Source organism: Mustelus asterias, chromosome 16, assembly GCF_964213995.1.
Source record: "Mustelus asterias chromosome 16, sMusAst1.hap1.1, whole genome shotgun sequence".
Classification (NCBI taxonomy): Eukaryota; Metazoa; Chordata; class Chondrichthyes; order Carcharhiniformes; family Triakidae; genus Mustelus; species Mustelus asterias.
Window position 1 is genome coordinate 25,628,925 of NC_135816.1, and position 72,089 is coordinate 25,701,013.

Consider the following 72,089-nt stretch of genomic DNA (forward strand, 5'->3'; position numbering starts at 1 on the left):
AAACTGGTTTATGTCGGTCAACTTTTAAAAAAACTTGCATTTCTTTAGCACTTTTCATCAAGGCAGGATTTTCCAAAATGCTTCTCAGCTCAAGAAGAACTTTGACTATTAGTCACTGTTGTTGTATGGAAAATGTGACAGCAATTTCAACACAACAGACTCCCAGAAATAACAAGGTGATAATATCACGATGATCTGTTTCCATCATGAGGAACTGAGGAATAAACATTATCCAGTTCATAGATAGAATCATATAGTGCAGAAGGAGGTCATTCAGCCCATCAAGTCTGCACTGACCTCAATCCCACCCAGGCCCTATTCCCATAACCCCATGCACTTACCCTAGCTAGTTTCCCTGGCACTAAGGGAATTAGTGATTAGTAACCTGCACATCTTTGGACGGTGGGAGGAAACAGGAGCACCCAGAGGAAACCCACACAGACACGGGGAGAATGCGCAAACTCCACACACAGTGACCCAAACCGGGAATTGAACCCTGGCTCTGAGGCAGCAGTGCTAACCACTGTGCCACCGTGCCACCCACCAGGACACCAGAGATAACTCCCCTGCTCTTTAAAATTGTGTTATGGGAGTTTTTTACATCTACCTGAGAGAGGAAAGAAAGAGGGCCCCAGTTTAAAGTCATGTTTGAAAGTTGGCATCTATGACAGTGCTATGCCCCTGGGTGCTGCACTGGAGAATTAACCTAGATTTTTGTTCTCATGTCTCTGGCATGGAACTTGGACCCACAATCTTTTGAGTCAGAGGTGAAAGTGCTACCAACTAATCTACGGTGGACGTCAAGGGCAACAAGACTGACAGTTAATGACAGACCTGATAACTTCAAATCATATCAAGTAACACAATTAATTATATTAGGTGTACATCTGGAGATGATCTATGCAATAATAACCTATAGTAACTACGGACAATATACATTTGGAAGATGGTGGCACAGTGGTTAGCACTGCTGCCTCACAGCGCCAGGGACCCAGGTTCAATTCCGGCCTCGAGTCACTGTCTGTGTGGAGTTTGCACATTCTCCTCGTGCCTGTGTGGGTTTCCTCTGGGTGCTCCAGTTTCTTCCCACACTCCAAAGATGTGCAGGTTAGGTTGATTGCCCATGCTAAATTTCCCCTTAGTGTCAAGGGGATTAGCAGGGTAAATATGTGGGGGTTGCGGGGATAGGGCCTGGGCAGGATTGTTGTTGGTGCAGGCTTGACGGGTCGAATGGCCTCCTTCTGCACTGTAGGGATTCTATGAGACAAAGATGAAGATCCTGCTGAACCACTGATTTTTATTTTGAGGAAGGGATATCAAACGTAAACCATAGAAAGCCCAATGGCTTTCAAAAATCATTGGACAAAGTTTCGCCTGAGCGCGTTGTTCCATAATGACAGACTGAGTAAATTGGGAGTCTCTGGAGTTTAGAAGGATGAAAGGTGATCTCATTAAAACGTACAAGAAGGCACTTGACAGAGATTGTTTCTCCCTGTTGGGGAATAGAGAACACGGTGGGCAGAGTCGGAGGATAAGGGGTCGATCATTTAGAACTGACATGAGGAGACATTTATACACTCAGAGGGTGTGAAGCTTTAGAATGATCTCCCCCAGTAAAGTTGTGAATGCTCCATAGTTGAATATATTTAGGGCTCATCAATAATTTTTTATTATTTCAGGGAATTAAGGGATTTGGAAAGTGGGCAGGGAAATGGAGTTGAGGTGGAAGAGCAGCTGTGATTATATTGAATGGCAAAGAAGGCTCGAGGGACTGTTTGATCTACCCCTGCTTCTATTTCTTATGCTTTTCTGATGGTATACTAGATACAAATATATTGTCAGCATTAACTCAATGAATAGTTAATAGTGGCACAGTGGTTAGTACTGTTGCCTCACAGCGCCAGGGACCCGGGTTCAATTCTGGTCTCGGATCATTGTCTGTGTGGAGTTTGCACGTTCTCCCTGTGCCTGTGTGGGTTTCCTTCGGATGCTCCGGTTTCCTCCCACAGTCCAAGGATGTACAGGTTAGGTTGATTGGCCGTGCTAAATTGACCCTAGTGTCAGGGGGATTCATAGAACATAGAACAGTACAGCACAGAAAGGCCCTTCGGCCATGATGTTGTGCCAAGCTTTATCTGAAACCAAGATCAAGCTATCCCACTCCCTATCATCCTGGTGTGCTCCATGTGCCTATCCAATAACCGCTTAAATGTTCCTAAAGTGTCTGACTCCACTATCACTGCAGGCAGTCCATTCCACACCCCAACCACTCTCTGCGTAAAGAACCTACCTCTGATATCCATCCTATATCTCCCACCATGAACCCTATAGTTATGCCCCCTTGTAATAGTTCCATCCACCCGAGGAAATAGTCTTTGAACGTTCACTCTATCTATCCCCTTCATCATTTTATAAACCTCTATTAAGTCTCCCCTCAGCCTCCTCCGCTCCAGAGAGAACAGCCCTAGCTCCCTCAACCTTTCCTCATAAGACCTACCCTCCAAACCAGGCAGCATCCTGGTAAATCTCCTCTGCACTCTTTCCAGCGCTTCCACATCCTTCTTATAGTGAGGTGACCAGAACTGCACACAATATTCCAAATGTGGTCTCACCAAGGTCCCGTACAGTTGCAGCATAACCCCACTGCTCTTAAACTCCAACCCCCTGTTAATAAAAGCTAACACACTATAGGCCTTCTTCACAGCTCTATCCACTTGAGTGGCAACCTTTAGAGATCTGTGGATATGGACCCCAAGATCTCTCTGTTCCTCCACAGTCTTCAGAACCCTACCTTTGACCCTGTAATCCACATTTAAATTAGTCCTACCAAAATGAATCACCTCACATTTATCAGGGTTAAATCATAAACTCCATTTGCCATTTTTCAGCCCAGCTTTGCATCCTATCTATGTCTCTTTGCAGCCTACAACAGCCCTCCACCTCATCCACTACTCCACCAATCTTGGCAGCAAATTTACTGATCCACCCTTCAGCCCCCTCCTCTAAGTCATTAATAAAAATCACAAAGAGCAGAGGACCAAGCACTGATCCCTGTGGCACTTCGCTAGCAACCTGCCTCCAGTCCGAGAATTTTCCATCCACCACCACCCTCTGTCTTCGATCAGACAGCCAGTTACCTATTCAATCTGCCAACTTTCCCTCTATCCCACACCTCCTTACTTTCATCATAAGCCGACCATGGGGGACCTTATCAAACGCCTTACTAAAATCCATGTATATGACATCAACTGCCCTACCTTCATTGGATTCGGAGGGTAAATTTGTGGGGTTATGGGAATAGGGCCTGGATGGGATTGTGGTCGGTGCTGACTCGATGGGCCGAATGGCCTCCTTCTGCACTGTAGAATTCTATGATTCTATGAATACATTGGGTGGAGTTTTCCCAAAAAATGACCAAGTGTCATTTCGGGTGAGAAAAACTGCGATTCCTGCTGGTACGTCCGGGACAAATCACATTACAATCGTCCCACACTTTGCACACTAAGAGAGCCCCCATGTGAAACACGCTAATATGGAGTCTCCAAGTGTGTGACTCATCCAAACTGACTTGCAGCTGTCCACTGTTAACAAGGGGGAGCTGCATTTAAACATACCCTCTGCACTCACAGTCAGTCACGCCAGGGAGATAGCAGCACAGAGAGCAGCTCCACACTTCATGGAGGCAGATCCCGGAAAGCTCTTGGACACAGGGGAAATGGATCACCCTGCACCCCCAAGTGGGTAGCAGAAACAGGGAAGCCAAGAAGCCAATGCAGTCTGGGATGGGTTGGCTGTGGCAGTCAGTGCAGCCTGACTGAGGACTGCTGCCCAGTGCCACAAGAAAATGAGCGATCTTGTTCGAGCTGTGAGTGTCCACCTGTCACATCTGGCATTGGTCCCGTCTGTCACACCTGGAATGTCCTCAACAATCCACTTTCCGACACCCCGCAGTCTTCCAGCACCCAACCCCCCGCTTCCCCCACCCCACCCGCATCTTCCTCAAATCCCTCTGGAAATCCTCATCACAGCCCTTTCCTGTTGAGGCATGATGCCACCTGTCCCCCCCCCCCTCCACTCCTGCCCGGCCCTTTCAATCATTCACTTTCTCTCCGCAGGAGAAGATAGCCCATAATAAAATGGAGAGGGAGAAGGCTGGTGGGGAATTCCTGAGTTGAGTCCCTTCACCGCCTATGAGGAGATCTTAGGGGAGTCACACAAAAGGGTTGTGAGTGCCTGTGAGGTCGGTCTGCGCCACAGAAATGAGGATCAACGGAACCTCCACCCATGTGACTGTCCTCAAATTAATTCCAAGCTGCCCCTGTACTTGTCCCTCATTTGCACGGAACTATGTTTCTTGTCTTGTAGGATCAACACCTGGCTCATCATGCCAGGTCATCAGCACTCGGTGGAAAACCGTGAAGAAAGCACCGACCAGGCATCATACGCAACACCCGCACCATCCACCAGCACAGAGGCACACACCTCGGTGGGCGAAATTAGCAGACAGGCTTCAGGGTCACTATCTGATGAACACCACACAGTTGCTGATGCACATCAGGTGGAGGAGGGAACATCCAAGGGACTGGGCAGGGGAGTTTTGCTGTATCCCAGGAAAAGCTAGCCCCCAGCAGATGCTGTGTCACTGGAAAAAGTTCTCCCAAAACTGCTGGAGATACAGAAGCAGAGGCAGGGACTGCAGGTTGGGTGTCAACAACATTTCAACAATTGCACAGCTGCTTGGAGGAGTCCCACAGCCTCCAGGTGGGGGAGATAGTGCTGGCATTGTGTGACACCCAGGCCAGCACGGCAAGGGTGGCACCTGCATTGGAAAGCTTGGGATGGAATTTGTAGCCATGGGTGGCAGGGCCCCTTATATGCTGTGTGATTCTATGAGCCTATGACTTGCCCTTTTGCACCCTGGAGGTGAGTACTAAGCGGTACTCACCTCCTTGCTCGCAATTAATGGTGGTTGGACCACACTTCAAGGCGCCAATAGTGATTTGCACCCGTGTGACTTCCCACTAATGAGACTGAAATCAAGTCAATCTCATCATGCTATTCAGCCTCACAAGATTCTGTTTGCACACACAGAAAGAGACCGGGAAGATCGCAAACCATTTGGTGCCAGGCGCAAATCTCGTCTTTGGGTCTGCACACAATTTTCCCAATTAGTGCGAACTGTGCCAGGCACAACACGGCCAGAAAATCATGTCCATTGTGCCCATTTGTAATGTATTTGGAACACTTTACATTGAATGTGAAATAGGCTACTATACAGCAATCAACACTGAGCCACAGGAAGAAACCCGGACGTAAATATATTTGGGTCAATTTGCTGCTTGGACTTAGGAGAGAAAAGAGCCTTTGCCAGATGTAGAAAGTCTTCTGTCTCTTAACTCTGTCATTCATTTGCCTAATGAACAGGAAAAAAATATTAAGTGCCTCAGAATACATCAGTGGCAATGTTTGAACTTGTAGAATTGATGAGATTTTATTATCTTGTATATTGCAATCACTGATCTGCATCATGCTGATTCTTAGCTGCTCGTGTAACTTAATCTTGCTCAACATGTCTTTATGTTCTTGAACTACACCTCTAACTGCTGAAAGCAAGTGGGCTATTCCATGTAAACATTCTGAGGGCCATTGAGTGGGATTCTCTGGCTGTACTCTCCCCAAGGCCGGAAAATCCTGCCCGAGGTCAACAGACCCTTACATGATCCATGTCCCACCCACTATGATTCCCGTGGCGGGTGGGATGGTAAAATGATTGTCCGTGACCATTTCTATTTTTTTCTCCCTCAGGTTTTTGTCCCCTGGAGTGTAATGTCAGCCCACTGGCAGCAGTACGCCTTTGGCTCCTAGCTGTAACGAGCTGAATCGGGAATGATGAGAAAACTAATTGTTTAGCAGGGTTATGCGGCTAAGTGGTGACACACTGGGTAACAAGCAGTTGTGGGAAATCTCATCCTTTGTTCTTTTTCCATGGAATTCCTACGGTGCAGAAGGAGGCCGTTCAGCCCATCGAGTCTGCACTGACTCTCCGAAAAAGCCTCTTACCTAGGCCCACCCCGTCACCTTATTTCCGTAACCCTGCGCATTTACCATGGCTAATCCACCTAACCTTACACATCTTCGCTATTGTTGCTCATGTTTAGTATGCTAACCTTACTGGCACTGTCCCGAGGATCTTTATTAGGTTTGTATATTGCATTGCATATTGCCTGGTTGGATGATGCCAATCCTGATGAAAACCAATTGGAATTCTATGGCCATTATTATTTTGGGTCTGGGCAGTTATTAAGTAAATGGAAATTAGATAATTTAAATCACACAAGCAGTATTCCAATAAATAAAAGTACCATCACTTCAGGACTTTGGCAGAGAAAGCCCATCAGACTGCTTTGTATTTGAAGTTGAAACACTTTTGAAATTTTTCAGATAATGTGCACGATTACTCTCTACTTCTTGTCCCATTAAGTTACAGCACTACGATGTCAGGGGATGAACATCGATAAGAATTAATGTTAACCTTTTGTGCTTATGCCCTTTAATGATATGACATAATCATTGTGCAACACGGTGGCACAGTGGTTGGCACTCCTGCCTCACAGCGCTAGGGATCTCGGTTTGCTTCCCGACGCAGGTCATTGTCTGTGCAGTCTGCGCGTTCTCCCCGTATCTGCATGGGTTTCCTCCAGATGCTCCGGTTTACTCCCACAGTCTGAAAGACGTGCTGGTTAGGTGCATTGGCCATACTAAATTCTCCCTCAGTGTACCCGAACAGGCGCTGGGGTGCAGAGACTCGGGGATCTTCACAGTAACTTCATTGCAGTGTTAATGTAAGCCTACTTGTGACACTAATAAATAAACTTTAAACTTTAAAACATAGGTCTGGCATATGAGTCAGTGAAGAAAAAAAAGATACTTGAAAATAATGAACAAGAGATTTTCATTAAGACTTTTAAAGGTGGTTGTGACAGATCTTTAATCAGTAAGGAAATCAAGGATTATGGCAAATTAGGCGGGAAAGTGGAGTTGAGGATTGTCACATCAGATCAGCCGTGATCTCATTGAATGGTGGAGCAGACCCAATGGGCAGAATGGACTATTTCTGTTCCTATGCCTTATGGTCTTCTGGTCTAGTAAGCTAAGTTTGTTCAGGGTGTTTTGCCACGGGGTATGTCACAGCTGAAGTCAATCCAACAGTTATCACATGTATTGCAGTTTTTCAAACTGTTTTAAAATGAGGCATTACAGAAACAGGATTTGCTCCAGTAAAAATGTCTTGGTCAATTCTGAGTCATTACAGCAAAGGAAAGAGATTATAGGCTCTTTGTAGATGGATTAACTATTTGAGAACAAAATAAATAGAAGCAGAAGTGGGCCCAAATTCCTGCTACACTATTAAATAAGATATGCCTGAATTTTTACATCAAATCCACTTTCCCATCTTATCCCCACATTCATTCGTTTCTTAATACCCAAGAATGTATCAATCTCAGTCTTAGCTATACTCAATTATTGAGTATTCAAAGCTGTCTCGGGCATCTTTCCTCAACTGTAAACTGGTTTCTTAAACCCCTCTCTCTGTTCTGCTCTGCCTTCACCCCCAACCAAGTGTGAGGAACCCTTGGACATCTTTATCACTAACACCGAGACCATTAAATCAGCTGCCTCTGCCACTTCCCTGCTTTCCACTAGGCCAAACTCCTTTACAGCTCCCCCCAGCCTGAGAACTGGACTTACAATGTAGTTTTTTTAATCTCCTGCTATGCCCTCTTCTAACTCAACTTGTCCATGATACCTAGCTCTACTTCTATCGACCCTGCTCCCACCTAAATCACTCAACTTCTGGCCCAGGTTCCCGTATTAGTTGGTCTTGTTAACAGTTTCCCTCTTCAGGTACTGACCCAACTCCTTCAATTCTGCCATTATCATCACTTTTCTCCTTGATCCTTCCATCCTAGTAAACTAAAACCCCTATACCTCCAATCTCTCTTTCCTCTCTGATGTTCTTCAATATATAAATAGCTGCCTTCCAAATACCTGTCCATCTTGCCTGGAACCGAATACTTGAATCCTTCCAATCAGGTTTCCTTCCCTGCCACAGTACCAAAGTGTATGGCATATTACATGATTGTAAAATGATGAACTTTTCTTCCTCGTCCTTTTTGACCTGTCTGCAGTCTTTGACAAGGCCGATCGCAGCATTGTCCACCGTGACAATGCTGCCCTGTCGGCCTGCATGCTGGGACTGCTCTCAGCTGATAACATGCTTATCTATTTAATCATAGCCAGAACATCGCCTACAATATAAAATCAAAATGCTGCGAATGAGGAAATCCGATGGAAAAAAAGCCGAAAAAGCTGAAAACATTCACCATGTCAAGCAGCATTCGTGGGGACAAAGCAGAGTTAACAGGTGGAATTTCCTGCCTTCTCTGGTGGTGTATTTAGAGGTGAGGAGGGCATTTAATTGGGGTTGGGGGGGTGGGGTGGTGGTGAAGCATGGTGGATGATTACATTGTTACCCCCCCATGATTTCATCCAGGGCAGGAAGGCATGTGGTCAGCCTCCCTGCCACACTGCCAACTGAGGCACATAAGTGGACAATCAACGACCACTTACGGACCTAATCCTATGTTGCAGATATAAACCCAAATCCAGACAGATCTGTTGTCATGTGGTGTGAATTATGAGTAAACCTGTCTTTACTGCAGTTAGGATTCTTTCAGACAAAGTTGGTCATTGTAAAATTTAAATGGGTGATCTTTTTTGTAGTTTAGAGTAGAAGTTATCTACTGAAACAGTGTTGTCAATTGTCAATTTTACTTTAAGTCTGTGTGTTACAGTAAAAGTCTTAGAACTTCAAATCTTGTGTCATCCTTTCAGTTAGTCACTGGAAGTTGGAATTTTTTAATAAAGGAATGGTTCTCCATGGAGATCATTTTTTCTTCCTTCACTTCTATCTATCTCTGCCTTTTTATCTAATTTTGTTTCTCTGTCTCCTCCAACTATTTGGTCTTTGTAGTAAATTACTTGTCTCTCTTCTTCCCAACTTACAGCATCTGCCATTATCGTGTTATGTTTCCTTTGACGTACTGTGAATAACACCATGGGATATCCACTGATTTTATTTCAAAATATAATTTGTTTTGATGTATGATTCTAAAAATTAAACACGATCCCAGATATATCCAATCTGCATCTATCTTGCTGGTTATGTATTCCCACTGCCATCAATTTACCGGTTGTGATGGTCTTGGTTCAATGCTTCCCAATTCATGCAGAGTTAAGCACATGCTATGTTATATATGGAGTACTTGTTACCATGTTAATTTAAACACACCTTATGTATCAAAAAATGCCTTCAAGCCTCAGGCCTTGAGGAGGCCTCCCCTCCTTAGGCCTTGATCTATTATACTCAGCTCATGCTAAATGCTGTCATAAATACGTGCCAGTTTCTTACCCATCTTCTCAGTAAGTAAACAGAATTTTCAGAGAGGATGTTCTGCTAAAATCAGATCCTAATCTGATAAATGTCATGGCCATGAAAATGGACCGTGTAGTGGTGAAGTGAAGTTGGAACATTACCCATCATCACTGGTATGAGCTGTGCCTGCATCTGAAGCAATGTAGAGTGAGCAGATTGATGCTGATTTGATGCACAGTCAGCCATTTTGTATCACAAAGGTCCAGTCAACATCCTCTCTTAATCAACTGCAAACACCTGCTTTATTTCAAGGGTTAATCAACCAACTTCAAGTGCAATGTCGATTGTTTTTGGAGGAGTATTATCAGCTTTTTGAATTTTCGAGGGAATAGTGCTGATCTTGACAAGGAAGTCAGAGAATTGGTTGATGTTCAGTTATCATGGGCGTAATTTTCCCATTTTTTGGCAGAGTGGTGCAGCAGGCAGGAAAAATGGTCTGGAAGCCACAGGCCCCAGTGGCGGCTTTCTCTGCCATAACTGAAAAGAAGTAAATGGGCATGTCCCATGAGGAATCGCTGGTGGGCTCTGATTGAGCCCCTTCAGCCCTGCCCTCCCCCACTCCCCACCAGCAACTTATGATTTAAAAGATAGGAGAACCATTCTTAAAAGATGGTCCGATATAAAAACAGCAAAAATAGACCCCTCCCCAAACACCACACCAATCCCCCCACACCCTGCACGCAACAACCCTTTGCTTTCTGGCACCACCTGGGCAGTGCCAGAGGGCAGTGCTTATGGACTATGCCTGGGTGAGCAGTGGCAAGAGGAAGTGTCAGGGGCAGTGCCAGGGGCTGTGCCCAGCTGGTGCCAGGGTACAATGCCCGGGCATGACTTTCTTCCCCCTGAGTGATGCACTCACCTGAATTCCCCTGGTAGGTTCTGCTCACCAGGTGCACAATGTGGGAGACCTGTCATAATTCAGTGTGCCCACATGCCAACGTGAATGCATTGTGCAAAGGGGGGGATTATCAGGTGTAGAGACTTGCCAGTGAGATGTACATGTCTTGACATTGAACGTCGGGATTCCTGTCACATCATTGGTGGGGTTCGGGGACAATCCCATTGGGAAATCCTGCCAGCAGGAATTGCGTTTTGGGCCTCTCATGATATTTTGACATTCACTATTTACACCCACGAACAGGAGCACAAAATCCCAGCCTCTGGATTCATTGACTTCTTGTCCTGAAGGAGATCATGCTGGAGGCAATGGTCTTGCATTCAAAATACCTGAACTTACATGACTAACTATTTACAAATTTATAGAACATTAGGACATAGCTCGAGCTGCCATTTATTGTCTTTAATGTGTTTCTCACTCATCTCCTCTCAGTAAGTAACATCACCCCGACACAGCTTCTTACGCACACGGTCAGTTTCTATCATTAGATTTAACCCTTTACTCTCCATCTCCCTGGAGGCTTTATCCCTGAATTATTTTATATGTGCATCCTCCAACACCTTCCCACAAAGTCTCTGCCTTTAAAAGGTGGCTTCACCAATCTTTCTGAGCAAGTGCGGAGCTCCTTCTGAGATAGCTGGGAATATGTTTGCTCCAAGGTCAGTTCCTGAGGGGTTGTCACACCATGTTTTCATCATTTGTGGTCCCATAAGTGTGACATTCTCCTGAGGATCAGAGTACACAGCACATCTTGTTAATGGTGTTCTGTCCATTGAAATCAGGGCAGCTCTGTTCCTTCGAATGGTGCCTGATTGTGTCTTGATCAGATATGATCTGTCTTGCAAAGCTTTTCTATTAAAGTACCTTCTTGCTTTTGGTCTCTAATGCATACTCTCTCTCCTCTATTAATGTACATCTGATGGTACATGCTGAGCTTTTGAAATCCCAGAAGGGAAACTTGAGACAACTGCCTCACCATTTATTTTTACAACTCAGATAGGGAGGTTTTGAAATGGAGAAATGATGTCCTGACTACTTGTGATGATCATATAATAAAGGAAGTATTTATTTAAAAATAGGCAAAAGAAATACATTTAAACATCACAATGGCTTCACATGGTACCTATTTTTAAAGACAGTTCTACAAAATCTTAATTTACATACATATAGATTTTAAAATCTATAGAACTCCTGTAAATTTTATCACACAGTGCCTTTAATTTCTCTGAGGTTAACGACAGCTGTTCTTCAGGTCTGGCTTTGTTGCACTGCTTGCTGGGAGGTAGTCAAGATGTGGAGATGCCAGTGTTGGACTGGGGTAAACACCGTAAGAAGTCTAACAACACCAGGTTAAAGTCCAACTTTAACTTGGACTTTAACCTGGTGTTGTTAGACTTCTTACTGTGCTGGGAGGTAACCAGCTATTCCTGCTGTCCTCTGAGATCTAAAGCAGCTACTCCCATGGGTTTCAGTATATCCTTAAATACCTTCTTTCCTTTTGATCTCTCCATTGCCTCATCTAGTGTCTTTAGAAATGCTCTCTCCCAGAATTCATTAACTTTATTTCTTTACTTTAGCTTTTAGACTTTAAAAGAAAAGTTAACTCACTCTATCTGTATTTTCTCAATGACACCTTTCCATGATCATGCAAATCTTCTTTGAACCACAACAACCCATTCAAATCTACTCGTGTTTTGTAACCACCTGTTTACAAAAATAGCCTTATGTAAGCATCCGTCTGAAGCACTTTTAGGTTCATTTCCATATCAAACCATAGTTTAGATTCCGTCTGTCCCTTGCTTTAATTACCACTCGTACACATACCCCAACAATTTAAAAAAATGATAAGAATATTACCAAAAGAAAATATTACAATTTCTTGAGTTTTCCTGGCAACTCTTTCGAATGCTGAAAGATGTTGGAGACCTGTGCCTTTGGTTAAAAGTACAGGCTTGACTTACTCTAAGTTTCTTCCTTTTATCCAGCCTAATTTTGGCCTTCCACTGTGACATTTTTTAACAACATGTGAGGAAGGAAAGGACATTGTGTTCTTAGCCAGCAGACCACCAGAAACACACATGAGGTAAAACCATTCTGCAATAATGTCGAGCAATAACTGAACAGAATAAGCTGAAAGTCATCATTCTTCTTTAGTCGGTCTTTGACAAGGCATACTCTTCACTCGGTTTCTCAATGACACTGAGGGTACTTTGGTGAACTTGTTACAGGCGCAAATTAATATGACTCTGCGAAAGATTAGAAACACTCATTGGTGAATTGTGACCAATTGCCAAGGATGACAATGTCTGGAATGCTTGTGCCATTGGTCACCACTGCATCATGTGATAACCAATAGTCAATACATACATTACTGAAATGCTGTACACAGTTTGAGAAAGCCAGAGGATATAGTGCCATCACTGGATACCCCCCCCCCCCCCCCCCCCCATCAAGGCACCTCCAAGTCAGACAGTGGGCTTCATTCATAGGAAGAGATTCCATTCGATCAACCTGCAACTGGTCTGCAAGCACCACCAATGGATCCTACAGGTGTATGTATGATGTTAAACATTAATTTGTATTGCAATGAAATGCATGCTCTAAATTGGTAACTACACCAGACAGCTATAGAGGTGGTCAGAAGCTGATCGACCAGAAGGCCTGAAGCAGTGCTCAGGTGTTCGTGGCCTTTTGAAGAAGGCGCCAGCACATCCGACTGAATCAGCTGGTGAGGTGGCTGCAGCTTCGGTCTGAACCTGCTGTTAACTGACCTGTTGGTGCAAGATTCTGCCAACAAATGGAATTGGAATGGCAGAGCCCGCACCTCCCACTTCTGGCCCTTCCTTCCCCTCCATGCTGGATAATGAAAGGTTTTGGCCAGCGCAACCAGTTATGTGCTTAAATCATGGACAGTGGTTTGGAAACCAAAGTTTTCTGGCTCAGAGGTGAGGAACTACAGGCTAAGCCATGTTGACACCAAGCTCTATCTTCACTTGTTGAAACTTCTCTTGTTAGGCTTCGTTTCACCAGCCTGAGGAAAATATAATCATGATAATTTAAAATATAGTTAAAAATGTGAATCAACATTTGGCATGCATGCCTTCATCGGCCGGGGCATAGAGTTTAAAAATTGGCAAGTCATGTTGCAGCTTTATAGAACCTTAGTTAGGCTGCACTTGGGATCTAGTGTTCAATTCTGGTCGCCACACTACCAGAAGGATGTGGAGGTTTTGGAGAGGGTACAGAAAAGATTTACCAGGATATTGCCTGGTATGGAGGGCATTAGCTATGAGAAGAGGTTGAAGAAACTTGGTTTGTTCTCACTGGAACGATGGAGGTTGAGGGGCGGCCTGATAGAAGCCTACAAGATTATGACGGGCATGGACAGAGTGGATAGTCAGAAGCTTTTCCCCAGGGTTGAAGACTCAATTACTAGGGGGCATAGGTTTAAGATGCGAGGGGCAAGGTTTAAAGGAAATGTACGAGCCAAGTTTTTTACACGGAAGGTGGTGGGTGCCTGGAACCCGCTGCCGGGGGAGGTACTGGAAGCAGATACGATAGTGACTTTTAAGGGGCGCCTTGACAAATAAATGAATAGGATGGGAATGGAGGGATATGGTCCCCTGGAAGGGTAGGGGGTTTTAGTTCAGTTGGGCAGTATGGCCGGTGTAGACTTGGAGGGCCGAAGAGCCTGTTCCAGTGCTGTAATTTTCTTTGTTCTTTGTTCTATGACAGAGTCACGAATAACAGATGCATTAGAATAGCCTCATTCTAGCCCATATCTACAGTAATATGGGAGGGATGCAAATGTACAGCACACAATACTACACATTGATCTCCTGACATAGTATGAATCACAATGAAACCAAGATTTTTATCAACTTTATGTTGTGTCCTGTATTTTGAACAGTATTGAAATTATATAAAAAAAACATTTGTTTAAAAATTGTGCAGTGCTGACAGCATTCGGAAAATCTTTCAGGAGATGTGACTTCTTGAGAAAGTTAAATTAAAATCCGCTCACAGCTATAGCGAATCTGTAAATTTTAGTGCGTATGTTAATTCAGCTCCTTCATACGTGCTGCCACGATACTGATTTCCGGCAACATCCTCTAATGATGTAATTAACATTCATTAATTAAAATATGCAATTTTTAAAAAAAATGATGGAAATGGAGTTAAAAGAAACTGAAGAAGTGACGTTAAAAGTTAATCAGAATTCTTTGGAGCTGCTTGTTTTTTCTCCAAAGGAGCTGCTGATGTCAATACTCCTTTAAATAAACAGGATTAACCATCTGTGCATGACTCAATGAAACCCTAGTTATTTGGCTAACAAATTGACTTTGAAATGGATTTAATGCATGGTTGGGAAGTGCAGAATATGAATATTTAGAAATGATATTATCTGAAGCTGCATCAGAGCCTTCTTACGCTGCTGATGTGAACCATGTCTCAAAGAGAATTTAACCCCACTGTGTTTTTGCTCAGTAATGTTGTTTACCTGCAGAGGTGAGTCATCAGATTGAAGCACTCACTCCCCTTTAACCTAGACTTTGCATAATATTTCACTAATTGCTGCAAATATTGTGACACACTTTGGAATTTCTTGAAGCTTTAAATACTTCCACAGTATACACAAGGGTGTAACCGACAGTTTGCTTACAGTTGGTGTTAAATATATCTTTACACATACACATCGGATAAATGGGAAGTGCTTGCTCACTTATATAGGATTACATGGGATATACAGCAGAGAAGCAGGCCATTCGGCCCAGCCTGTCCATGCTGGTGCTAATGTTCCGTTTGACTCTCCTCCCATTTGTCCTCATCTATCATTGTCTAGTTTCCCCTTAATTGCATCCACACTATTCACTTAACATTCTCAACAGTCCTTACATAAAGAATTTTCTTCTGATTTCCTGATTGGATGACTGACTATCTTATACAATGGGCTTTAGCAATGCTCTTCCCCACAAGAAGAAATATTCTCTCTCCATCCACACTATCAAAGCCTTTCAGAAGTATAACAGCCTCATCATCCCTCATACTTCTCTTCAATGAGAGACTGAATCTTTTCATTCTTTCCAGTTATGTACTCCATTTTTTGCAGCACAGAATAGAATACCTACAATGTAGAAGGAGGCCATCGAGCCTGCACCGACAACAATCCCACCCAAGCCCTATCCCCGCAACCCCACATATTCACCCTATTAATCCCCCTGACATCCTCCTAATACTAAGGAGCAATTTAGCATGGCCAATCAGCCTAACCTGCACATGTTTGGACTGTGGGAGGAAACCAGAGCACCTGGAAGAAACCCACGCAGACATGGGGAGAATGTGCAAACTCCACACAGACAGCGACCTAAGCCGGGAATTGAACACGGGTCCCTGGCGCTGTGAGGCAGCAGTGCTAACCACTGTGCTACCGTGCCGTCCCTAATATCTTGTCTAATCTTCTACGCATGCTCTCCAATGCCTCTATGTCATTTTTTTACAATATGTCATCCAAAACTATACGCCAAACTCATGGTTTAACCAATGTTTGATACAGGTTTAGGATAACTTCTCCAATTTTCAAATCCATCCCTCTCGAATTAAAGCCTAGTGCTTGATTTGCCTTTTAAATTTATTTGTATTCATATCCCTTTGTCCCTCTACCCCACCGAGACTTGTATCTGCCAAGGAATAAGTGACCTCCCTATTTTTTTCTATCAAAATGAATGACCTCTCAGGTATCTGTGTTGAACTTAATTTACCAGCTATTTGCCCAATGTCCTCACTGATGGTGATAACAGTCCCTCGAAATCAAGGATGATGTCCATCAGGCTTGGTGAGTCTTCAGATGACTGAGGAGCTCAATTCTGAATCCACAAGTTCCTCTGCAGTGGGGTATGTTGTTGCACGGAGAGCAGGGTGGAATTCACAGCCCCAGGTTGACTTCCCTCTCCTTCCGATGCTGTCGCTGTTCTGCCTCACAGCCAAGTCACTGAGCCACATGCACCCTGATGGACCAGGTAGAGTCATGGCGAGTGGTCTGCAGCCTTCTCCTCCCTCAGTGGTGTTAATGCCTCCGTGCTTTTGGATGGCCTTTGGGCATATCCATACATCTTTCCTTTGGCCACCTTAAGTGCACTGGCCAACAGATAGCTGGGAGAAGGGAACCTGCTGAGGGAAGCAGTCTCTAGGCATCTGGATGCAATGGCTCAACAATTGGAGTCGGTTCCACAGGAGTAGGGCAAGTGGTGTACCACAAGGATCTGTTTTGGGGCCACTGCTGTTTGTCATTTTTATTAATGACCTGGATGAGGGCGTGGAAGGATGGATTAGTAAATTTGCGGATGACACTAAAGTCGGTGGAGTTGTAGATAGTGCAGAGGGAAGTGTCAGGTTACAGAGGGACATAGATAAGCTGCAGAGCTGGGCTGAGAGGTGGCAAATGGAGTTTAATGCGGAAAAGTGTGAGGTGATTCACTTTGGAAGGAGTAACAGGAATACAGAGTACTGGGCTAATGGTAAGATACTTGGTAGTGTGGATGAACAGAGGGATCTGGGTGTCCATGTACATAGATCCCTGAAAGTTGGCACCCAAGTTGATAGGGTTGTTAAGAAGGCGTACGGTGTGTTAGCTTTTATTGGTAGAGGGATTGAGTTTCGGAGCCAGCAGGTCATGCTGCAACTGTACAAAACTCTGGTGCGGCCGCATTTGGAGTATTGCGTACAGTTCTGGTAACCGCATTATAGGAAAGATGTGGAAGTGTTGGAAAGGGTGCAAAGGAGATTTACCAGGATGTTGCCTGGTATGGTGGGAAAATCGTATGAGGAAAGGCTGAGGGACTTGAGGTTGTTTTCGTTAGAGAGAAGGTTAAGAGGTGACTTGATAGAGGCATACAAGATGATCAGAGGATTAGATAGGGTGAATAGTGAGAGCCTTTTTCCTCGGATGGTGATGACTAACACGAGGGGACATAGCTTTAAATTGAGGGATGAGAGATATAGGACAGATGTTAGAGGTAGGTTCTTTACTCAGAGAGTAGTAAGGGCGTGGAGTGCCCTGCCTACAGCAGTAGTGGACTCGTCAACATTAAGAGCATTCAAATGGTTATTGGATAAACATATGGATGATATTGGAATAGTGTAGATTAGAGGGGCTTTAGATTGGTTCCACTGGTCGGTGCAACATCGAGGGCCGAAGGGCCTGTACTGCGCTGTAATGTTCTATGTTCTATTACCAGATCCACAGTGAATCTTTCCTTGTTGGGCTTCTTACATATCAGGCAGGATTTTTCAAATAGCAGGGTATTCTGCTCCACTACCAGAGGGGTTGGTGGGGAACACAACTCTGCCAATCATGGTAGACCTGCAGCCATTGCGCACTCCAAGGAGTCTCAGTAGTGCCAGTGGCAGCAGTGGGCAGAACTGGGACTACAAGCAGTCACCAGATTTTATTGGGGGAGGAGGGGGTTTTCTGGCCATTCCTGGTGACACGATCTTCCAGTCCTGCCAAAGTTAACCCCCTGCAGGCGAGCCATGCAACAAATGTGTGTAGACATTGATGGGACTGGAAGATCCCGCCAGCAGTCAATGATGGGGAAAAAATGGCATACCAAAGGAGGAGAACGGACTCTACAAATGTCCAGAAACAAAAAGCTGGAGAGATCACTGAGAGAGCTCTCTATCAGCAAAAAGGAGATGATTTTGAAAGTTAAAAAAGAAGGTTCAAAGGAGGACCTGTCAGGTTCATGCCAACACTTCAAAAGCACGGGAAAAACACCCTAGAGAGAACTAGCAGTTCCGACAGTAACAAATTGACAGTCTTAAAGCTGTAATGCATTTAAAGCAGTAATACATTCAAAATGGTAATATATTTAATGTGGCAATGCATTTAAAGCAGGAAACGCAAGAACAAAAAGGGGGCAACGGACAGGAAAATTGGAGAAGACCCCAGATAGAGGGCAACTCTCAAAAAAGGTCCTGAATCAACAAAAGATCTCAGGGAAGGGGGAGCAGAAGACCTCAGAGGAGGAAATGAAGACTTCAAAGAAGAGGCAAGAGGAAAACCCAGAAGGAAGGCACTGAAAGAAAGACCCAGAAGGAGGGCAATGAAAGACACGAAATGATCCAATGAAGAACAATGAGATAATTGCAGATTGGAAACAGGTCAACACTTTGTTAGAAACAGTCCGACCAACAGTGAAGTCAAGAGGGTTTAGCTGAAGTTAAGACAAGTAGAAATGAATATTCCATTTGAGAAATGTATATGCCCAGTAAGAACACAATGGATTTACCTCAGAAGAAACACAGAAATCGAAGACTTCAAAAGAAACCAGGAACTATTGAACATATAGAGGAATCAGCAAAAGGAATTAAAGCTCCAGAAGAGACATTAAAACAACAAGATGAAACGACTGACAGGAAACTTGGAAATAAAAGTTGCAATAAACTTACAAAATGAAGTAGAAGAAAAAACAAATGAAACATGGAGAACGAGCTGAACCCCATGAAAAGCAACTAGAAAATAAGGACAAGCCCACTGAAGAATTGAATCAAGAAAGTAAGAGTTTGGTGAAGGAAGTTTGACAATGAGAAATTAACTGAAGAGACTAAAAAATTGTTGAAATTGACGGCAAGAATCAGCAATTCAGACAGAGAAAGGAACTGAGGTTACATGCCAGAATAAGATTGCTGAATTGGTGACGTGAATGGAGAAGCAACAAGCCTGTATGGAAGAGCTCTGTGCAAGACCATATTTGGAACTGTACATTGTTAAAGGCTACCAATAAAGATAAAAATACACAGGCTTTAAGCTCGCACCAATGAACTATCACCATTGCAACAATTTTTAAAAATCCACATTAAATAAATAATGTGACACGTGTCAGAATATGAAACTTTGGTAGTGGATCACGTAGTATCTCTGGAATTATTGCCTCTGTGGTCAGACTCCAGTAGAGATGGAGGGGTGGATGATTCGCAAAAACATACGGAAGGAGTAGAGAAGCTCCAGCAGTGAGTGTTGCCGCCAAGAAATGTTTTTGAACCTGTAAGCACCAAAGTAACTGATCAAGCTTTTATAAACATAACATGGGCGGCACGGTAGCACAGTGGTTAGCACTGCTGCTTCACAGCTCCAGGGACCTGGGTTCGATTCCCGGCTTGGGTCACTGTCTGTGTGGAGTTTGCACATTCTCCTCGTGTCTGCGTGGGTTTCCTCCGGGTGCTCCGGTTTCCTCCCACAGTCCAAAGATGTGCAGGTTAGGTTGATTGGCTCTGCTAAAATTGCCCCTTAGTGTCCTGAGATGTGTAGGTTAGAGGGATTCGCGGGTAAATGTGTAGGGATAGGGGGGTAGGGCCTGGGTGGGATTGTGGTCGGTGCAGACTCGATGGGCCGAATGGCCTGTTTCTGCACTGTAGGGTTTCTATGATTCTTCTATGATTCTATGATTCTTCTAACTAATGTCTCTGCAGAAATAAGCAGCAATGATCTACCTATACTAGAAATTGCACCCATTCTTTGCAGTTCCTGTTAATGCCAAGCTGGTGGAAGCATCTCAGACTACAGAAATGCATCTCTCTGCAAGAAACAGAAAAACACTTTAAAGACTCAATTATAATTGGCCAACTCATGCGTATCATGTTTAGTTTTCAATAATTTGGAAGATTGTACAAAAGAGTTAAAGGGGTAGGGATATGATGATTGTAGTAATTGTCCCTTTTAAGGACCACACAGTGGACGAAGGTCACCTGGCTTGAAGAACCAATTGGGATGAGAGAGGGTAATCACCCCAGGGGGCGGAGTCCTATTTTGGGTAGAAGACAGTCTGAAGACATGTAGAAGACATATAGGGACTTGTGCAACTGGTGTGCTCCAGGGCAGCTGGAGGACGGGGTGCGAGGGGGGGTAACCAGCATCTGTAAAGTTGTTCCTTGCTAATAAGTACACTTTGTGTTCCTGGCAAAGCCCCTACAAAATTGTGAACAGGTCAGGAGTGGGCAGGATACAGCTGGAATGAAAAGTGGGTTTTGTAATGGGACTCCCTCCCGCCTGCAAACCCAATGGCGTCCCACCATAACATTCTGCTCATTGGGTGAGAAAGCAATTGTTTATGCATTGGAGGAGCTCCATTCCCTTATCCTATGAGGATAGGCTGAGGGAGCTCGGTCTTTTCTCCTTGGAGAGACGTAGAATGAGAGGAGACCTAATAGAGGTATATAAGATGTTGAGAGGCATAGATCGGGTGGACTCTCAGAGGCTTTTTCCCAGGGTGGAAATGGCTGCTATGAGAGGACACAGGTTTAAGGTGCTGGGGGGTAGATACAGGGGAAATGTTAGGGGTAAGTTTTTCACACAGAGGGTGGTGGGTGAGTGGAATCGGCTGCCGTCAGTGGTGGTGGAGGCAAATTCAATAGGGTATTTTAAGAGACTCCTGGATGAGTACATGGGACTTAATAGGATGGAGGGTTATAGGTAGGCCTCGAAGGTAGGGATATGTTCGGCGCAACTTGTGGGGCCGAAGGGCCTGTTTTGTGCTGTAGTTTTCTATGTTTCTATCCTTTTTACTGACCTCCCCTATCCAATTAACAACAGGGTAGTTATAACAGGGGTTGCATGATGGCACAGTAGTTAGCATTGCTGCCTCACAGCGACAGGGACCCGAGTTCGATTCCCAGCCTGGGTCATTGTCTGTGTGGAGTTTGCACATTCTCCCTGTGTCTGCGTGGGTTTCCCCCGGGTGCTCCAGTTTCCTCTCACAGTCCAAGGATGTGTGAGTCAGGTTGATTGGCCATGCTAAATTGGCAGTTAGTGTCAGGGGGTCTAGCAGGGTAAATACGTGGGCTATGGGGATAGGGGCTGGGTAGGATTGCGGTCAGTGCGGACTCGATGGAATGGATGGCCTCCTTCTGCACTGTAAGGATTCTATGATTCTATTTGAAACCACGTCTACCCCCCCAGGATTGTTGATTATTTTTAAACTCAATTTGTGTGCATATTTCATCCTGTACCTCTCTTCCATTACTAGGTTGTCTGCAAAGTACATCCACCAGTGATATTGATTTTTTAAAATCATCTTTTTACTTCTGTCCATATCGATTCTCCTTCAATTTGCCAATTGCTATGTTACTTTTCTCTGCTGCCTTGATAATATGTACAACTAGTCCACCTCCTCTTTCTCCCCCGCATTATAATATCTAAATATGGAAACACATGTCATTTGCATGTCTTAATGAATAAGTGTACTGCGAATTGAAGAAGCTACATAATCACGGCTGTGCATATTAGATAGCAGAATAAGAGTGCAGCTGGAAGCAACTTCAACTAATTTCTCATGAATTTGACTTCAGTGCTCACCGGGGAAATTGAAAAGCTTAGGAAAAAATTCCGTTGGTTGCTCTTAAATAAATCAGGATTTGGGAGCTGACAAAGCTGCAGCAGTGACAATTGAGTCAATGTTCATTTTTCCAGATTCTCTGATATGCTGGTTACTGCTGGCATCTGCATCTCCGCACTTGTGAAGTGGATTAGTTTTGTCTCATGTCCAGAGCAGCCTTTGATTGCATATCCCAGCTTCATAGGTGACACAGTCCATCTTTGCACAGTGTGTTGTACATGGAAGAGGTCCCCTTAACTTCTGTTACAGTTCAGGAGGATCCCGGGAGAACCAGTGTAAATGGCTGAGAATCATAATTTACAATGATCTGCAGAAAATCTGCTGGTCTCCTGTTGAAATCACAGCAGGAAATCGGGATGAATCCCAGAGAATTTAAGGGCCAGACAGCTTAGTGAACCCATTTCTTTAGTTTGCCTCCAAGACCCATGCTGTGCAGAGGCTTACGCAAGACATGTGGTTTCACAGAATCACAGAATTGTTACAGTGCAGTCGAAGGCTCTTCAGTGAATCATCATAGAAGAATCATAGAAACCCTACAGTATAGAAAGAGGCCATTCGGCCCATCAAGTCTGCACCGACCACAATCCCACCCAGGCCCTAGCCCCATATCCCTACATATTTACCCACTAATCCCTCTAACCTATGCTTCTCAGGACACTAAGGGCAATTTTTAGCATGGCCAATCAACCTAACCCCACATCTTTGGACTGCATTGTGTCTGTGCCAGCCCTCCAAATGAGCATTCTGATTTGGTGTCATTCTTCTGCATTCCCGTTCCCCCCCCCCCCCATACCTCTGCACATTGATTATATTCAAATAATCATCACATTCCCTTTTGAATGCCTTGATTGAACCTGCCTCCGCCACACTTCCAGGCAGTGCATTCCAGACCCGAACCACTCGCTGTGTGGATTTTTTTCCCCCGACATCGCATTTGCTTCTTTTGTAAATCAATTTAAATCTGCGTCCTCTCATTCTCGATCTTCTTATGAGGGGGAGCAGTTTTTCCCTCCCTACCCAGTCCACGCCCCTCGTGATTTTGGTCACCGCAGCACAGTGGCACAGTGGTCAGCACTGCTGCCTCGCAGCGCCAGAGACCCAGGTTCGATTGCAGCCTTGGGTCACTGTCTGAGTGGAGTTTGCACGTTCTCCCCGTGTCTGCGTGGGCTTCCTCCGGGTGCTCCAGTTTTCTCCCACAGCCCAAAGATGTGCGGGTTAGGTGGATTGGCCATGCTAAATTACCCCTTAGTGTCGGGGGGACTAATTAGGGTAAATGCATGAGGTTATGGGGAAAGGGCCTGGGCGGGATTGTGGTCGGTGCAGACTCGATGGGCCGAATGGCCTCCTTCTGCACTGTAGGATTCTATGATTCTATCAAATTTAGCGTGGTTGCACCAAAATCCACTCCAGTTAATCACTGATCCCCAAAGCTCAGTCTCAGTCTTTGGCCACTCTCTCTTTCTCCAGGGAAGCTTGACCTAAATCCTGATGCCAGACTTATGGAAGTCCTGAAGGCTTCCACACTTCTGATCTGCCCTGCTGGCCACTGCTGGTATGTCTGGTTTTGTGCCCCTTGTTGGGCTAGGTGCTCGAGTTGGGGTATCTTTCATATGTTGGTGGCATGAGAAGAGCTCTAATAATGACGTCAAGCAGCTGTTCCACCTGATGTGGCTCACATCTTTCAGACCATTCTGGTTCAGTGAACGCCTGTTTTAATTACACTCAGCTTGGCCAACCGCATGAGGAACCCGAGGAGAGCTACTTAAATGTCTTGGCATCCAGCTTGCTGACTTGCAGGTGAGGTGATTTTCCAATGGGGGAGTTACTGTGGATTGTTTTTAGAGCTCTGTTTGTGAGTTGGTGAATACAATCAGTGAGGGCAGAGGATTTTGTTACCTGTCTCAGGTATGGCACTGTAGTTCTAATAATGGGTGTACAAGACACCAAATGGAGCAGGAGCTGCAGAGGTGGAAGCTCCATAAAGAGAGAGGAGGGGAAGGTCTCTCCATAGAAACACCTATGCTTCCTAGGGTTTTCAGAGAGAACGGAGAAGATCTCTATCTGAGTTTGGAGCAGTGCTTGAGGCAACTCAGCATCACGGAGGAGCTGGTTACAGAGCTATGCCACTCCCTTTAACATGATCTGAGTCTCACATCGAGATGAGGAGGATGCTGCCAGAGGCCATCAAAGTCGCAGTAGCATTAAACTTCTATCCAACTTCATCTATCCAGACAGGAAGTGGCAACATATCCTACATCTCCTGCTATGCTAGCCATAGATGAATCCAGGAGGTGATGGAGGTCCAATTTGCAAGAAGAGATGATTGCATCTAAGGAAGGGGAAGCAGGTTAAGCAGGCTTGTGGCTTTGCAGAATAGTGAGATTGTCGAAGGTGCAGGGGACCATCGATTGCTTGTGACTCTGCAGGCCCCTGATATCAAGAGCGAAAGCTATAGGAACCACAAATGCCACCATTTAATCAATGTGTAGTTGATGTGAAACCATGCACCGTACATCGTGTTGGTGAATGCCCACTATCCTGGCATCAGCTGTGCTGCTTTCGATCTAAGACAGTCTGCCACTCCTGTCATCTTTGCAACAATCAGACGGTGGCTGATTTGGGACAAAAGTTACCCCCTCTGCTTGTGGCTTGTGCCCCCCCCCCCCCCCCCCCCCCCCTCCTGAGAGGACAGTGGAAGTGCAATGAGAGCCATTGGGAACATCATAGGGCAGTCCATCGGCGTGCTGAGGCAACACCTTCAATGGCTGGGCTCACTTGAGGAGCTGCCTCCAGTGGATAATGGAGCATGTCTCCATGTTTGTGGTGGTCTGTTGCATCCTCAAAAATATCATGATTGTGAGAACACAGCCATTGCTACCTGGAATCCGGAGGCAATCCCAGGAGGAGGAGGAAGAGAAGGCTGGGAAGAGGCGTCGAGAACAGTTCACCTGGACAGGATGCCCAAGAGTGATTGCTCAGACTCCACTTCCTAACTTCACTTTTCCAGCATGGTTGCACTTTTCCCCACAATTACAATGCCCCATTAGAGCGTCACCTTGGCCAAGATGGGCAGCATGGTGGCACAGTGGTTAGCATTGCTGCCTCACAGCACCAGGGACCCAAGTTCAATTCCCAGCTTTGGTCACTGTCTGTTTGGAGTCTGCACATTCTCCCCGTATCTGCGTGGGTTTCCTCTGGGTGCTCTGGTTTCCTCCCACAGTCCAAAGATGTGCGGGTTAGGTGGATTGGCCATGCTAAATTGCCCCTTAGTGTCGGGGGACTCGCTAGGGTAAATGCATGGGGTTATGGGGTTAGGGCCTGGGTGGGATTGTGGTCGGTGTAGACACAATGGGCCGAATGGCCTCTTTCTGCCCTGTAGGATTTTATGATTCTATGATTCTAAGATCCTACAATAAAACCACTCACGATAACTATTTCATAACATCTTTATCTAAAAACACCTCCACTAAATGAAATGAACTATTCAACCATTAATGCATGCCCTTGCCACTCCAAGTTCTCCATCACAAGAATGAATCTATTGATCTCTCCCTGAGCTTGCACTGCAACACCGCACTTTTGGGTGGCTTCCTTCTGGTCTGCAGGGTAACTGTGTAAAGGTCCTTTTACTCCACACAGACTGGTCTCAGATGCCACTGATAACGCTGGTTGTCTCTCTCCTGCAGGTGTTCAAACCACAACCCGGAAGCATCACGCTGGGACAGCTTCGCAAGAAAGAGGGAGACTCACTATTTATTCCTGACCAGTGAGCTCGCCCTTATGCCACACGAGTTACCCTGGCTGCCACCTATGACCGTGTGTCTTTCTTTCTTGTAGGTAGTGAAATACAACCCAGAAGTGCCACACTGGGACAGCTTCACAAGAGAGAGAGAGAGGGACCACTGTTTATTCCTGACCAGTAGACCCCCTTGGGTGAGATGTTTCGAACTGCTTCAACCTTTTACTGTTCTGTTCCCCGGAATTATGTTCTGGCTTTTTAGTGACTCACCAAGCTGGACGATGAGACAGAGAGATTAGTCAAAGTTAATTTACAAATAATTTATTCAAGAATAATTCCAACCAAACTCAGTCAATAAAAGACAGACACTACAATACTGAGACATGGAAAGAAAATTCTAACAGCACAACGTAAATTCTTAGCATTACACGATTTACACAATATACACAAAAACAAGAAGCATCTTAGACCCCTCCTCAACCTTTACCTAATCGGGGGATTTCTCAAGGCTGTGAGAATATACTCACCGCTCCTCAGATCATTTAAAAAACAAAAGTCCTGGCTGCTGCTGAGAAAGTAGTTGATATCTTGCTTGCTGCTGTCTCCTCTTGTTCTTTCCTCTGCCCACGGAGCAGTTGCCTGGCTGGATACCTGAATTCACTCCTTTCCGACGTCACACAACTCTCCTGCAGCGTTCTTCATAGAACTCCTTGCCGAGTTAACTGCTGAAAGGTCAACCACCTCTCTCTGTTCTTCTTGGCCAGAGTTCGATACTTTTCAAAGAGCAGTTCCCTTAATCAAATTGGCTGACTCCTCCCATCAGTCAGTTTCAGAACAATGGGGTGCAAAGTGTTTACAGGATGAAACTGATTAGATCAGTTTCAATGTCAAAGAGCCCAAACTGTTTTAGGAGGTATCTGATGGGCTGTTAAGTGTCCCAAGGTGGAGGCATTACTCTATGTAGCTGGGGTAAAACTCGTTACCATTTCCATTGTCTCTCCTATAGTTGGTCAGGGCTATCGACACCCCTCTGCATAATCTTGTCGGGTAGCTTTGCCACGACTCATGGCCCCCTTTGTTCACTCCTTGAATGGTCTGGTGATGTTGTATATTCCGATGTCTGGAATTGCAGCCATTTTGCTTGAATGTAACCTTTTAAAATAATACTGTCTTTAAAATGTCTGTTGTTCCACTTGAAGTTGGCCATGTTGTATCAGGTTTAATTTAATGTCCGTGTATCCTATGGATTTCATTCAAATTATAGATTTGCTACATCAGACAACTGGGAGCAGTCACCAGACACCACATTACAGCTGGATCCACAAGTGTCATGGAGGTGGCCACCACTTTCACACTGGAAAGGATAGGTTCAAAGGTCTGCAGTCATATCCTCTTCTGCATTGGAACTGGATTATTTCATGATCCTTGACAGTGAAAAAAAGGCTGTCTTGCCAGCTGCTCCATCAAAGTCCTCAACTGAGTCCCCTGAAATAGAATTTTTCTTCAAGCTTGCCCTCAGGTGAGATGGATCACACAAGTTATCCTTTCCCTCCGGCTTACTTGCAGCCTAATCTTGCCTGGTCACTCACCTAGAATCCTTACAAGTGCAAAAAAAGGCCATTCAGCCCATCAAATCTGCATTGAACACAATTCCATCCAGGCCCTATTCCCATAACCCCACATATTTACCCTGCTAATCCCCTGACACTAGGGTCAATTTAGCATGGCCCATCAACCTAATCCCCACATCTTTGGAGTGTGGGAGGAAACTGGAGCACGCAGAGGAAACCCATGCAGACATGGGAAGAACATGCAAACTCCACACAGACAGTGACCTGAGGCTGGAATTGAAACCGGGTCCCTGGCGCTGTGAGGCAGCAGTGCCAACCACTGTGCCATCTGATTCTCTACTTGCCTCAGAATTCACGCAATGCAAGTATCTGTGCTGGTGGCCGCGAGTCTTAGATCAAGTGCTGGCATTTCTTCATGGGAGGGTTGGTCTCTCTTCACCTCCAGAGGATTCAGTGCTTGGACACACAGGGAATCTGAAAACATAAAATCAGAAGGGGAGAGTTGGAGTGAGAGACTGGGGGCTAGGAAGTTTGCATGCTGCCTCCATCACTTGGAAATGGGTGCGAGCTAATCTCGCATTGAATCCCCCACCTGTTTTCAGGAGAAATCAAATCTTTAGTCCAACAGATCCATTCGAGCTAGTACCTTCTCATCTTGTGACTCAAACAAATGTGCTGGGTGTGTCTGAATACATTGACTATGGCATTTAACGAAAGATCAAAATGTAAGACGTAGGGCAGGCCTGCTTGATTTCAAATTTCAATTAGTATCATAGATTTTATAAAGTATAATTTGATGAAATCCTCTGACTAACCACTTGATTATTGTGGTGTATAATGATAGCCTCTCATTTCATTCTGGAGCTCAGGAGAACATTTTCTCACTGTGTCTGTAACCAGGGGGAAGATTGGTGATCAATCAGCAATGCCAGCAATTCCATTTGAGTGATTGGAAGCGGTCAAATCTTGCCTCCCGTGATTACTATTCAATAACAAATTGCTTTAATCAGTGATTACATTACCACACAACCTGCTCAGGGGAATGGTGCATGTGCCACGCTGATGGGTATTTAATTTTTTAATATATTTAATCCAATAAATCTCCAGAATGAAAACATTTAAAGTTGCTGAATATCTTGATAACGACAACAAAACACACAAAAGTCAAAATCACAGTTGGTATTTGCTGCTGGATCAAGATTTTTCTTGTTAATTTTGTGGTAATAGTATTGTCGTTAAAAGAAAATGGGTGATCTGGATCGGTGGCACAATGGTTAGCACTGCTGCCTCACAGTGTCAAGGACCTGGGTTCAATTCCAGTCTTGGGTCACTGTCTGTGTGGAGTTTGCATGTGCTCCCCGTGTCTGTGTGGGTTTTCTCTGGTCCTTCTCTTGGTCCAATGAACTTCAGTGTGGTTGCAAAATTTTGCAGCAAGAACAATTGTGGTGTCATCGAATCATAGAATTGCTACAGTGCAGAAAGAGGCCATTCAGCCCACTGAGCCTGCACCGACAACAATCCCACCCAGGCCCCATCCCCGTAACACCCGTATTTTACCCTGCTAGGGGCGGCATGATGGCACAGTGGTTAGCACTGCTGCCTCACAGCACAGGGACCCGGGTTCAATTCCCGGCTTGGGTCGCCGTCTGTCTGGAGTTTGCACATTCTCCCCGTGTCTGCATGGGTTTCCTCCGGGTGCTCCGGTTTCCTCCCACATTCTGAAAGACGTGCTGGTTAGGTGCATTGACCTGAACAGGTGCTGGAGCGTGGCGACTAGGGGAATTTCACAGTAACTTCATTGCAGTGTAAATGTAAGCCTCACTTGTGACGAATAAATAAACTTTGACTTTTAGTCCCCCTGACATTAAGGGACAATTTAGCATGGCCAATCCACTTAACCTGCACATCTTTGGACTGTGGGAGGAAACCAGAGCACCCAGAGGAAACCCACACAGACACGGGGAGAATGTGCAAGCTCCACACAGACAGTGACCCGAGGCCGGGAATCGAACCCAGGTCCTGATGCTGTGAGGCAGCAGTGCTAACCACAATGCCACCGTGCATCTAAAAAACCTTCTCTCCACGGTTGAAATCCTTTATTGCCTAATCCTCCCACTCCAACTCAAGAACAACTTCTTCCCAGCTGCCAATAGACTTTTGAATGGTCCCATTACATATTAAGATGATCTTTCTCTACATCCTATTGGTAACTACGACTCTACGACACTCTCGCCTTTCCTTCTCCCCAATGTACTCTGTGAATGATATGTTTTGTCTGTATAGAAACAATGCTTTTCACTGCATCCCAACACATATGACAACAATAAATCAATTCACGACTCTGCCAGCACCACCACGCCCCACCCCCTCCGGAATATTATCAAGCCTTACAACTTACAGTGAGAGATGGCTGAATGCAAGATAGGATTTTGCTTTCAGAATTATAGCATTAAGCTAATATATATGCTTTTGAGAGAACTGCGGTGGTCAGTCATCCCCAGACACAGCAACCTGCCAGGTGGCCAAGGAAATAGGCTTTCAAACATACGTCGGATAATGACCCAAGTGCCCGGAAAAGCCTATATTTTTTTTGTGCAATCCCTTTAAGTTCAAAATGGGTCGGGGAGTTTTCTGAAAGAGTGTTAATTGGTTTCTAGATTATGACATCATCACTCCAGGAAAGGACCATGTGATCTGAGGTTGCTATGGGGATGAACAGCGAAGAGGCAAAGGGTAAATAGAAATTGCAGTACGTAAGAACATAAGAACCAGAGCAGGAATAGGCCATCTGGCCCCTCGATCTTGTTCTGCCATTCAGCACCATCATGTCTGATCTTTTCGTGGACTCAGCTCCACTTACCCGCCCACTCACCATAACCTTTAATTCCTTTACTATTCAAAAATTTATTTATCTTTGCCTTAAAAACATTCAACAAGGTAGCCTCAACTGCTTCACTGGGCAGGGAATTCCACAGATTCAAAACCCTTTGGGTGAAGAAGTTCCTCCTCAACTTAGTCCTAAATCTGCTCCCCCTTATTTTGAGGCTATGCCCCCTAGTTCTGGTTTCACCTGCCAGTGGAAACAACTTCCCTACTTCTACCTTATCTATTCCCTTCATAATTCTATATGTTTCTATAAGATTCCACCCCCCATTCTTCTAAATTCCAATGAGTATAGTCTCAATCTATTCAGTCTCTCCTCATAAGGCAACTCTCTCAACTCTGGAATCAACCTAGTGAATCTGTTCTGCACCCCCTCCTGTATATCCTTTCTCAAGTAAGGAGACCAAAACTGTATACACTACTCCAGATGTAGCCTCACAAGCACCTTATACAGCTGCAACATAACCTCCCTGTTTTTAAACTCCACCTCTCTAGCAATGAAGGACAAAATTCCATTTGCCCTCTTAATTACCTGCTGCACCTGCAACTTTTTGCTATGATGTGAAGATGGACTGGGGTGGGCACAATGAGAAGACTCATAACACCAGGTTAAAGTCCAACAGGTTTATTTGGAATCATGAGCTTTCGGAGCACTGCTCCTTCACCAGGTGAGTGGAGGTAGGTTCACAAACACGGTATATATGTCGGCAAAGTTCCAACTGCAAGATAATTACAGATTGGAATGTGAAGAATGGTTGGAATGCAAGTCTTCACAGGTAATCAAGTCTTTACAGGTACAAACAGTGTGCGTGAAGAGAGGGATACTCACAGGTTAAACAGGTCTGAATTGTCTCAAGCCAGGACAGTTGGTAGGATTTTGCAACCCAGGCCATATGATGGGGGTTACATGTAGTGTGACATGAACCCAAGATCCTGGTTGAGGCCATCCTCATGTGTGCAGAACTTGGCTATCAGTTTCTGCTCGGTGATTCTGCATTGTCATGCGTCTTGAAGGCCACCTTGGAAAACATTTACCTGAAGATCAGAGGCTGAATGACCTTGACTGCTGAAGTGTTTCCCATTTGCAAGGGAACACTCCTATCTGGTGATTGTTGTGCGGTATCCCTTCATCCGTTGCCGTAGCGTCTGCATGGTCTCACTGATGTGCCACATCTCGGGACATCCTTTGACACACTACACTTGGTCCCCAAATCCAAATCATCCATGTAAATTGATCCATGCAAACACTGATCCTTGGGGCACACCATTAGCCACTGATCACCAACCAGAAAAACACCCATTTACCCCACTCTTTGCTTCCTGTTAGTTAACTAATCCTCTATCCATGCTAATACATTACCCATAATGCCGTGCAGCTTGATATTATGCAACCGCCTTTTGTGAGGCACCTTGTCGAATGACTTCTGGAAATCCATATACATTAATCCACCGTTTCCCCAATGTCCACCGCGCTCGTAATATCCTTAAAGAATTCCACTAAATTGATTAAGTTAAACATGACCTGCCTTTCATGAATCCATGCTGTGTCTTCCCAATGGGACAATCTCTATCCAGATTCAAGCATTTTCCCCAGTCAGAAGTTAAGCTGACCGGCCTATAGTTACCCGCCTTTGTCTACCTCCTTTTTTAAACAGTGGCGTCACATTTGCTGTTTTCTAATCTGCTGGAATTGCCCCAGAGTCCAGCAAATTTTGGTAAATTACTACAAGTGTATTTGCTATTTCCCCCGCCATCCTTTTTAGGACCCTGGGATGCATTCCATCAGGGCCAGGAGACTTGTCTACCTTTAGCCCCATTAGCTTGCCCAACACTGCTTCTTTAGTGACAATGATAGTTTCTAGATCCTCACCTGCCACAGCCTTCTTGTCATCAATTTTTGGCATGTTATTTGTGTCTTCCACTGTGAAGACCGACACAAAATACCTGTTCAATGCCTCAGCCATTTTCTCATTTCCCGTTATTAAATCCCCCTTCTCATCCTCTAAAGGACCAACATTTACCTCAGCCACTCTTTATCTTTTTATATACTTGTAGAAAGTTTTGCTATCTGTTTTTATATTCTGAGATAGTTTAATCTCATAATCTATCTTACTTTTCTTTATAGCTTTTTTCGCGGCTTTTTGTTGCCCTTTAAAGATTTCCCAATCCTCTAGGTTCCCACTAATCTTTGTTATTTTGTATGCATTTTCTTTCGATTTGATATCCTTCTTTATTTCCTTAGTTATCCATGGCTGATTATCCCTTTTTCTACAGTCCTTCCTTATCACTGGTATATACTTTTGCTGAGCACTGTGAAAAATCATTTTGAAAGTCCTCCACTGTTCCTCAAGTTTTTGCTCCCAGTCTACCTCAGCCAACTCCTCCCTCATCCCTTTGTAGTTTTCTTTGTTTAAGCACACGACACTGATATTTTACCTTCTCGCACTCCATCTGTATTTTAATTTCAACCATACTTCGATCACTCCTTCTGAAAGGATCTCTAACTGTGAGATCATTAATTATTCCTGCCTCATTACACCGGACTAGATCTAGGAAAGCTTGTTCCCTCGTAGGTTCCATTACGTACTGTTCGAGGAAACTATCGCGGATACATTCTATGAACTCCTCCTCAAGGCTGCCTTGACCGATCTGGTTTGACCAATCAGCATGTAGATTAAAGTCTCCCACGATAATTGCCGTACCATTTTTACATGCATCAGTTATTTTCTTCTTTACTGCTTGCCCCACCATGATGATATTATTTGGCAGCCTATAGACTACGCCTATCAGTGACTTTTTTTCTTATATTCCTAAATTCCACCCAAATAGATAAAATAACAAATAGAGGGATGCAAAAAATGAAAATTACCCATTTTTAGATGAAGCATCAATGTTTTTATATTCCTTGTGTACTCTATTCTACTCTAAATTTATATTTTTTAGTCAAACTTGAAAAATACTAAAACCCGGATTCATTGCAATCAAAAGCAGCACGAAAACAAGTATTGTGAAGTGTTAAATGTAAGTGCCAAAGACTGAAATCTCTAGAAACATTCAGTCATCTTAGTGGCATTCTGTCAGGCAGAAAATTAGTGTGCAGAGACAGAGGCAGTCTTCGTCTAATTATCATCATTGATCGCTCCTTAGTTTTCGCCTGTGCTGGAGCTTAGAGATGCTTGACTGTTTTGACTTACCTGCCAATCAACAAAACTCATTCCCTTTAAGTGACTGATTAAAGCTGACTGCATCTTGTACATACAGTGCAGTGCAGTGTGTTAATGGAATCTCGTCAAAGTGAACAATTGTTTGAAGAGGATGTTTACTCACTAAAAATCTGCAGATATGTCTCGGAGGTTGATGCGCACTAAAATATCTTAAGCAGACTGACTGATTTAGATTCATTTTTGCATGCAAGATTTCACAAACAACAATAACATGACTGGCCGGTTAATATGGCTTTGCTACTGTTAGTTGAGAAGCTATTCACCTAAGATACAAAGGGACCTTGGCGTGTTTGTCCACAAATCTCTGAAGGTGGAAGGGCACGTTATTAGAGTGGTGAAAAAGGCATATGGGACACTTGCCTTTATCAATTGAGGCATAGATTACAAAAGCAGGGAAGTCATGTTGGAGTTGTACAGAACTTTGGTGAGACCACAGCTGGAGTACTGTGTGCAGTTTTGCTCCCCACATGATAGGAAGGATGTGATTGCACTGGAGGGGGTGTAGAGGAGATTCACCAGGATGCTGCCTGAGATAGAACATTTAAGTTATGAAGAGAAATTGGATAGGCTTGGGTTGTACTCGTTGGAGCAGAGAAGACTGAGGGGTGACCTGATCGAGGTGTACAAGGTTATGAGGGGCATGGATAGAGTGGATAAGGAGTAGCTGTTACCCATAGTTGAAAGGTCAGTCACTAGGAGCCATACATTCAAGGCGAGGGACAGGAGGTTTAGAGAGGATGTGAGGAAAAGCTTTTTTACCCAGAGAGTGGTGATGGTCTGGAATGCACTGTCTGGGAGAATGGTAGAGGCAGGTTGCCCGATATCCTTTAAAAAGTATCTGGATGAGCACTTGGCACAGCATAACATTCAGGACTAGGGGCCAAGTGCTGGCAGATGGGATTAGGTGGGAGTTCAAACGTTTCTAATGTGTCGGTGTGGACTCGATGGGCTGAAGGGCCTCTTCTGCACTGTGTGATTTTATGATTCTATGATACAAACATCTGCTGTTTTTCTTTAACATTTACTTTAACCAGCAGACAGGCCATGTGAATTTACATTGTCAGAAGGATAATGCACTTTTCTGCAACATTTGGAAGAAACAGAGAATGTTCATGTTGACTATGCAATTTTTGAACATACAAAAGGTCCTCAGTCACTGCTTGTTGTCTTGGTTAATGTCAAACCTTCCCATAATCTTAATTTCCAGTTTATGTTTCTCTCTGATTCGCCTGTTAATTTGCAACATTAGTTAAGTTCAGTGGGCAATGACAAATGGAAACTACGTAGTAAAGTCAATTATAATGTACCTTAACACCAAGAAATTATTCTTAATAGTTGCTCTGCTGCATAAACCAAATTCTTGAGCGTACGAATGATTGGGATCCTAGCGAACCAGGTGTTCTTACTTGGTAAGCAGGGTTTAATGTACGCAGATATCATGGTTTATGCCAATTATTTTTTGCTGTGCAGTTACAAAGACGCCACAGGTATCTGGCATTTTGCATCAAACTTAACTCAAAAATCCACTGATGTTGCAAGAACTGCCCCTAGTGGGTCTTTAATTTTATTATGTGCAGATGACTGAGCACTGATGACGTCCTAACGATAGAAGAAGTGAAGTCAAAGATTGCAGGCTGAGTTTAATCGTTATGGGATTGAGGTTAAACATTACGCAAGATGGTTGCATAAATTTCACTTTACCACTGCGAAGAATCATGTTACATTTTCTTTTGTATATATGTCTGACTTTTCTGTGATGTTCAGCATTTTTCCCCCTTTACATTACTTTATGATTCTGGGCTTTACCTAGGCTTGTTTTGGAGTTTGCACATTCTCCTCGTGTCTGCGTGGGTTTCCTCCGGGTGCTCCGGTTTCCTCCCACAGTCCAAAGATGTGCGGGTTAGGTTGATTGGCCAGGTTAAAAAAATTGCCCCTTAGAGTCCTGGGATGCGTAGGTTAGAGGGATTAGCGGGTAAAATATGTGGGGGTAGGGCCTGGGTGGGATTGTGGTCGGTGCAGACTCGATGGGCCGAATGGCCTCCTTCTGCACTGTAGGGTTTCTATGATTTCTATGATCTATGTTTTCTCCTGCATTGGGCCTGCAATATTGTACAAGGCCAGAACAGTCGCTGAATGGGCTGGGCAGCGGGTGAGGTGGGAGATTTGGTATTCTTATCTTCTCTTATTGTGTTTTCTTTTCACTAATCTTTCATCGTTTCCATTATTTTTATAACTAATGAACTTTTTCCTTTTCTTCTTGGAAAAAGGAAAAATAACCTCACAGTTATTTTTATTGTTCACTGGCAGTGTCCTGCAGAGAAAACTTTCATCCCTGGGGACTCCAGGACAATTCTGGACCTCGTTGAGCTGGAAATAGAGTAGTGTTGTGGTTCTGTTATTGGACTAATAATCCAGGGAACATGAGTTCACAATTATAGTGAGAGCTTTTCCATTTGTAGGGAAGAACAACATTAGAGTTTAAAGTTTATTTATTATTGTCACAAGTAGGCTTACATTAACACTGCAATGAAGTTATTGTGAAAATCCCTTAGTCACCACGCTCCAACGCCTGTTCGGGTACACTGAGGGAGAATTTAGCATGGCCAAAGCACCTAACCAGCATGTCTTTTGGACTGTGGGAGGAAACCGGAGCACCCGGAAGAAACTCACGCAGACACGGGGAGAAGGTGCAGACTCCACACAGACAGTGACCCAAGGCTGGAATCGAACCCAGGTCCCAGGCGCTGTGAGGCAGCAGGGCTAACCACTGTGCCACCGTGCCACCCTATGCACCATAAGATAAATGGAACTTACTCACAAACCTCAGCCAATATTATTCCTGAATTAGAGTGTAAGTGGATGCAATGAATTGACTTTTGCCCTGATTTCACTCATAAAATGGCCTAATGCATATGAGTTTGCAGCATTATGCACAAATGACAAAGGCAACTGGTGTGAGAAATTATGGGGGATGGCTTGGAGAATTGCTCTTCCAAAGATGACGTTAAAATGAGGATATAATAGAAGTTGCCTCTGCACTTATCCGATTTCATATGTAATGAGCGACAGCTTGATCTTGAGATTGGGTTCAAATGGTGGAAAACCCTCTTCATTTTGCCTTGTAGATATTTAATTGAAAAGCAAGCTTGTTTCTCATGGTCAAACCCTCAATCGAATATTTGTTGCAATTATACAGCTTGAGGTTTGTCAATGCACCAAGTGGATGTGACCAGAATGATAATACAGTGGGCCAAAAATATCACACAGCTAATGCGAGGCTTTAACTGCAAACAAATACATCCAATGCTACGGCAGTCATTCGGAGGAATCAGATGTCCATTTGCTTTTTCTCTTGCCTTCAAATTCTAATCATTTTAGGAAATCTTCTAAATTAGAGTAAAATAATTTTAAAGCAGATTTAAATTGCGTATCATGAAAGATTTCTTTAACTGAACAGGAACGAGTCAGATGTGAATTTGTTGATTAGAATATTACTAAGATTGAAAATCATAGTGATTGAGCTGGTAGGGTTTTGCACAAGATATTTCATTTGCTGGGAATTTTGCAAAATAAAGCAAAGTTGATTAGCAGCGATATGCAGTTGGAAATCTGAAATAAAGACAGAAACTGTGGGACACGCCAGAGTGTTCAAAAGAAGAAGAGTTATATTTGATTTGAAACATAAACCCTGTTTCTCTCACAACAGGTACTGCCAGATCTGCTGAGTTTGTCCAACACTCTGGGGGGGGGGGGGTGATCTTATTGGCTGGTCATGCCGGTTGATCTGTGTGGTGAGCCGGTAAGATCACGCAAGAGGTACTGGGTTTGCGCCCGGTTTCTCACCTCTCGCGATATTACTGGCACTGTTCTGTTGGCCTAATCATCCTCAAAAGCTGATTTAAATAATTAGAACTTTATTTAAATATGATTAGTGTACCCAGGACGCAATCGTCTGGGAGCGGGGCCGGGGGCTTGCAATTGGAGGGGCCGATTGGGGTGGGTCACAATTGGGGACAGTTGGAGGGGTGGGGTTGAGATGTCTGAGGGTTGGCGGGGGGGGGGGCGGGGGGCGGCGGGGAGCGGAGAATGACAAATTCCCAGTGCACGATATACTCTCGTACATAGTGCACTCGGAGAAAAGGGTGCATGTGCAATAGTGCCATCTAGCAGTCTGCAGTCGGCTTCACAGCATGAATAGACTCTGTCCACTTCTCCTACTGGTGAGAATCACATTTGGGATCATTTCATTTTCCCAGTGCCTAAAGATATTGTATGGGAGTTCACCCAAAAAATGGATGTGATTCGCTCCCAATTTTAGGCTTCTTCAGCGCTTAGAACTTTTTATGCAAGATCACCCCCTCTATGTTGTTATTAAAGGAAAGTTGAATACTGCTAATTGAAAAAAATGGGAAGATATATTTGACCAACAGTGTGGACACTTGAAACAAGATGCAAATAGAAGAAAATTGGTTATTAGCCTTCCAGTCTATAGGCTGAAATCCTCTGTGTTGGGAGGATGTAATCTGTTCATTTGCATCAGAAAGAAGGAAAAAAAACAATGGAAAAGCAATAGCACATATACAACTTTTCGCTGGCAGAAGGACATGAAACAATTTCTTCATAAATATAAGGATTGTAGCTAGATTATTGAATCAGACATCAAAAAAGTGGCATCACTAATAGAATTAGAAGAGGTAAATTCAAAAATTATATTCCATTAACCTTTCCATTTCAATTAAATGCTGACACAATCCATGGAGAGTTATAGGTATTATGAACATGCACTGCTCATTTCTTGAGCATATAGAGTGAAGTTTCATATATTACACAACATGACTGTGGGTAATAAAGACTGAGCAGAAAAAAACTGACCCCATCCAGGGAACATCAGCTAGCCCCATCAAGTAAATAGCAACTAACTCCATATGGAGAACATCAACTAATCCCATGCAGAGACCAACAACTAACCCCATCCAGAGAAAATCAACTAACCCCATCCAGAGAACAACAACTAACCCCATCCAGAGAACAACAACTAACCCCATCCAGAGAACATCAACTAACCCCATCCAGAGAACATCAACTAACCCCATGCAGAGAACAACAACTAACCCCATGCAGAGAACATCAACTAACCCCATGCAGAGAACAACAACTAACCCCATGCAGAGAACAACAACTAACCCCATCCAGAGAACATCAACTAACCCCATCCAGAGAACAGCAACAACTAACCCCATCCAGAGAACAGCAACAACTGACCCAATCCAGAGAACAGCAACAACTAACCCCATCCAGAGAACAGCAACAACTAACCCGATCCAGAGAACATCAACTAACCCCATCCAGAGAACAGCAACAACTGACCCAATCAAGAGAACAGCAACAACTGACCCCATCCAGAGAACAGCAACAACTGACCCCATCCAGAGAACAGCAACAACTAACCCCATCCAGAGAACAGCAACAACTAACCCCATCCAGAGAACAGCAACAACTAACCCCATCCAGAGAACATCAACTAACCCCATCCAGAGAACAGCAACAACTGACCCCATCCAGAGAACATCAACTAACTCCATCCAGAGAACAGCAACAACTAACCCCATCCAGAGAACAGCAACAACTGACCCCATCCAGAGAACATCAACTAACTCCATCCAGAGAACAGCAACAACTAACCCAATCCAGAGAACAGCAACAACTAACCCCATCCAGAGAACAGCAACAACTAACCCCATCCAGAGAACATCAACTAACCCCATCCAGAGAACAGCAACAACTGACCCCATCCAGAGAACATCAACTAACTCCATCCAGAGAACAGCAACAACTAACCCAATCCAGAGAACAGCAACAACTAACCCCATCCAGAGAACAACAACAACTAACCCCATCCAGAGAACATCAACAACTAACCCCATCCAGAGAACAGCAACAACTAACCCCATCCAGAGAACATCAACTAACCCCATCCAGAGAACAGCAACAACTGACCCCATCCAGAGAACATCAACTAACTCCATCCAGAGAACAGCAACAACTAACCCCATCCAGAGAACAGCAACAACTAACCCCATCCAGAGAACAGCAACAACTAACCCCATCCAGAGAACAGCAACAACTAACCCCATCCAGAGAACAACAACAACTAACCCCATCCAGAGAACATCAACAACTAACCCCATCCAGAGAACAGCAACAACTAACCCCATCCAGAGAACATCAACTAACCCCATCCAGAGAACAGCAACAACTGACCCCATCCCGAGAACATCAACTAACCCCATCCAGAGAACAGCAACAACTAACCCCATCCAGAGAACAGCAACAACTAAACCCATCCAGAGAACAGCAACAACTAACCCCATCCAGAGAACAGCAACAACTAACCCCATCCAGAGAACATCAACTAACTCCATCCAGAGAACAGCAACAACTAACCCCATCCAGAGAACAGCAACAACTAACCCCATCCAGAGAACAACAACTAACCCCATCCAGAGAACAACAACTAACCCCATCCAGAGAACAGCAACAACTAACCCCATCCAGAGAACAGCAACAACTAACCCCATCCAGAGAACAGCAACAACTAACCCCATCCAGAGAACAGCAACAACTAACCCCATCCAGAGAACAGCAACAACTAACCCCATCCAGAGAACAGCAACAACTAACCCCATCCAGAGAACAGCAACAACTAACCCCATCCAGAGAACAGCAACAACTAACCCCATCCAGAGAACAGCAACAACTAACCCCATCCAGAGAACAGCAACAACTGACCCCATCCAGAGAACATCAACTAACCCCATCCAGAGAACAGCAACAACTAACTCCATCCAGAGAACAACAACTAACCCCATCCAGAGAACAGCAAAAACTAACCCCATCCAGAGAACAGCAACAACTGACCCCATCCAGAGAACATCAACTAACCCCATCCAGAGAACAGCAACAACTAACTCCATCCAGAGAACAGCAAGAACTAACCCCATCCAGAGAACTGCAACAACTAACCCCATCCAGAGAACAGCAACAACTAACCCCATCCAGAGAACAGCAAAAACTAACCCCTTCCAGAGAACAGCAACAACTGACCCCATCCAGAGAACATCAACTAACTCCATCCAGAGAACAGCAACAACTAACCCAATCCAGAGAAAAGCAACAACTAACCCCATCCAGAGAACAACAACTAACCCCATCCAGAGAACAGCAACAACTAACCCCATCCAGAGAACAGCAACAACTAACCCCATCCAGAGAACAGCAACAACTAACCCCATCCAGAGAACAGCAACAACTAACCCCATCCAGAGAACAGCAACAACTAACCCCATCCAGAGAACAGCAACAACTAACCCCATTCAGAGAACAGCAACAACTAAAACCATCCAGAGAACAGCAACAACTAACCCCATCCAGAGAACATCAACTAACCCCATCCAGAGAACATCAACTAACCCCATCCAGAGAACAGCAACAACTAAAACCATCCAGAGAACAGCAACAACTAACCCCATCCAGAGAACAGCAACAACTAACCCCATCCAGAGAACAGCAACAACTAACCCCATCCAGAGAACAGCAACAACTAATCCCATCCAGAGAACAGCAACAACTAACCCCATCCAGAGAACATCAACTGACCCCATCCAGAGAACAGCAACAACTAACCCCATCCAGAGAACAGCAACAACTAACCCCATCCAGAGAACAGCAACAACTAACCCCATCCAGAGAACAGCAACAACTAACCCCATCCAGAGAACAGCAACAACTGACCCCATCCCGAGAACATCAACTAACCCCATCGAGAGAACAGCAACAACTAACCCCATCCAGAGAACAGCAACAACTAAAACCATCCAGAGAACAGCAACAACTAACCCCATCCAGAGAACAGCAACAACTAACCCCATCCAGAGAACAGCAACAACTAACCCCACCCAGAGAACAGCAACAACTAACCCCACCCAGAGAACAACAACTAACCCCATCCAGAGAACAGCAACAACTAACCCCACCCAGAGAACAACAACTAACCCCATCCAGAGAACAGCAACAACTAACCCCATCCAGAGAACAGCAACAACTAACCCCATCCAGAGAACAGCAACAACTAACCCCATCCAGAGAACAGCAACAACTAACCCCATCCAGAGAACATCAACTGACCCCATCCAGAGAACAACAACAACTAACCCCATCCAGAGAACATCAACTGACCCCATCCAGAGAACAGCAACAACTGACCCCATCCAGAGAACATCAACTGACCCCATCCAGAGAACATCAACTAACCCCATGCAGAGAAAAACAACAACTAACCCCATCCAGAGAACAGCAACAACTAACCCCATCCAGAGAACAGCAACAACTAACCCCATCCAGAGAACATCAACAACTAACCCCATCCAGAGAACAGCAACAACTAACCCCATCCAGAGAACAGTAACAACTAACCCCATCCAGAGAACAGCAAAAACTGACCCCATCCAGAGAACAACAACTAACCCCATCCAGAGAACATCAACTAACCCCATCCAGAGAACATCAACAACTAACCCCATCCAGAGAACAGCAACAACTAACCCCATCCAGAGAACAGTAACAACTAACCCCATCCAGAGAACAGCAACAACTAACCCCATCCAGAGAACAACAACAACTAACCCCATCCAGAGAACATCAACAACTAACCCCATCCAGAGAACAGCAACAACTAACCCCATCCAGAGAACAACAACAACTAACCCCATCCAGAGAACATCAACTAACCCCATCCGGAGAACATCAACTGACCCCATCCAGAGAACAGCAACAACTAACCCCATCCAGAGAACAGCAACAACTAACCCCATCCAGAGAACAGCAACAACTAACCCCATCCAGAGAACAGCAACAACTAATCCCATCCAGAGAACAGCAACAACTAACCCCATCCAGAGAACATCAACTGACCCCATCCAGAGAACAGCAACAACTAACCCCATCCAGAGAACAGCAACAACTAACCCCATCCAGAGAACATCAACTAATCCCATGCAGAGAACAACAACTAACCCCATCCAGAGAACATCAACTAACCCCATCCAGAGAACATCAACTAACCCCATCCAGAGAACATCAACTAACCCCATCCAGAGAACAGCAACAACTAACCCCATCCATGGAACAGCAACAACTAACCCCATCCAGAGAACAGCAACAACTAACCCCACCCAGAGAACATCAACTAACCCCATCCAGAGAACAGCAACAACTAACCCCATCCAGAGAACATCAACTAACCCCATCCAGAGAACATCAACTAATCCCATGCAGAGAACAACAACAACTGACCCCATCCAGAGAACAGCAACAACTAACCCCACCCAGAGAACAGCAAAAACTAACCCCATCCAGAGAACAACAACTAACCCCATGCAGAGAACAGCAACAACTAACCCCATCCAGAGAACAGCAACAACTAACCCCACCCAGAGAACAGCAAAAACTGACCCCATCCAGAGAACAACAACTAACCCCATGCAGAGAACAGCAACAACTAACCCCATCCAGAGAACAGCAACAACTGACCCCATCCAGAGAACAACAACAACTGACCCCATCCAGAGAACAACAACTAACCCCATCCAGAGAACATCAACTAACCCCATCCAGAGAACAGCATCAACTGACCCCATCCAGAGAACATCAACTAACCCCATCCAGAGAACAGCATCAACTGACCCCATCCAGAGAACAACAACTAATCCCATGCAGAGAACAACAACTGACCCCACCCAGAGAACAGCAAAAACTAACCCCATCCAGAGAACAGCAACAACTAACCCCATCCAGAGAACAACAACTAACCCCATCCAGAGAACAGCAACAACTAAAACCATCCAGAGAACAGCAACAACTAACCCCATCCAGAGAACAGCAACAACTAACCCCATCCAGAGAACAGCAACAACTGACCCCATCCGGAGAACAGCAACAACTGACCCCATCCAGAGAACAGCAACAACTGACCCCATCCAGAGAACAGCAACAACTGACCCCATCCAGAGAACAGCAACAACTGACCCCATCCAGAGAACAGCAACAACTAACCCCATCCAGAGAACAGCAACAACTGACCCCATCCAGAGAACAGCAACAACTGACCCCATCCAGAGAACAGCAACAACTGACCCCATCCAGAGAACATCAACTAACCCCATGCAGAGAACAACAACTAACCCCATCCAGAGAACAGCAACAACTAAAACCATCCAGAGAACAGCAACAACTAACCCCATCCAGAGAACAGCAACAACTAATCCCATCCAGCGAACAGCAACAACTGACCCCATCCAGAGAACAGCAACAACTAACCCCATCCAGAGAACAGCAACAACTAACCCCATCCAGAGAACATCAACTAATCCCATGCAGAGAACAACAACTAACCCCATCCAGAGAACATCAACTAACCCCATCCAGAGAACATCAACTAACCCCATCCAGAGAACATCAACTAACCCCATCCAGAGAACAGCAACAACTAACCCCATCCAGAGAACAGCAACAACTAACCCCACCCAGAGAACAACAACTAACCCCACCCAGAGAACAGCAACAACTAACCCCACCCAGAGAACAACAACTAACCCCATCCAGAGAACAGCAACAACTAACCCCACCCAGAGAACAACAACTAACCCCATCCAGAGAACAGCAACAACTAACCCCATCCAGAGAACAGCAACAACTAACCCCATCCAGAGAACAGCAACAACTAACCCCATCCAGAGAACAGCAACAACTAACCCCATCCAGAGAACATCAACTGACCCCATCCAGAGAACAACAACAACTAACCCCATCCAGAGAACATCAACTGACCCCATCCAGAGAACAGCAACAACTGACCCCATCCAGAGAACATCAACTGACCCCATCCAGAGAACATCAACTGACCCCATCCAGAGAACAACAACAACTAACCCCATCCAGAGAACAGCAACAACTAACCCCATCCAGAGAACAGCAACAACTAACCCCATCCAGAGAACATCAACAACTAACCCCATCCAGAGAACAGCAACAACTAACCCCATCCAGAGAACAGTAACAACTAACCCCATCCAGAGAACAGCAAAAACTGACCCCATCCAGAGAACAACAACTAACCCCATCCAGAGAACATCAACTAACCCCATCCAGAGAACATCAACAACTAACCCCATCCAGAGAACAGCAACAACTAACCCCATCCAGAGAACAGTAACAACTAACCCCATCCAGAGAACAGCAACAACTAACCCCATCCAGAGAACAACAACAACTAACCCCATCCAGAGAACATCAACAACTAACCCCATCCAGAGAACAGCAACAACTAACCCCATCCAGAGAACAACAACAACTAACCCCATCCAGAGAACATCAACAACTAACCCCATCCAGAGAACATCAACGAACCCCATCCAGAGAACATCAACTGACCCCATCCAGAGAACAGCAACAACTAACCCCATCCAGAGAACAGCAACAACTAACCCCATCCAGAGAACAGCAACAACTAACCCCATCCAGAGAACAGCAACAACTAATCACATCCAGAGAACAGCAACAACTAACCCCATCCAGAGAACATCAACTGACCCCATCCAGAGAACAGCAACAACTAACCCCATCCAGAGAACAGCAACAACTAACCCCATCCAGAGAACATCAACTAATCCCATGCAGAGAACAACAACTAACCCCATCCAGAGAATATCAACTAACCCCATCCAGAGAACATCAACTAACCCCATCCAGAGAACATCAACTAACCCCATCCAGAGAACATCAACTAACCCCATCCAGAGAACAGCAACAACTAACCCCATCCAGAGAACAGCAACAACTAAAACCATCCAGAGAACAGCAACAACTAACCCCATCCAGAGAACAGCAACAACTAATCCCATCCAGCGAACAGCAAAAACTGACCCCATACAGAGAACAGCAACAACTAACCCCATCCAGAGAACAGCAACAACTAACCCCATCCAGAGAACATCAACTAATCCCATGCAGAGAACAACAACTAACCCCATCCAGAGAACATCAACTAACCCCATCCAGAGAACATCAACTAACCCCATCCAGAGAACATCAACTAACCCCATCCAGAGAACAGCAACAACTAACCCCATCCAGAGAACAGCAACAACTAACCCCATCCAGAGAACAGCAACAACTAACCCCACCCAGAGAACAGCAACAACTAACCCCACCCAGAGAACAACAACTAACCCCATCCAGAGAACAGCAACAACTAAGCCCACCCAGAGAACAACAACTAACCCCATCCAGAGAACAGCAACAACTAACCCCATCCAGAGAACAGCAACAACTAACCCCATCCAGAGAACAGCAACAACTAACCCCATCCAGAGAACAGCAACAACTAACCCCATCCAGAGAACATCAACTGACCCCATCCAGAGAACAGCAACAACTAACCCCATCCAGAGAACAGCAACAACTAACCCCATCCAGAGAACATCAACTAATCCCATGCAGAGAACAACAACTAACCCCATCCAGAGAACATCAACTAACCCCATCCAGAGAACATCAACTAACCCCATCCAGAGAACATCAACTAACCCCATCCAGAGAACATCAACTAACCCCATCCAGAGAACAGCAACAACTAACCCCATCCAGAGAACAGCAACAACTAACCCCATCCAGAGAACAGCAACAACTAACCCCACCCAGAGAACATCAACTAACCCCATCCAGAGAACAGCAACAACTAACCCCATCCAGAGAACATCAACTAACCCCATCCAGAGAACATCAACTAATCCCATGCAGAGAACAACAACAACTGACCCCATCCAGAGAACAGCAACAACTAACCCCACCCAGAGAACAGCAAAAACTAACCCCATCCAGAGAACAACAACTAACCCCATGCAGAGAACAGCAACAACTAACCCCATCCAGAGAACAGCAACAACTAACCCCACCCAGAGAACAGCAAAAACTGACCCCATCCAGAGAACAACAACTAACCCCATGCAGAGAACAGCAACAACTAACCCCATCCAGAGAACAGCAACAACTGACCCCATCCAGAGAACAACAACAACTGACCCCATCCAGAGAACAACAACTAACCCCATCCAGAGAACATCAACTAACCCCATCCAGGGAACAGCATCAACTGACCCCATCCAGAGAACATCAACTAACCCCATCCAGAGAACAGCATCCACTGACCCCATCCAGAGAACAACAACTAACCCCATGCAGAGAACAACAACTGACCCCACCCAGAGAACAGCAAAAACTAACCCCATCCAGAGAACAGCAACAACTAACCCCATCCAGAGAACAACAACTATCCCCATCCAGAGAACAGCAACAACTAAAACCATCCAGAGAACAGCAACAACTAACCCCATCCAGAGAACAGCAACAACTAACCCCATCCAGAGAACAGCAACAACTGACCCCATCCGGAGAACAGCAACAACTGACCCCATCCAGAGAACAGCAACAACTGACCCCATCCAGAGAACAGCAACAACTGACCCCATCCAGAGAACAGCAACAACTGACCCCATCCAGAGAACAGCAACAACTAACCCCATCCAGAGAACAGCAACAACTGACCCCATCCAGAGAACAGCAACAACTGACCCCATCCAGAGAACAGCAACAACTGACCCCATCCAGAGAACATCAACTAACCCCATGCAGAGAACAACAACTAACCCCATCCAGAGAACAGCAACAACTAAAACCATCCAGAGAACAGCAACAACTAACCCCATCCAGAGAACAGCAACAACTAACCCCATCCAGCGAACAGCAACAACTGACCCCATCCAGAGAACAGCAACAACGAACCCCATCCAGAGAACAGCAACAACTAACCCCATCCAGAGAACAGCAACAACTAACCCCATCCAGAGAACAGCAACAACTAACCCCATCCAGAGAAGAGCAACAACTAACCCCATCCAGAGAACAGCAACAACTGACCCCATCCAGAGAACAGCAACAACTGACCCCATCCAGAGAACAGCCACAACTAACCCCATCCAGAGAACAGCAACAACTAACCCCATCCAGAGAACAGCAACAACTAACCCCATCCAGAGAACAGCAACAACTAACCCCATCCAGAGAACAGCAACAACTAACCCCATCCAGCGAACAGCAACTAACCCCATCCAGAGAACAGCAACAACTAACCCCACCCAGAGAACAGCAACAACTGACCCCATCCAGAGAACAGCAACAACTAAAACCATCCAGAGAACAGCAACTGACCCCAATCAGAGAACAGCAACAACTAACCCCATCCAGAGAACAGCAACAACTAACCCCATCCAGAGAACAGCAACAACTAACCCCACCCAGAGAACAGCAACAACTGACCCCATCCAGAGAACAGCAACAACTAAAACCATCCAGAGAACAGCAACTGACCCCATCCAGAGAACAGCAACAACTAACCCCATCCAGAGAACAGCAACAACTAAAACCATCCAGAGAACAGCAACTGACCCCATCCAGAGAACAGCAACAACTAACCCCATCCAGAGAACAGCAACAACTGACCCCATCCAGAGAACAACAACTAACCCCATCCAGAGAACAGCAACAACTAACCCCATCCAGAGAACAGCAACAACTGACCCCATCCAGAGAACAGCAACAACTAACCCCATCCAGAGAACAGCAACAACTAACCCCATCCAGAGAACAACAACTAACCCCATCCAGAGAACAGCAACAACTAACCCCATCCAGAGAACAGCAACAACTAACCCCATCCAGAGAACAGCAACAACTAAAACCATCCAGAGAACAGCAACAACTAACCCCATCCAGAGAACAACAACAACTAATCCCATCCAGAGAACAGCAACAACGAAAACCATCCAGAGAACAGCAACAACTAACCCCATCCAGAGAACAGCAACTGACCCCATCCAGAGAACAGCAACAAATGACCCCATCCAGAGAACAGCAACAACTGACCCCATCCAGAGAACAGCAACAACTGACCCCATCCAGAGAACAGCAACAACTGACCCCATCCAGAGAACAGCAACAACTGACCCCATCCAGAGAACAGCAACAACTGACCCCATCCAGAGAACAGCAACAACTAACCCCATCCAGAGAACAGCAACAACTGACCCCATCCAGAGAACAGCAACAACTGACCCCATCCAGAGAACAGCAACAACTGACCCCATCCAGAGAACATCAACTAACCCCATGCAGAGAACAACAACTAACCCCATCCAGAGAACAGCAACAACTAAAACCATCCAGAGAACAGCAACAACTAACCCCATCCAGCGAACAGCAACAACTGACCCCATCCAGAGAACAGCAACAACGAACCCCATCCAGAGAACAGCAACAACTAACCCCATCCAGAGAACAGCAACAACTAACCCCATCCAGAGAACAGCAACAACTAACCCCATCCAGAGAAGAGCAACAACTAACCCCATCCAGAGAACAGCAACAACTGACCCCATCCCGAAAACAGCAAGAACTGACCCCATCCAGAGAACAGCAACAACTAACCCCATCCAGAGAACAGCAACAACTAACCCCATCCAGAGAACAGCAACAACTAAAACCATCCAGAGAACAGCAACAACTAACCCCATCCAGAGAACAGCAACAACTAACCCCATCCAGCGAACAGCAACTAACCCCATCCAGAGAACAGCAACAACTAACCCCACCCAGAGAACAGCAACAACTGACCCCATCCAGAGAACAGCAACAACTAAAACCATCCAGAGAACAGCAACTGACCCCATCCAGAGAACAGCAACAACTAACCCCATCCAGAGAACAGCAACAACTAACCCCATCCAGAGAACAGCAACAACTAACCCCACCCAGAGAACAGCAACAACTGACCCCATCCAGAGAACAGCAACAACTAAAACCATCCAGAGAACAGCAACTGACCCCATCCAGAGAACAGCAACAACTAACCCCATCCAGAGAACAGCAACAACTAAAACCATCCAGAGAACAGCAACTGACCCCATCCAGAGAACAGCAACAACTAACCCCATCCAGAGAACAGCAACAACTAACCCCATCCAGAGAACAGCAACAACTGACCCCATCCAGAGAACAACAACTACTAACCCCATCCAGAGAACAGCAACAACTGACCCCATCCAGAGAACAGCAACAACTAACCCCATCCAGAGAACAGCAACAACTAACCCCATCCAGAGAACAACAACTAACCCCATCCAGAGAACAGCAACAACTAACCCCATCCAGAGAACAGCAACAACTAACCCCATCCAGAGAACAGCAACAACTAAAACCATCCAGAGAACAGCAACAACTAACCCCATCCAGAGAACAACAACAACTAATCCCATCCAGAGAACAGCAACAACGAAAACCATCCAGAGAACAGCAACAACTGACCCCATCCAGAGAACAGCAACAACTTACCCCATCCAGAGAACATCAACTAACTCCATGCAGAGAACAGCAACAACTGACCCCATCCAGAGAACATCAACTAACCCCATCCAGAGAACAGCAACAACGAAAACCATCCAGAGAACAGCAACAACTGACCCCATCCAGAGAACATCAACTAACCCCATGCAGAGAACAACAACTAACCCCATCCAGAGAACATCAACTAACCCCACCCAGAGAACATCAACTAACCCCATGCAGAGAGCAACAACTAACCCCATCCAGAGAACAGCAACAACTAACCCCATCCAGAGAACAACAACAACTAACCCCATCCAGAGAACAGCAACAACTAACCCAATCCAGAGAACAGCAACAACCAGCCCCATCCAGAGAACAGCAACAACTAACCCCATCCAGAGAACAGCAACAACTAACCCCATCCAGAGAACAGCAACAACTAACCCCATCCAGAGAACAGCAACAACTAACCCCATCCAGAGAACAGCAACAACTAACTCCATCCAGAGAACAGCAACAACTAACTCCATCCAGAGAACAGCAACAACTAACCCCACCCAGAGAACAGCAACAACTAACCCCATCCAGAGAACAGCAACAACTGACCCCATCCAGAGAACAGCAACAACTAACCCCATCCAGAGAACAGCAACAACTAACCCCACCCAGAGAACAGCAACAACTAACCCCATCCAGAGAACAGCAACAACTAACCCCATCCAGAGAACATCAACTAACCCCATCCAGAGAACAGCAACAACTGACCCCATCCAGAGAACAGCAACAACTAACCCCACCCAGAGAACAGCAACAACTAACTCCATCCAGAGAACAGCAACAACTGACCCCATCCAGAGAACAGCAACAACTGACCCCATCCAGAGAACAGCAACAACTAACCCCATCCAGAGAACAGCAACAACTAACCCCATCCAGAGAACAGCAACAACTAACCCCATCCAGAGAACAGCAACAACTAACCCCATCCAGAGAACAGCAACAACTAACCCCATCCAGCGAACAGCAACTAACCCCATCCAGAGAACAGCAACAACTAACCCCACCCAGAGAACAGCAACAACTGACCCCATCCAGAGAACAGCAACAACTAAAACCATCCAGAGAACAGCAACTGACCCCAATCAGAGAACAGCAACAACTAACCCCATCCAGAGAACAGCAACAACTAACCCCATCCAGAGAACAGCAACAACTAACCCCACCCAGAGAACAGCAACAACTGACCCCATCCAGAGAACAGCAACAACTAAAACCATCCAGAGAACAGCAACTGACCCCATCCAGAGAACAGCAACAACTAACCCCATCCAGAGAACAGCAACAACTAAAACCATCCAGAGAACAGCAACTGACCCCATCCAGAGAACAGCAACAACTAACCCCATCCAGAGAACAGCAACAACTGACCCCATCCAGAGAACAACAACTAACCCCATCCAGAGAACAGCAACAACTAACCCCATCCAGAGAACAGCAACAACTGACCCCATCCAGAGAACAGCAACAACTAACCCCATCCAGAGAACAGCAACAACTAACCCCATCCAGAGAACAACAACTAACCCCATCCAGAGAACAGCAACAACTAACCCCATCCAGAGAACAGCAACAACTAACCCCATCCAGAGAACAGCAACAACTAAAACCATCCAGAGAACAGCAACAACTAACCCCATCCAGAGAACAACAACAACTAATCCCATCCAGAGAACAGCAACAACGAAAACCATCCAGAGAACAGCAACAACTAACCCCATCCAGAGAACAGCAACTGACCCCATCCAGAGAACAGCAACAACTGACCCCATCCAGAGAACAGCAACAACTGACCCCATCCAGAGAACAGCAACAACTGACCCCATCCAGAGAACAGCAACAACTGACCCCATCCAGAGAACAGCAACAACTAACCCCCTCCAGAGAACAGCAACAACTGACCCCATCCAGAGAACAGCAACAACTGACCCCATCCAGAGAACAGCAACAACTGACCCCATCCAGAGAACATCAACTAACCCCATGCAGAGAACAACAACTAACCCCATCCAGAGAACAGCAACAACTAAAACCATCCAGAGAACAGCAACAACTAACCCCATCCAGCGAACAGCAACAACTGACCCCATCCAGAGAACAGCAACAACGAACCCCATCCAGAGAACAGCAACAACTAACCCCATCCAGAGAACAGCAACAACTAACCCCATCCAGAGAACAGCAACAACTAACCCCATCCAGAGAAGAGCAACAACTAACCCCATCCAGAGAACAGCAACAACTGACCCCATCCAGAGAACAGCAACAAATGACCCCATCCAGAGAACAGCAACAACTAACCCCATCCAGAGAACAGCAACAACTAACCCCATCCAGAGAACAGCAACAACTAAAACCATCCAGAGAACAGCAACAACTAACCCCATCCAGAGAACAGCAACAACTAACCCCATCCAGCGAACAGCAACTAACCCCATCCAGAGAACAGCAACAACTAACCCCACCCAGAGAACAGCAACAACTGACCCCATCCAGAGAACAGCAACAACTAAAACCATCCAGAGAACAGCAACTGACCCCATCCAGAGAACAGCAACAACTAACCCCATCCAGAGAACAGCAACAACTAACCCCATCCAGAGAACAGCAACAACTAACCCCACCCAGAGAACAGCAACAACTGACCCCATCCAGAGAACAGCAACAACTAAAACCATCCAGAGAACAGCAACTGACCCCATCCAGAGAACAGCAACAACTAACCCCATCCAGAGAACAGCAACAACTAAAACCATCCAGAGAACAGCAACTGACCCCATCCAGAGAACAGCAACAACTAACCCCATCCAGAGAACAGCAACAACTAACCCCATCCAGAGAACAGCAACAACTGACCCCATCCAGAGAACAACAACTACTAACCCCATCCAGAGAACAGCAACAACTGACCCCATCCAGAGAACAGCAACAACTAACCCCATCCAGAGAACAGCAACAACTAACCCCATCCAGAGAACAACAACTAACCCCATCCAGAGAACAGCAACAACTAACCCCATCCAGAGAACAGCAACAACTAACCCCATCCAGAGAACAGCAACAACTAAAACCATCCAGAGAACAGCAACAACTAACCCCATCCAGAGAACAACAACAACTAATCCCATCCAGAGAACAGCAACAACGAAAACCATCCAGAGAACAGCAACAACTGACCCCATCCAGAGAACAGCAACAACTTACCCCATCCAGAGAACATCAACTAACTCCATGCAGAGAACAGCAACAACTGACCCCATCCAGAGAACATCAACTAACCCCATGCAGAGAACAACAACTAACCCCATCCAGAGAACATCAACTAACCCCACCCAGAGAACATCAACTAACCCCATGCAGAGAGCAACAACTAACCCCATCCAGAGAACAGCAACAACTAACCCCATCCAGAGAACAACAACAACTAACCCCATCCAGAGAACAGCAACAACTAACCCAATCCAGAGAACAGCAACAACCAGCCCCATCCAGAGAACAGCAACAACTAACCCCATCCAGAGAACAGCAACAACTAACCCCATCCAGAGAACAGCAACAACGAACCCCATCCAGAGAACAGCAACAACTAACCCCATCCAGAGAACAGCAACAACTAACTCCATCCAGAGAACAGCAACAACTAACTCCATCCAGAGAACAGCAACAACTAACCCCACCCAGAGAACAGCAACAACTAACCCCATCCAGAGAACAGCAACAACTGACCCCATCCAGAGAACAGCAACAACTAACCCCATCCAGAGAACAGCAACAACTAACCCCACCCAGAGAACAGCAACAACTAACCCCATCCAGAGAACAGCAACAACTAACCCCATCCAGAGAACATCAACTAACCCCATCCAGAGAACAGCAACAACTGACCCCATCCAGAGAACAGCAACAACTAACCCCACCCAGAGAACAGCAACAACTAACTCCATCCAGAGAACAGCAACAACTAACCCCACCCAGAGAACAGCAACAACTGACCCCATCCAGAGTACAGCAACAACTAACCCCACCCAGAGAACAGCAACAACTAACCCCACCCAGAGAACAGCAACAACTAACCCCATCCAGAGAACAGCAACAACTAACCCCATCCAGAGAACAGCAACAACTAACCCCATCCAGAGAACATCAACTAACCCCATCCAGAGAACAGCAACAACTAAAACCATCCAGAGAACAGCAACAACTAACCCCATCCAGAGAACAGCAACAACTAACCCCATCCAGAGAACAGCAACAACTAACCCCATCCAGCGAACAGCAACTAACCCCATCCAGAGAACAGCAACAACTGACCCCATCCAGAGACCAGCAACAACTAACCCCACCCAGAGAACAGCAACAACTGACCCCATCCAGAGAACAGCAACAACTAAAACCATCCAGAGAACAGCAACTGACCCCATCCAGAGAACAGCAACAACTAACCCCATCCAGAGAACAGCAACAACTAAAACCATCCAGAGAACAGCAACTGACCCCATCCAGAGAACAGCAACAACTAACCCCATCCAGAGAACAGCAACAACTGACCCCATCCAGAGAACAGCAACAACTAACCCCATCCAGAGAACAACAACTAACCCCATCCAGAGAACAGCAACAATTAACCCCATCCAGAGAACAGCAACAACTAACCCCATCCAGAGAACAGCAACAACGAAAACCATCCAGAGAACAGCAACAACTGACCCCATCCAGAGAACAGCAACAACTTACCCCATCCAGAGAACATCAACTAACTCCATGCAGAGAACAGCAACAACTGACCCCATCCAGAGAACATCAACTAACCCCATCCAGAGAACAGCAACAACGAAAACCATCCAGAGAACAGCAACAACTGACCCCATCCAGAGAACAACAACTAACCCCATCCAGAGAACATCAACTAACCCCACCCAGAGAACATCAACTAACCCCATGCAGAGAGCAACAACTAACCCCATCCAGAGAACAGCAACAACTAACCCCATCCAGAGAACAACAACAACTAACCCCATCCAGAGAACAGCAACAACTAACCCCATCCAGAGAACAGCAACAACTAACCCCATCCAGAGAACAGCAACAACTAACCCAATCCAGAGAACAGCAACAACTAACCCCATCCAGAGAACAGCAACAACTAACCCCACCCAGAGAACAGCAACAACTAACCCCATCCAGAGAACAGCAACAACTAACCCCATCCAGAGAACAGCAACAACTAACCCCATCCAGAGAACATCAACTAACCCCATCCAGAGAACATCAACTAACCCCATGCAGAGAAGAACAACAACAACTAACCCCATCCAGAGAACAGCAACAACTAACCCCACCCAGAGAACAGCAACAACTAACCCCACCCAGAGAACAGCAACAACTAACCCCATCCAGAGAACAGCAACAACTAACCCCATCCAGAGAACAGCAACAACTAACCCCATCCAGAGAACATCAACAAACCCCATCCAGAGAACAACAACAACTAACCCCATCCAGAGAACATCAACTAACCCCATCCAGAGAACATCAACTAACCCCATCCAGAGAACATCAACTAACCCCACCCAGAGAACAACAACTAACCCCATCCAGAGAACAGCAACAACTAACCCCATCCAGAGAACAGCAACTACTAACCCCATCCAGAGAACAGCAACAACTAATCCCATCCAGAGAACATCAACTAACCCCATCCAGAGAACATCAACTAACCCCACCCAGAGAACAACAACTAACCCCATCCACAGAACAGCAACAACTAACGACATCCAGAGAACATCAACTAACCCCATCCACAGAACAGCAACAACTAACGCCATCCAGAGAACATCAACTAACCCCATCCAGAGAACATCAACAACTAACCCCATCCAGAGAACATCAACTAACCCCATCCAGAGAACATCAACAACTAACCCCATCCAGAGAACATCAACTAACCCCATCCAGAGAACATCAACAACTAACCCCATCCAGAGAACATCAACTAACCCCATCCACAGAACAGCAACAACTAACCCCATCCAGAGAACATCAACTAACCCCATCCAGAGAACATCAACAACTAACCCCACCCAGAGAACATCAACTAACCCCATCCAGAGAACATCAACTAACCCCATCCAGAGAACATCAACTAACCCCATCCAGAGAACAGCAACAACTAACCCCACCCAGAGAACAACAACTAACCCCATCCAGAGAACAGCAACAACTAACCCCATCCAGAGAACAGCAACAACTAACCCCATCCAGAGAACATCAACTAACCCCATCCAGAGAACATCAACTAACCCCATCCAGAGAACATCAACTAACCCCACCCAGAGAACATCAACTAACCCCATCCAGAGAACATCAACTAACCCCATCCAGAGAACAGCAACAACTAACCCCATCCAGAGAACAGCAACAACTAACCCCACCCAGAGAACAACAACTAACCCCATCCAGAGAACGGCAACAACTAACCCCATCCAGAGAACAGCAACAACTAACCCCATCCAGAGAACATCAACTAACCCCATCCAGAGAACATCAACTAACCCCATCCAGAGAACAACAACTAACCCCATCCAGAGAACAGCAACAACTAACCCCATCCAGAGAACATCAACTAACCCCATCCAGAGAACATCAACTAACCCCATCCAGAGAACATCAACTAACCCCATCCAGAGAACATCAACTAACCCCATCCAGAGAACATCAACTAACCCCATCCAGAGAACATCAACTAACCCCACCCAGAGAACAACAACTAACCCCATCCAGAGAACATCAACTAACCCCATCCAGAGAACATCAACTAACCCCATCCAGAGAACATCAACTAACCCCATCCAGAGAACATCAACTAACCCCATCCAGAGAACAGCAACAACTAACCCCATCCAGAGAACATCAACTAACCCCATCCAGAGAACAGCAACAACTAACCCCACCCAGAGAACAACAACTAACCCCATCCAGAGAACAGCAACAACTAACCCCATCCAGAGAACATCAACTAACCCCATCCAGAGAACATCAACGAAGCCCATGCAGAGAACAACAACAACTAACCCCATCCAGAGAACAACAACAACTAACCCCATCCAGAGAACAACAACAACTAACCCCATCCAGAGAACAACAACAACTAACCCCATCCAGAGAACAACAACAACTAACCCCATCCAGAGAACAACAACAACTAACCCCATCCAGAGAACAACAACAACTAACCCCATCCAGAGAACAACAACAACTAACCCCATCCAGAGTACAGCAACAACTAACCCCATCCAGAGAACAACAACTAACCCCATCCAGAGAGCAACAACAACTAACCCCATCCAGAGAACATCAACTAACCCCATCCAGAGAACATCAACTAACCCCATCCAGAGAACATCAACTAACCCCATGCAGAGAACAACAACAACTAACCCCATCCAGAGAACAGCAACAACTAACCCCATCCAGAGAACAGCAACAACTAACCCCATCCAGAGAACAACAACTAACCCCATCCAGAGAACAACAACAACTAACCCCATCCAGAGAACATCAACTAACCCCATGCAGAGAACAACAACAACTAACCCCATCCAGAGAACAGCAACAACTAACCCCATCCAGAGAACAACAACTAACCCCATCCAGAGAACAACAACAACTAACCCCATCCAGAGAACATCAACTAACCCCATGCAGAGAACAACAACAACTAACTCCATCCAGAGAACAGCAACAACTGACCCCATCCAGAGAACATCAACTAACCCCATCCAGAGAACATCAACTAACCCCACCCAGAGAACAACAACTAACCCCATCCAGAGAACAGCAACAACTAACCCCATCCAGAGAACAACAACTAACCCCATGCAGAGAACAACAACAACTAACCCCATCCAGAGAACAGCAACAACTAACCCCATCCAGAGAACAACAACTAACCCCATCCAGAGAACAACAACAACTAACCCCATCCAGAGAACATCAACTAACCCCATGCAGAGAACAACAACAACTAACCCCATCCAGAGAACAGCAACAACTGACCCCATCCAGAGAACATCAACTAACCCCATCCAGAGAACATCAACTAACCCCACCCAGAGAACAACAACTAACCCCATCCAGAGAACATCAACTAATCCCATGCAGAGAACAACAACTAACCCCATCCAGAGAACAGCAACTAACCCCATCCAGAGAACAGCAACAACTAACCCCATCCAGAGAACATCAACTAACCCCATCCAGAGAACAACAACTAACCCCATCCAGAGAACAGCAACAACTAACCCCATCCAGAGAACATCAACTAACCCCATCCAGAGAACAACAACTAACCCCATCCAGAGAACAGCAACAACTAACCCCATCCAGAGAACAGCAACAACTAACCCCATCCAGAGAACATCAACTAATCCCATCCAGAGAACATCAACTAACCCCATCCAGAGAACATCAACTAACCCCATCCAGAGAACAGCAACAACTAACCCCATCCAGAGAACATCAACTAACCCCATCCAGAGAACAGCAACAACTAACCCCATCCAGAGAGCAACAACTAACCCCATCCAGAGAACATCAACTAACCCCATCCAGAGAACAGCAACAACTAACCCCATCCAGAGAGCAACAACTAACCCCATCCAGAGAACAGCAACAACTAACCCATTCCAGAGAACAGCAACAACTAACCGCATCCAGAGAACAGCAACAACTAACCCCATCCAGAGAACATCAACTAACCCCATGCAGAGAACAACAACTAACCCCATCCAGAGAACAGCAACAACTAACCCATTCCAGAGAACAGCAACAACTAACCCCATCCAGAGAACAGCAACAACTGACCCCATCCAGAGAACATCAACTAACCCCATCCAGAGAACAGCAACAACTAACCCCATCCAGAGAACAGCAACAACTAACCCCATCCAGAGAACAGCAACAACTAACCCCATCCAGAGAACAGCAACTGACCCCATCCAGAGAACAGCAAAAACTAACCCCATCCAGAGAACAGCAACAACTAACCCCATCCAGAGAACAGCAACTGACCCCATCCAGAGAACAGCAACTAACCCCATCCAGAGAACAGCAACAACTAACCCCATCCAGAGAACAGCAACAACTGACCCCATCCAGAGAACAGCAACAACTGACCCCATCCAGAGAACAGCGACAACTAACCCCATCCAGAGAACATCAACTAACCCCATGCAGAGAACAACAACTAACCCCATCCAGAGAACAGCAACAACTGACCCCAACCAGAGAACAGCAACAACTAAAACCATCCAGAGAACATCAACTAACCCCATCCAGAGAACAGCAACAACTAACCCCATCCAGAGAACATCAACTAACCCCATCCAGAGAACAGCAACAACTAACCCCATCCAGAGAACATCAACTAACCCCATCCAGAGAACATCAACTAACCCCATGCAGTGAACAACAACTAACCCCATCCAGAGAACAGCAACAACTAACCCCATCCAGAGAACAGCAACAACTAACCCCATCCAGAGAACATCAACAACTAACCCCATCCAGAGAACAGCAACAACTAACCCCATCCAGAGAACATCGACAACAAACCCCATCCAGAGAACAGCAACAACTAACCCCATCCAGAGAACAACAACAACTAACCCCATCCAGAGAACAACAACAACTAACCCCATCCAGAGAACAACAACAACTAACCCCATCCAGAGAACAACAACAACTAACCCCATCCAGAGAACAACAACAACTAACCCCATCCAGAGAACAACAACAACTAACCCCATCCAGAGTACAGCAACAACTAACCCCATCCAGAGAACAACAACTAACCCCATCCAGAGAGCAACAACAACTAACCCCATCCAGAGAACATCAACTAACCCCATCCAGAGAACATCAACTAACCCCATCCAGAGAACATCAACTAACCCCATGCAGAGAACAACAACAACTAACCCCATCCAGAGAACAGCAACAACTAACCCCATCCAGAGAACAGCAACAACTAACCCCATCCAGAGAACAACAACTAACCCCATCCAGAGAACAACAACAACTAACCCCATCCAGAGAACATCAACTAACCCCATGCAGAGAACAACAACAACTAACCCCATCCAGAGAACAGCAACAACTAACCCCATCCAGAGAACAACAACTAACCCCATCCAGAGAACAACAACAACTAACCCCATCCAGAGAACATCAACTAACCCCATGCAGAGAACAACAACAACTAACTCCATCCAGAGAACAGCAACAACTGACCCCATCCAGAGAACATCAACTAACCCCATCCAGAGAACATCAACTAACCCCACCCAGAGAACAACAACTAACCCCATCCAGAGAACAGCAACAACTAACCCCATCCAGAGAACAACAACTAACCCCATGCAGAGAACAACAACAACTAACCCCATCCAGAGAACAGCAACAACTAACCCCATCCAGAGAACAACAACTAACCCCATCCAGAGAACAACAACAACTAACCCCATCCAGAGAACATCAACTAACCCCATGCAGAGAACAACAACAACTAACCCCATCCAGAGAACAGCAACAACTGACCCCATCCAGAGAACATCAACTAACCCCATCCAGAGAACATCAACTAACCCCACCCAGAGAACAACAACTAACCCCATCCAGAGAACATCAACTAATCCCATGCAGAGAACAACAACTAACCCCATCCAGAGAACAGCAACTAACCCCATCCAGAGAACAGCAACAACTAACCCCATCCAGAGAACATCAACTAACCCCATCCAGAGAACAACAACTAACCCCATCCAGAGAACAGCAACAACTAACCCCATCCAGAGAACATCAACTAACCCCATCCAGAGAACAACAACTAACCCCATCCAGAGAACAGCAACAACTAACCCCATCCAGAGAACAGCAACAACTAACCCCATCCAGAGAACATCAACTAATCCCATCCAGAGAACATCAACTAACCCCATCCAGAGAACATCAACTAACCCCATCCAGAGAACAGCAACAACTAACCCCATCCAGAGAACATCAACTAACCCCATCCAGAGAACAGCAACAACTAACCCCATCCAGAGAGCAACAACTAACCCCATCCAGAGAACATCAACTAACCCCATCCAGAGAACAGCAACAACTAACCCCATCCAGAGAGCAACAACTAACCCCATCCAGAGAACAGCAACAACTAACCCATTCCAGAGAACAGCAACAACTAACCGCATCCAGAGAACAGCAACAACTAACCCCATCCAGAGAACATCAACTAACCCCATGCAGAGAACAACAACTAACCCCATCCAGAGAACAGCAACAACTAACCCATTCCAGAGAACAGCAACAACTAACCCCATCCAGAGAACAGCAACAACTGACCCCATCCAGAGAACATCAACTAACCCCATCCAGAGAACAGCAACAACTAACCCCATCCAGAGAACAGCAACAACTAACCCCATCCAGAGAACAGCAACAACTAACCCCATCCAGAGAACAGCAACTGACCCCATCCAGAGAACAGCAAAAACTAACCCCATCCAGAGAACAGCAACAACTAACCCCATCCAGAGAACAGCAACTGACCCCATCCAGAGAACAGCAACTAACCCCATCCAGAGAACAGCAACAACTAACCCCATCCAGAGAACAGCAACAACTGACCCCATCCAGAGAACAGCAACAACTGACCCCATCCAGAGAACAGCGACAACTAACCCCATCCAGAGAACATCAACTAACCCCATGCAGAGAACAACAACTAACCCCATCCAGAGAACAGCAACAACTGACCCCAACCAGAGAACAGCAACAACTAAAACCATCCAGAGAACATCAACTAACCCCATCCAGAGAACAGCAACAACTAACCCCATCCAGAGAACATCAACTAACCCCATCCAGAGAACAGCAACAACTAACCCCATCCAGAGAACATCAACTAACCCCATCCAGAGAACATCAACTAACCCCATGCAGTGAACAACAACTAACCCCATCCAGAGAACAGCAACAACTAACCCCATCCAGAGAACAGCAACAACTAACCCCATCCAGAGAACATCAACAACTAACCCCATCCAGAGAACAGCAACAACTAACCCCATCCAGAGAACATCGACAACAAACCCCATCCAGAGAACAGCAACAACTAACCCCATCCAGAGAACAGCAACAACTAACCCCATCCAGAGAACAGCAACAACTAACCCCATCCAGAGAACAGCAACAACTAACCCCATCCAGAGAACATCGACAACAAACCCCATCCAGAGAACAGCAACAACTGACCCCATCCAGAGAACAGCAACAACTGACCCCATCCAGAGAACAGCAACAACTGACCCCATCCAGAGAACAGCAACAACTAACCCCATCCAGAGAACAGCAACAACTGACCCCATCCAGAGAACAGCAACAACTAACCCCATCCAGCGAACAGCAACTAACCCCATCCAGAGAACAGCAACAACTGATCCCATCCAGAGACCAGCAACAACTAACCCCACCCAGAGAACAGCAACAACTGACCCCATCCAGAGAACAGCAACAACTAAAACCATCCAGAGAACAGCAACTGACCCCATCCAGAGAACAGCAACAACTAACCCCATCCAGAGAACAGCAACAACTAAAACCATCCAGAGAACAGCAACTGACCCCATCCAGAGAACAGCAACAACTAACCCCATCCAGAGAACAGCAACAACTGACCCCATCCAGAGAACAGCAACAACTAACCCCATCCAGAGAACAACAACTAACCCCATCCAGAGAACAGCAACAATTAACCCCATCCAGAGAACAGCAACAACTAACCCCATCCAGAGAACAGCAACAACGAAAACCATCCAGAGAACAGCAACAACTGACCCCATCCAGAGAACAGCAACAACTTACCCCATCCAGAGAACATCAACTAACTCCATGCAGAGAACAGCAACAACTGACCCCATCCAGAGAACATCAACTAACCCCATCCAGAGAACAGCAACAACGAAAACCATCCAGAGAACAGCAACAACTGACCCCATCCAGAGAACAACAACTAACCCCATCCAGAGAACATCAACTAACCCCACCCAGAGAACATCAACTAACCCCATGCAGAGAGCAACAACTAACCCCATCTAGAGAACAGCAACAACTAACCCCATCCAGAGAACAACAACAACTAACCCCATCCAGAGAACAGCAACAACTAACCCCATCCAGAGAACAGCAACAACTAACCCCATCCAGAGAACAGCAACAACTAACCCAATCCAGAGAACAGCAACAACTAACCCCATCCAGAGAACAGCAACAACTAACCCCACCCAGAGAACAGCAACAACTAACCCCATCCAGAGAACAGCAACAACTAACCCCATCCAGAGAACAGCAACAACTAACCCCATCCAGAGAACATCAACTAACCCCATCCAGAGAACATCAACTAACCCCATGCAGAGAAGAACAACAACAACTAACCCCATCCAGAGAACAGCAACAACTAACCCCACCCAGAGAACAGCAACAACTAACCCCACCCAGAGAACAGCAACAACTAACCCCATCCAGAGAACAGCAACAACTAACCCCATCCAGAGAACAGCAACAACTAACCCCATCCAGAGAACATCAACAAACCCCATCCAGAGAACAACAACAACTAACCCCATCCAGAGAACATCAACTAACCCCATCCAGAGAACATCAACTAACCCCATCCAGAGAACATCAACTAACCCCACCCAGAGAACAACAACTAACCCCATCCAGAGAACAGCAACAACTAACCCCATCCAGAGAACAGCAACTACTAACCCCATCCAGAGAACAGCAACAACTAATCCCATCCAGAGAACATCAACTAACCCCATCCAGAGAACATCAACTAACCCCACCCAGAGAACAACAACTAACCCCATCCACAGAACAGCAACAACTAACGACATCCAGAGAACATCAACTAACCCCATCCACAGAACAGCAACAACTAACGCCATCCAGAGAACATCAACTAACCCCATCCAGAGAACATCAACAACTAACCCCATCCAGAGAACATCAACTAACCCCATCCAGAGAACATCAACAACTAACCCCATCCAGAGAACATCAACTAACCCCATCCAGAGAACATCAACAACTAACCCCATCCAGAGAACATCAACTAACCCCATCCACAGAACAGCAACAACTAACCCCATCCAGAGAACATCAACTAACCCCATCCAGAGAACATCAACAACTAACCCCACCCAGAGAACATCAACTAACCCCATCCAGAGAACATCAACTAACCCCATCCAGAGAACATCAACTAACCCCATCCAGAGAACAGCAACAACTAACCCCACCCAGAGAACAACAACTAACCCCATCCAGAGAACAGCAACAACTAACCCCATCCAGAGAACAGCAACAACTAACCCCATCCAGAGAACATCAACTAACCCCATCCAGAGAACATCAACTAACCCCATCCAGAGAACATCAACTAACCCCACCCAGAGAACATCAACTAACCCCATCCAGAGAACATCAACTAACCCCATCCAGAGAACAGCAACAACTAACCCCATCCAGAGAACAGCAACAACTAACCCCACCCAGAGAACAACAACTAACCCCATCCAGAGAACGGCAACAACTAACCCCATCCAGAGAACAGCAACAACTAACCCCATCCAGAGAACATCAACTAACCCCATCCAGAGAACATCAACTAACCCCATCCAGAGAACAACAACTAACCCCATCCAGAGAACAGCAACAACTAACCCCATCCAGAGAACATCAACTAACCCCATCCAGAGAACATCAACTAACCCCATCCAGAGAACATCAACTAACCCCATCCAGAGAACATCAACTAACCCCATCCAGAGAACATCAACTAACCCCATCCAGAGAACATCAACTAACCCCACCCAGAGAACAACAACTAACCCCATCCAGAGAACATCAACTAACCCCATCCAGAGAACATCAACTAACCCCATCCAGAGAACATCAACTAACCCCATCCAGAGAACATCAACTAACCCCATCCAGAGAACAGCAACAACTAACCCCATCCAGAGAACATCAACTAACCCCATCCAGAGAACAGCAACAACTAACCCCACCCAGAGAACAACAACTAACCCCATCCAGAGAACAGCAACAACTAACCCCATCCAGAGAACATCAACTAACCCCATCCAGAGAACATCAACGAAGCCCATGCAGAGAACAACAACAACTAACCCCATCCAGAGAACAACAACAACTAACCCCATCCAGAGAACAACAACAACTAACCCCATCCAGAGAACAACAACAACTAACCCCATCCAGAGAACAACAACAACTAACCCCATCCAGAGAACAACAACAACTAACCCCATCCAGAGAACAACAACAACTAACCCCATCCAGAGAACAACAACAACTAACCCCATCCAGAGTACAGCAACAACTAACCCCATCCAGAGAACAACAACTAACCCCATCCAGAGAGCAACAACAACTAACCCCATCCAGAGAACATCAACTAACCCCATCCAGAGAACATCAACTAACCCCATCCAGAGAACATCAACTAACCCCATGCAGAGAACAACAACAACTAACCCCATCCAGAGAACAGCAACAACTAACCCCATCCAGAGAACAGCAACAACTAACCCCATCCAGAGAACAACAACTAACCCCATCCAGAGAACAACAACAACTAACCCCATCCAGAGAACATCAACTAACCCCATGCAGAGAACAACAACAACTAACCCCATCCAGAGAACAGCAACAACTAACCCCATCCAGAGAACAACAACTAACCCCATCCAGAGAACAACAACAACTAACCCCATCCAGAGAACATCAACTAACCCCATGCAGAGAACAACAACAACTAACTCCATCCAGAGAACAGCAACAACTGACCCCATCCAGAGAACATCAACTAACCCCATCCAGAGAACATCAACTAACCCCACCCAGAGAACAACAACTAACCCCATCCAGAGAACAGCAACAACTAACCCCATCCAGAGAACAACAACTAACCCCATGCAGAGAACAACAACAACTAACCCCATCCAGAGAACAGCAACAACTAACCCCATCCAGAGAACAACAACTAACCCCATCCAGAGAACAACAACAACTAACCCCATCCAGAGAACATCAACTAACCCCATGCAGAGAACAACAACAACTAACCCCATCCAGAGAACAGCAACAACTGACCCCATCCAGAGAACATCAACTAACCCCATCCAGAGAACATCAACTAACCCCACCCAGAGAACAACAACTAACCCCATCCAGAGAACATCAACTAATCCCATGCAGAGAACAACAACTAACCCCATCCAGAGAACAGCAACTAACCCCATCCAGAGAACAGCAACAACTAACCCCATCCAGAGAACATCAACTAACCCCATCCAGAGAACAACAACTAACCCCATCCAGAGAACAGCAACAACTAACCCCATCCAGAGAACATCAACTAACCCCATCCAGAGAACAACAACTAACCCCATCCAGAGAACAGCAACAACTAACCCCATCCAGAGAACAGCAACAACTAACCCCATCCAGAGAACATCAACTAATCCCATCCAGAGAACATCAACTAACCCCATCCAGAGAACATCAACTAACCCCATCCAGAGAACAGCAACAACTAACCCCATCCAGAGAACATCAACTAACCCCATCCAGAGAACAGCAACAACTAACCCCATCCAGAGAGCAACAACTAACCCCATCCAGAGAACATCAACTAACCCCATCCAGAGAACAGCAACAACTAACCCCATCCAGAGAGCAACAACTAACCCCATCCAGAGAACAGCAACAACTAACCCATTCCAGAGAACAGCAACAACTAACCGCATCCAGAGAACAGCAACAACTAACCCCATCCAGAGAACATCAACTAACCCCATGCAGAGAACAACAACTAACCCCATCCAGAGAACAGCAACAACTAACCCATTCCAGAGAACAGCAACAACTAACCCCATCCAGAGAACAGCAACAACTGACCCCATCCAGAGAACATCAACTAACCCCATCCAGAGAACAGCAACAACTAACCCCATCCAGAGAACAGCAACAACTAACCCCATCCAGAGAACAGCAACAACTAACCCCATCCAGAGAACAGCAACTGACCCCATCCAGAGAACAGCAAAAACTAACCCCATCCAGAGAACAGCAACAACTAACCCCATCCAGAGAACAGCAACTGACCCCATCCAGAGAACAGCAACTAACCCCATCCAGAGAACAGCAACAACTAACCCCATCCAGAGAACAGCAACAACTGACCCCATCCAGAGAACAGCAACAACTGACCCCATCCAGAGAACAGCGACAACTAACCCCATCCAGAGAACATCAACTAACCCCATGCAGAGAACAACAACTAACCCCATCCAGAGAACAGCAACAACTGACCCCAACCAGAGAACAGCAACAACTAAAACCATCCAGAGAACATCAACTAACCCCATCCAGAGAACAGCAACAACTAACCCCATCCAGAGAACATCAACTAACCCCATCCAGAGAACAGCAACAACTAACCCCATCCAGAGAACATCAACTAACCCCATCCAGAGAACATCAACTAACCCCATCCAGTGAACAACAACTAACCCCATCCAGAGAACAGCAACAACTAACCCCATCCAGAGAACAGCAACAACTAACCCCATCCAGAGAACATCAACAACTAACCCCATCCAGAGAACAGCAACAACTAACCCCATCCAGAGAACATCGACAACAAACCCCATCCAGAGAACAGCAACAACTAACCCCATCCAGAGAACAGCAACAACTAACCCCATCCAGAGAACAGCAACAACTAACCCCATCCAGAGAACAGCAACAACTAACCCCATCCAGAGAACATCGACAACAAACCCCATCCAGAGAACAGCAACAACTGACCCCATCCAGAGAACAGCAACAACTGACCCCATCCAGAGAACAGCAACAACTGACCCCATCCAGAGAACAGCAACAACTAACCCCATCCAGAGAACAGCAACAACTGACCCCATCCAGAGAACAGCAACAACTGACCCCATCCAGAGAACAGCAACAACTGACCCCATCCAGAGAACAGCAACAACTAACCCCATCCAGAGAACAGCAACAACTAACCCCATCCAGAGAACAGCAACAACTAACCCCATCCAGAGAACAGCAACAACTAAAACCATCCAGAGAACAGCAACAACTAACCCCATTCCGAGAACAGCAACAACTAACCCCATCCAGAGAACAGCAACAACTAACCCCATCCAGCGAACAGCAACTAACCCCATCCAGAGAACAGCAACAACTAAAACCATCCAGAGAACAGCAACTGACCCCATCCAGAGAACAGCAACAACTAACCCCATCCAGAGAACAGCAACTGACCCCATCCAGAGAACAGCAACAACTAACCCCATCCAGAGAACAGCAACAACTGACCCCATCCAGAGAACAGCAACAACTGACCCCATCCAGAGAACAGCAACAACTGACCCCATCCAGAGAACAGCAACAACTGACCCCATCCAGAGAACAGCAACAACTAACCCCATCCAGAGAACAGCAACAACTAACCCCATCCAGAGAACAGCAACAACTGACCCCATCCAGAGAACAGCAACAACTGACCCCATCCAGAGAACAGCAACAACTGACCCCATCCAGAGAACAGCAACAACTGACCCCATCCAGAGAACAGCAACAACTGACCCCATCCAGAGAACAGCAACAACTGACCCCATCCAGAGAACAGCAACAACTAACCCCATCCAGAGAACAGCAACAACTAACCCCATCCAGAGAACAGCAACAACTAACCCCATCCAGAGAACAGCAACAACTAAAACCATCCAGAGAACAGCAACAACTAACCCCATCCAGAGAACAACAACAACTGACCCCATCCAGAGAACAGCAACAACTGTCCCCATCCAGAGAACAGCAACAACTAACTCCAACCAGAGAACAGCAACAACTGACCCCATCCAGAGAACAGCAACAACTAACTCCAACCAGAGAACAGCGACAACTAACCCCACCCAGAGAACAGCAACTAACTCCATCCAGAGAACAGCAACTAACTCCATCCAGAGAACAGCAACAACTAACCCCATCCAGGGAGTGGCATAGAATCATAGAATCCTACAGCACAGAAGGAAGCCATTCGTCCCATCGTGTCTGCCCCATCCACAACCCCACCCAGTCCCTATCCCCATAACCCCATGCATTTACCCTAGCTAGTCCCCCTGACACTAAGGGGCAATTTAGCATGGCCAATCCACCTATCCCATACAACATTGGACTGTGGGAGGAACCTGGAGCACCTGGAGGAAACCCACACAGACACGGGGAGAATTTGCAAATTCCACTCAGTGTTCCAGGCTGAAAATCGGACCCGGTCCCTTGTGCCGTGAAACAGCAGTGCTAACCAATGTGCCACCTTGCAACAATTAAAATGAACTGGGGAGCCACAATTTGTTGCAGGTGGATATAAAAAGGACGTTCATGGGGCAGCACAGTGGCACAGAGGTGAGCACTGCTGCCTCACAGCGCCAGGGTCCCAGGTTCGATTCCCGACTTGGATCACTGTCCGTGCAGAGTCTGCACAGTTCTCCCGTGTCTGTGTGGGTTTCCTTCGGATGCTCCGGTTTCCTCCCACAGTCCAAAAGACGTGCTGGTTAGGTGAATTGAGCATGCTAAATTCTCCCTCAGTGCACCTGAACAGGCACCGAAGTGTGGCGACTAGGGGGTTTTCACATTAAATTCATTGCAGTGTTAATGTGACACAAATAAATAGAAACTACCAAATGGACCTGTGATAAATGTTATTTAAGCAATGAATTGTACCTGAGAAAGAGGCATGCAAGACCACTGTACTCCCAGTGCAGAGAATGGCTTCCAGCAACACAGTTTGCCATTAGCTGGCAAAACATGTTCATGACGGCAGAAAAATCTTCAGCTCTTAAATTGACAGAACACAGACACAAATAAGTCATGTGGCTTCAAACGGTGGTCCCAGTGCTCATCCTTGTCAATTGCAATTGCCACTTTTAATGCGTGACTCCCCCCTTTGACCTCCAACTTTTTGTTCACAGTCAACAATTTTTTTCTCAGGAAGAATTTGTTTGAAATTTAATGATGCAGCATATAATAAATAACTGCTTGTCATCCTGGATCTATAGACATCCAAATCAGACGCGATCCCAGGGGAAAACTTCACAGTGCAGACTGAAATAACCCAAGATGATGCCAGGTTATTAAAAGAAGTATCAGCAGCGCCTTCAACTGATTGGAATTAGATGGTGATGGCAATGCAGAGGAGGAGAGGAATGCATGAGAAACTTCAAGGGCAAATGTGTGACAGTGTTCCGAAGTTAGCTTTAATTGGCGTGAATAGGAATGCTTTCCATCAGTTTTAAGCGACAACCGTGTCCAAACAATGCCGAGAAAATTGAGTTAGAATGTGTACACACATTACTTACTAGCTGGGATGATTGCGTTCAGCTCAAACACAGATTTCACTAACTGAAATCATTTCCCTAGTTCTTTGCATGTGGATGAGGTTAAGAACATCTGGAATTAAATCTAAAAGTAGGATTGTCAAACCTGAGTTAGGACTCTGTGGTGGTAATGGAAAAGGACTATTGCAGATAGCGCGTCGAGCACTGACCTGTTTCCTGATCCAATGCTAATTTGCCTCCAATCATTTGAGACCAAAATTTGAATCAAAAAGTTGTGCTCCCTACTCAGGCAAACTGCAAATGCAGTTATTTGCAAAGTAGGTCGTCTTTCATTCTCCAGGCTGGTGCAAGTGACCTTCGTGAAGAGTCAACTCTCATTCTTCACTCTTCACATAAAGATAATTGTGACAGATCACATTATTTATTGTAAAACACAGATGCGCCACAACTGTCCATTGAAGAATGTAATTTATTAAGATTATTGCAAATCTTTTGTTATCTGCATTTTAGTGAGCAATTTGCAGGATATAGATTTACACGTCAATGCTAATTTTCTATAGTCTCACATGTTGGATTCAATGTCAAAGTCTGGAGTAACGTCGCTTGATATATTCTTCTTTGATACTATTCCTGTAAAAATAATTTGGGACTGTACGATGGCTTATGCTTGATTTTGAATGGTTTATTTAGTACAGGTGCATTTAAGTTACACTGGTATAAGCACAAGGCTGATGTTGGGAATGTCCCAGGCCTGAGTTCAGTCTGAATATAGTTGTCTTTGAAATGGGTGGATGTTTTGTTGGTTTAGACTTAAATCATCTCCAAGATGGTTTTGGCCATGTAGGTCACCTTGATGACTGCGAGAGCTGAAGTCTTTCACCGAATCACAGTCTTTACAGTGCCGTTCAGCCCATTGATTCTGTGCTGACTCTGCGAAAAAGCATTCTACCTCGACCCACTCTCCTTCCTTATCCTCGTTACTTTGCACGTTCTTCTTTTTTAGATAGCAATCCAATTCCCTTTTGTATACCTCAATCAAACCTGCCTCCACGGTGGCACAATGGTTAGCACTGCTGCCTCACAGCGCCTGGAAACTGGGTTTGATTCCCGGCTTGCATTACTGTCTGTGTGGAATTTGCACATTCTCCCCATGTCTGCGTGGGTTTCCTTCGGGTGCTCCGGTTTCCTCCCACAGTCCAAAGAAGTGCAGGTTAGGTGCATTGGCCATATTAAATTCTTCCTCAGTGTACCCGAACGGGTACCGGAGTGTGGCGACTGGGGAATTTCCATTGTAACTTCATTACAGTGTGAATGTAAGCCTACTTGTGACTTATAAATGAACTTTCTCTGCCACACTTTCAGGAAGTTAATTCCAGAGTGCAACCACCCTCTGGGTGAAAACACCTTTCCTCACATCACATTTACACCTTTTAACAATTATTTTGAATCTGTACCCTCCAGTTCTCAACGATTTCTTGAGTGGGAACAGTTTCTCACTATTGATCCTGACCATTCCCTTCAGGATCTTGCGTACCTCTATCAAGTCTCCTCTCAGCCTTCTTTTCCCCAACTTCAGTTCCAACTTGTCCAACCTAACCTCATAGCTACAGTGGTTTATCTCTGGAATCATTCTTGTGAATCTCCTCTGTACTCTCTCCAATGCCTTCACCTCCTTCCTCAAGGATGGTGCCCAGAAGTGTACTCAGCACTCCAGATGAGGCCCAACAAGTTCAACATAAGGGGTGGAATTTTTGGCGCAAAAACCTGGACACTGATATTTGGATGGTGAGGTGGGTGTTGGGAAGGGGGGTGGGAGAATCT